At 39.4% G+C, this 72,089-nt stretch overlaps 1 protein-coding gene across 1 annotated transcript; it reads left to right on the top strand.

Moving 5' to 3' along the window:
* Nucleotides 1-24,795: 24,795 nt before the first annotated feature.
* On the top strand, nt 24,796-62,373 carry tle3b (TLE family member 3, transcriptional corepressor b). The gene is given in 23 exon segments (XM_084404059.1): nt 24,796-25,169; nt 25,549-25,836; nt 26,571-26,671; nt 27,038-27,101; nt 28,444-28,488; nt 38,199-38,261; nt 38,369-38,473; nt 42,810-42,842; nt 44,672-44,876; nt 45,025-45,041; nt 50,038-50,157; nt 51,014-51,064; nt 51,149-51,301; nt 51,721-51,853; nt 52,057-52,232; nt 52,790-52,866; nt 53,738-53,987; nt 54,772-55,019; nt 55,130-55,277; nt 55,611-55,761; nt 56,987-57,057; nt 57,059-57,064; nt 60,802-62,373. Coding segments are annotated over 22 exon segments (2,349 nt in total). The 5' UTR covers nt 24,796-25,169; nt 25,549-25,812; the 3' UTR covers nt 60,910-62,373.
* Nucleotides 62,374-72,089: the final 9,716 nt, after the last annotated feature.

Genomic DNA, 72,089 nt, shown 5'->3' with positions numbered 1-72,089 from the left:
AGGTTATCTCACGGGTTCAGCTGCGGTTTAGTGCAAAGATCTATTAGTGCTGAGTGAGCAAGAGAGACGTTTGCTCTTGTGAAACCTCACAGACCAGAAACCACATGCTGTCTCCTCTGTAAGCTTTTTTTCCCTCTGTTGTGTGCTTTTGCAACACTCAGACTCACACTTTACCGCACTACTCATAACTCATAACCTAAATCTCCCATAACTCCTAACCTAAAACTTCTTTTATTTTGAACTCAACACACACAAACATGCTCAGTGGCTGATTTTGGAGTGTTAGCAACTTGATGTGTAAACTGTGTCGGTTTGGTGTGATTATGCAGTTAGTTTTCTTTTCACTCTGTCACACCAGCTGCTTGAATTATTGATGTTCTCAAGCTGCTACTGCATGTGATGTTGAAATTGTTATCAGTTCTCTTTTCCTTTTCATGTCTTTCTCGCTCTCTTTGTTGCCTTTGACTTGTCCGCACAAAATGATCTGCTGCTGTTGTCATGGTAACTGAGAGTATTTTCTATCATTGCGCATTATCAGTTTAAGATTATATTTCTGCATCTTTAATTTTTCTTTGGAATGCTGTTAATGTAGTGCTTCTTTCTACTTTTTGTCTCTCTTTCAGAATTACAGTGTGGGTTCCAGGAGCTGTGCACCTCTCTATGTGTAGGTGTAGGTGACAAATTGCATTTTGCACACATTTCCACCAGTGTCATTGCATTTGATGTGTGTGAATGTATCGAGGGCTGTCAGAAGAGTATGGAAGCTAAAAATACACATTCTACACCCTAAATGGCACTTTTTGCTTTTTCTTTGTTTGGTTGTTAGTTCTGTTCTACCCATACTAGTCCATGAGATGTAAGATACCACACATGCATTCACCACATATAAACACTGTCTCTCACGCTTTTACACATCTTATCATCATCTGAGGTTTGGTGAACGCGCTCTCTCACATATTTCATCTCAGGGGCAGTTAAACCCACAACAGCACAAGCAAAGTTCACACGCGATGAACTGAGAGAAAAACAAAAGACCGAAAACAACAAAGAGAAAAAAAAAAGGAAAGGGGAGGAAGATGGGTCACAACCACACATTAGCTGGCATGGCACACGGAAAAAGAGAAGTGTATGTGGAGTGTTAGGTTTTTAGGGAGGTGAAGGCAGCGCTGTGGTGCGAGCATGACGTGTGTATGTGTACAAAATCAGCCCACAATAGTGCTTTTGACTGTTAAAGCCTTTCCTCGATCTGTAGTATAGTTAAAGGTCTGTCAGCTACTGGTATACCTCATCCTCCCTCAAAGGAAAAACACTGATTAAAAAAAAAGGTTCTCTTGGAACTGCAGAATGAGGTGATAGTGACCATAAAAGTTTTTTTTTTTTGTGTATGACATTATGTGGGAGGGAGTGTGCCCTATTTTTGCGCTCTTTGACAGGTTTTTTTTTTTTTTAGCATTTGTTTTCCTGTGTGGTAGAAAATAGTTCAGATTTATATTGTGATATGCAGCATGAGAAATAGAGGCACACATAATCTTACACTCAAAGTTTAATACTGAATAGTGTGTTAGTATACTATCTGACTTCATCTGATTCAGTGAGAGAGAAGAAGAATTTTTTTTAATATATATATGTATATGTATGTACTGTATATGTATATGTAAAATATAATTTTCCTGTGATGGGAAAGCTGAATTTTTAGCATAATTTCTTCAGTCTTATGTGTCATGATCCTTCAGAAATCAGTCTAATATGCTAATTTGGTGCTCAAGAAACATTTCTTATTACTAGAAACTATATTATAAACAACATTTATTATACTATTATAAACTACATTACTAGAATTACGTTTCCTCATGTCTACTTGATCCTATACCAACTCATTTGGTAAAGCCCTGTTTTCCTTCTCTTTCCTCTCTTATAACTCGTATTATTCACACTTCTCTTAGCTCCGGCATTGTTCCATCATCTTTTAAAATAGCTGTTATTACCCCAGTTCTTAAGAAACCTGGTGCAGACCCTAACAATCTAGATCATTTCCGTCCCATCTCAAATCGTACTTTTATTTAGAAAATTCTTGAAAAAGCAGTGGCAGCACAGGTTCATGCGCACCTTAGCAATAATAACTTGTCTGAGTGTTTTCAGTCAGGGTTTCGTTCTAAGCATAGTACAGAAACCGCCTTAGTGAGAGTAACTAATGATCGGTTAATGGCTGCTGGTGGCGGGTCCTTATCTATTCTTGTTTTACTTGATTTGAGTGCAGCTTTTGACACAATTTCACACAATATTCTGTTGAACCGTTTATCTGATATTGGTATCACTGGTATCCCTTATGCCTGGTTCACTTCATACATTTCAAACCGTACACAGTTTGTCCAAAAAAAAAAAGTAATTCCCAACCTTCTTCTGGTAGCTGCGGTGGTAGCTATTACCTTCTCCCACTTGGTAATATCTTTTCCAAATTCGGTATTAAATTCCACTGTTACACTGATGATAAACAGCTTTATGTATCTGCAAACCCTGATTCCATTCTCCCCCCTGCCTGTCTTACCAACTGCCTTCACGGAATAAATGCCTGGTTTTCTGCAAACTTTCTCAAACTTAATGGCAGTAAGACTGAAGTACTCCTTATTGGCACTAATTCTATTCTCTCTAGGTCCTGCAGTTTTTCTTTATCCATTGACGGTTCTTCCGTTTTTCCTTCCCGCCAGGTTAGGAACTTGGGGGTCATCTTTGACAGCACCCTTTCATTTGAAGCTCACATTAATAACTGAACCAGATCTTGTTATTTTCATCTCCACAATATTGCTCGCCTCCGTCCATTTCTCACTCCGCGTAGTTCTGCTGTTCTTGTTCATTCGCTTGTCACTTCTCGCATTGATTATTGTAATATTCTTTTATCTGGTTTATCACACAAATCTCTTCATAAACTCCAGCTGATTCAGATTTCTGCAGCTCGTATCATAACCTGGACTCCATCTATTCAACATAATTATTAACCCATCACTTCAAGAGCTTCATTGGTGCCACAGACTCAACCACACGTCACTCCCTCAATCACCTAATCATCACGCTCCACCCACTGGTTCACTCTCCCCCGAGTTTTAATCATCCCCACTTGTTAAATACACTCACCTTCTGTTCCCTCATCGTGTGGTCTCGTCTTGGTTCACAGACCTGTTGATACTCACAGTGCGTTGAACTACCTGCCCTTCTAGTATTGTCCATCGGAGTGTCCTGCTTTTATCTGTCCTGTTATCTGGATCCTCGTCTGTTCCTGTCTCTGTCCAGTCTGCTGTTCGTCTGTTCCTGTCTCTGTCCAGTCTGCTGTTCGTCTTCCTTCATCTTCAACCAGCACCAGCCTGGATCCCTTCCACCATCACCACCAGGATAAGTCCCATTCACGCAAACTGATTGAACTGCCTACCATTTCTATGAATAAACTGTTGATTGTTTATATCCTTCTCTGCTTCTATCTGGGAGTGTGACAATTGGCTTCCTATTAAATTCCGGATTGAATTTAAAATTCTCCTCCACTTACAAATCTCTTCACAACCTCGCTCCACCTTACCTTTCAGATCTCTTACAGAACTCTCCGTTCCTCTTCATTGGGTGTCCTCCATACACCTTCTGCTCGCCTAGCCTCCGCCGTGCTTCTCCTCACCTTTGGAATTCTCTCCCAGTCAACATCCGCTATTCAGGATCGATATCTCAATTTAAAGTCAAACTTAAAACTCGTTTATTCAGAATTGCTTATCCTCCATGATTACTTTGTGCACTCAAATGTAGTACTCATGTTTGTAATTGTTGCTCTTCCCATTTATTTTATTGCCATTGTTATCTCTTATTTTAATATTGTTATTGTTGCTGCTATGATGTATGGTGACCTTGAGTGATTTGAAAGGCGCCTTAAAAAATAAAATGCTAAATCCACTTTATTTTTCACGAATGAGTGGGCACGGCCATTTGTAAACTGAATGTGCTTCTGGTGTCATCCACTTCCAGTTATTATTAGCTGTACAAAACAGCTCGTTATGCTGCTTGATATTGCAAACTGGTTTTTCTTACCATATTAGTTTAATGTATTGTTGTATTTAACATTGTTTTGTGCAAATACTTTTGACCGTTTACTGCACTTTGTTTTTCTTCTAGTTATTTATCTATCTCACAGAAAATAGCTTACTTCCGCATAGCAAAATAAGTTGGTTATACTAACACCAATAGTGTGTGTGTGTGTGTGTGTATATGTATGTGTACAGACACAGACAAACACAGTACTGTAAAAATAAGAGTATACTGCAACCGATTAACTAAATTAAGCATTCACCTACCAGTCCCCACAGCTGGGCTCAGCCGCATGTAAGCTTTTTACACATCACCTTTATGTTGCTTCCTCCTTTGTTGCTCTCTCTTTTTACTTCACATACACACACACAAACAGGAGCCTTCCACACAGTTCTAATGATCCCACTTCCCTTTCTCTGTTTCTCTCTCTCTCTGCGTCTCACACACACAAACACGTCCTCCACATCACCCTGACACTGTTGTGCTTCTCTTTTTAAACCACAGATGATTTAAATACTGAAGAGGTGTTTTCACCTCCGAGTGAAAAGCAGTGTGTTATCTGTGTGGGCTATAACACACTTTGAGACAGAGAAAAGCTTGTTATGAACACCATGATCTCTGAGATGAGTGTGAATTGTGCATACACTGCTGAGCAAGACCAACACACTCCAACTAGGCCAGTAAGAAAACTGTGTTCTTTTGAAAACATCTATTTTGTGGTATTTGTGTTTGTCACAAACACATGGACATGTTTTATGGGGACTTCCCATAGACACAATGATTGTTGTACTATACAAACTGTATATTATATCCCCTACTCCTAAACCTACCCTCCACTGAAAACTTTCTGCAAAAAAACATAATTCTGAATGATTTATAAGTTATTTTCCTCATGGGGGCCACAAATGTCCCCACAAGGATTTTGGATATTGCCATTATTTGTCCCCATAATGTAGGGTTTACCAGGAACACACACTCATGCATCCTGCAGGGAATTATTAGTTTAACCCATGTTCAGCCTTCCTTTAAATGGTTTCCTAATTATAGTGATGTAAAAACGTTCTCTTTCTCTTTCTCTTTCTCTTTCTCTTTCTCTCTTTCTCTCTTTCTCTCTCTCTCTCTCTCTCTCTCTCTCTCTCTCTCTCTCTCTCTCTCTCTCTCTCTCTCTCTCTCTCTCTCTCTCTCTCTCTCTCTCTCTCTCTCAATAAAGGCAAGGGCAGATTTTTGTTCAGTCACACTGACTTTTAATTTATGAGTTGGAGGCTGATTCTCCTGCAGCCTTGCTAAAAATAATGGAACAGATTCTAAGCTACTGCAACTTTAAAAAATATATATATTATTATTGATTATAACAGCCGTGCACTCATTGTGCAGTTCTAAGTATTTTTTATTATAGGCTGTAAATAACAAAGTAGATGGGCTGGAAGTCTTCCATGTATGGCAATCAGAATTTATAAACTGCTCCATTACCTCGATTTCCATTGGTTACTCTCCGAACATTAGCAATTATTTTCACACGAGCGGTACTCATAAAAGCTATAATCTGGTGATTTACTGGCTTGCGGCGCAATGCACTTGGCCTCGGTAGCAATTTCCCACTCTCTCTCTGGTCTGTTTATCTCTCTTTGTATTCGCTTATGTTGACACAGTAGCCGTTCTGGCTTCAGCTGATTCAGTGAGAAATGGGTTTAAGAGTGAACACATGTTTTGTGTGTGTTGATTTGGAAAATGTTTGGATGGAAAAGAAATTGTACAGTGCTGTTCATGTAGTTAATTGTCACTGTGGGATGAACAATGGGCAATAAATTGGACAATAATTGGTTGAAAAGGCCATTTTATGCATGAATCCATTTTTAGCCATTCTTTATTTATTAAATGTGTCTCTATTGTGCACAATGTAGAGGACATAGAAGACACGTGTATTTGCTCTTAGCCTGCTCTTTGCTCTTATCAATAAGCTGCTGAGAAGTGCCATCATTGTCTGGTCAATCCCTGCTCACAGAGATGGATGGATAAGGCTGTTGGAGGTAAAAGCAGTGTGTGACTGAGTGTTTGTGTATGTATTTGTTTGTTGGCAGGTCACAAAGCGCTATCGCATTGCTGCCTACTCAGCCTACGCTTATCAAGCCATTAAAGCCCCTGGGGGAGAATGAGAGCGAGAGAGATGGATGAAAGATGGGGGTGTCCATTAGTAATTCAAAAAAGAAACCAATATAGGAGGAGATAGAATAAAATGAACTCCTCATCATCATGTTTTTGCAAAGCCCACACAGTTTGGGCTATGGGCTAAAATACCCAGGGTTAGAGGTTTGTTAAAATCCCTAACCTAATTATTAGCAATAATAATAGTGATGTTAGCCTTAGCAACTCTTGGGTCACTTCCAGTCTGTCAGACAGACATGTCAGTGCAAGACTAGAGTCAAAGTTTACAGAGTTAATGTATCTTGAGGTCACAAGGTAGATGTGAATTAGAATGAGGTTGGGCTCTATATGGTTTCAATATGTGGTTGGGGATTTCAGTTGATGTGCTTGGACAGTCTCTTTCTCCAACTCACTGTGAGTTGCTCTGTGACCGTTCTGAACACAGCTGTAATGGGACCATCCAGATGTTTGCTCTTACGCTCACAAATTGCTACAGATTGGTAAAGAGGAAGCAAAGGCCTGGAGGTACTCCAACCTGTCACCAAGGGGTATTCGTTGAGCCATTTTCTTTACTCTTGATAAATACACACACATACACGTGGTGAAGATTTGTTGGGACTCATAGTCTAGTGTACAGGTCTAAATTCAGTCAGCCAGATGGTAAGATAGCACAGCTTTCTGTGAGAATTCGACGAGGTAAAAAAAACTAATATAGGGCATGACATGCTGACAGACATTTGTGTGCCGCCTTCACCCTTAAAATAAAGTCATTGATTGGCATATTCTGTCATGATAATCTATAAATCGCTTGTGTGGGAACTGTTGTAAGATGCCTACAGAGTGACTTGCTATTGCATTTGTGTTACGTACTGTATTGCATGTGAAAAGACGGATGTGACCGCTTGAGCAGACTCCCAAATGTGCTCTACTACAACAACTCTTCCTCTTCTCATGGACTCATCCCCTGTTGCGTGTTCGCAGGCGGTGTTTATGTAAATTTTAGGATTTGTGATGTCACTAACCCAGGAGGATGCTTGTGTAGTCCCTACCAGCCGTTTGTTGTAGTCCTTAAAAAGAAAATATCTCCCTTTGCTTTGAACTTTGAGTGTTGTAACTTTGCAGATGTTCTTTATGCTCAAACAGCAACATTACACTCTAACTAAAGTTAGAAAAGTTAAATCATAATCAACCACTCCTTTAAGTGTTAACCTATAAAAATTAGTAGCTTTTGGTATGTTAAAATCCTGAACCTACTAGTTAATCAGTTGCAGGTGGTATCGGGGGGATGGACATTCTCATAATTTGATTGGACAAAAAAAAAAAAAAAAAAATCAGCGCTGTGTTCTCCTGGAAAAGCTTTTTTTTTTTTTTTTTAAATGTGCATATCTGCTAAAAGTATCACCCCCCCCCCCCCACACACACACACTTTTTGTCTTCATGGTGTTTTTTTTAAATCCTAGTCAAAAACTCTTTGAACCCTATTATTATAAGATCCTGCGTTCCAAAAATGCAATATGACTAATTACATGTAACAACTATGTAGCACCACACACAACCACACTGCTTGTACTGTAGTCAAGTAACCATGTCTTCTTTCTCTTTTTCTGTGTCAGTTTTTTGTCACTCCCTGTCTGTCTGTCTGTCTGTCTGTCTGTCTGTCTCTTTCTCTCTTTATTTCCCTCTGACTAACTCTCTTGAGGTTTGGCAGCTGAGCCCCAGAGTTAAGTGGCTTTTCTAGTTTATCCTGATAGGTCAGTGGGAGAAATGAAACTTCATCTCTGAGCCATGATCGCAACCCCCCGAACACGACAACCGGCTTAAAGTTGGATCACAAATTTGCTTTCTGTCAGTAGCTACATTTTTGTACACAACCAATTCTTGACGTTGCGTAAACAAACAAAGCAATCCTCTGTGTGTGTGTGTGTGTGTGTGCATGCGTATGAAAGCAGGCGCAGCTTAGCAGCATTGTCGGCGGTTTCAGTGGCGGGTGAATTACAGCCTGCTGTAGAGCTGTGGTTTAGTCTGCTCTCTCTCTCACACAGTAAAGCGCTCCACTCGTCTCTCATCAAGGGCTCTCGTTTCATAGGCCCCGATGCGCAACAGTGCTGTAGGCCTTGAACCCACACGCAAATGCACATGCACAGGCACTTGGGTGGGCCACGAGTGCCAGTCCTAGGAGCTCAGGCTTGCCACAGGTGCTCCTCTGTTCTGCGTGTGTGGCTAATGAAGCTCATAAAGATGGTGGATCATTACTGAAGTGTCTTCATTGCAGCCCTGTAGATTTGCTTATGCAGATTTGCAGGTTTCTGCCAGCTCCTCTGACACATGTCTGAGTGGTAGCGAGTATAAAATTAGCACTGCAAAGATGGAGATTGGAATCTGTGGGCACACTTGCACTTACAATCTGTGTAAGTTTGTTTACAGGCACTTTAAAAGTTTCAGACTAAAACAGTAATTAATCTTTTTGAAATGTCACGTAAATGTTTTAGTTCAACTGAAATCCGTGTTTTGTGAAGTCGGACTAACAGACCTAGATAATGCTATTGTAGCTGGGCTTTGTCCTACATGCTAATCGAACTACAATTGGCCTCACTGTTGGTTGCTTGCTCCGAAAGACATGATAATGTTTATTTAATCCCTTCATAGATTGGATTACACGTCATGTCATGTACTTGGACAGGCAGATGAAGACTTTAGAAGCATTTATCCTATAGATTTCAACTATGTTGATCTGAGACTTTTGCAGTACACACACATTGTGATTGTGTGTGATTTACACTACACTAAGCTTGGCTAAAGCCTGTAAAACACTGAGTTAGGGACTATTATAAATAACAATAAATTAAATAAAGTAGTATAGATAAATAACTTTGAAAGTAAATCTGCACTAATGCTTGTTAACAGACTCTGTGGGATATGTGTGTGTGTGTGTGTGGGTGTGTAAAAATGTGTTTCCAAGAGTCAATACTCTAACTTATGTCTGGTTCTCAGCTTGCTTAGTGTGCTAACGAGTGTAACAAATTATAGCTTACACTGCTTTTCTATGTGTTTATGTTTCTGTCTTTCTCTTCCTCTTTCTTTATCCAGAATTAGTGCGAGTTTCCATCCGCTGTCATCACGACTCAGACACTTGTTAATGAGGCTTTAGAATCGACCCTAACTGATAGATTTTATCATGTACCGCACCCAAACACCCAATTTATGTCGAAAAGACTGAAAGCATTTTGAACTATCCCTCAATGTCTTTTAAATTTGGTAACCTCTAATGTAATACGTCAGTGTGACTATGTATATGTATATACATTACCATTCAAAAGTTTGGGGTCAGGAATATTTCTTTAATGTCTCTTATGCTCACTAAGGCTGCATTTATTTGAACAAATATATTTTAAAATTAAATTTATTCCTGTGATGGCGAAGCCTAATTAGTCGAGTTTTCAGTGTTGCATGATCCTTCAGAAATCATTCTAATATGCTGATTTTGTGCTCAAGAAACAGTTCTGCTGCTTAATAGTTTCCTGCTTAACACATTTCTTTAGGATACTTTGATGAATAGATTTTTTTGTAACAGTGTTAAAGTCTTTATTGCCTTGCTTTACTCCTTGCTTAGTAAAAGTATAATTTTTTTAAAAAGAAAACTTTTGGACTGTAGTGTATATATGTTCACTCTGATGCTGATTCTTCTCGGTCTTAACAGCATTTTGATCATGTGATAATTGCAGGGTTTTGGAGCGCTGGGTGCAAGGATGTGTGACCTGTTTACATTCCTGTGTGAAGTACAGATGTGCTTAAACAGATAGACGTTCTAGAATGTGGTCAGTCTGCGGTGTTCCAAAGACACAGTTCGGTCTGATCTGTGACGCACTTCCTTTGCTCTGCCATCTACTGCCACTGAAAAGCCTTGGCCTCAGCAGCCACATCCTGCCTGAGATGAGTGTCTTCGCTGTGGTTTTGATGGTGAGTGGAACATGTGGCTACTGAAGCATCCTTATATGAGAAAAACAAAAGCAAGAAGAATAGCAGATAGAACTGCTTTAAATATTAGAGCCTATCATAACGTATTAACTTAGAAAACACAGTGTAGTTATTGGTCTGCTTTGACGGGATGAAAAAAAAAAAAAAGAGGTAATTGCAACTTTACATCTTACAATTGTGAATTTTGTTTCTTGTATGTCGTAACGCGACTTTAAATTGAGCAATTTTACCTTTATATCTCACACTGTGACACTATATCTAACAATATAACTTAATTTTTTTATAACTTAATTACCTTTTTCTTTTTTTACTCTGATGTGTAAATAATTGGCATAATTCCTTCGTGCAGTATGAATAAAAATGGAAAAAAAAGAAAGAAAAAAATCTCAGGGCATGTTACAAGACGCATCTCATTGTAGTTATTATGTTCGATAAATGCAGTGCATACTTATTCTGCTCATTGCGTGTTCAGGTAGTCTGCTTCATACACGCCTCTTGGGCAAATGAAGCTGTTCTCTGTCAGAGCCCAATTAGTGAGGGTCACTGAGCGACTTTGACGTGGGTATGTGCGGTTACCCCATCAGTGGGCCAGATAGCTCATTAGTGCTAGTGCGCTGTGGACTCGGTGTCCTTTGCTGAGCATGCAATCTGTCTGTAGTAATCCACAGGAAGCTGGCATTGGAAGGGGGCGAAAAAGTCTGTACTAAAAAAGGTTGTCTAAAAATCAGGCTTGAGGTGTAAGCGGCATGTTGCCAGAGCGATATAGATTTATTGGACTGTCCTAACAACAAGGTGGAGAGGCGGCGAGAGAGTGCAGCAAGGACAAGCATTTCTGCACCCTCACAGTCGATTGTTCAGTAGAGCCGAAAATGTGTTTTCAGATCTTGGCTGGACTTGCTGTCCTAGGGGAGACAGAATAAGAGAGCACAAGAAAGAAATTCAATGTGTCTGTATGATGGTCGATGTTAGTGTACAGGATATGTGTGTGTGTGTGTGTGTGTGTTCATATGTCAAAAGCCATGTTCTCAGGACTTGTGGGAATGATCTGAAGACCAAAGACCACTCTTATCTGAGCGTGTATGTATGTGCTTTTCGGATTGAGCACTCAGACTGACAGGATTCATTTTGGGCTGAACTATTTCATTATAACGATGGAAGTTGCATGTCCAAAACACCATAGTTTGTTCATTAAATCATTAAGTCTCTGTGAGTGTTTCTCAATCAAAAGGCTGCATATTTCAGCTGCCATGTCATCAAGCGCCATTAAAGGCCATCTCAATTTGAAGAACCCTTGGAAGTCAGCCTTCATTTTGTGTCATCCTTTCAGCGTATTTTGAAGGATGCATCAAGTGTATCCTTTGCATCCTCCGTCATTTGTGGAACATTTCAGTCCACAAAAAAATTGCTGGAAAATGAGTAAGCACTGAGCTTGTCCGGGTGCATAATGAAATGCAAGACGAAAAATATTTTTTCGAAATGTACATTTTTATTGTGTTGGCAATGAATGACATAAAACTAAACTTCTCATGATGGCGGTTGTCGTTCAATGTATTGCATTCAGAAAGTCCGAAAATACAAAGATTTTTAATATAGGGTATTTTTCTAAATACATTTAGTATTAGTATTTATATGTTAATATTTTAACTCCATGGGTGTCAGAAACCTTTATGATGTAGCCAGTGGACTTAGTAGATGATCTCATTCTAGCATTCTGTTTTGAAAAGGAGTCTAGCCCAGAAGCCTCAGAAGGACTGGACTAGGAAGGACAGAGTCTCACTAAAATGCAGCCTTCTGATTGGGAAACAACATGTGTGTATATATCATGGGGTCAAGTTTTGGCTGTTAGCACGGGCCAGTTTGCCCGTTTAGTTTTTTGTAAGTAACGAATCACTTTTCAGTTGTATTATGGGTTTGATGTTTTGCTTAAAAATATCCTTATGACTGTGTTATTATAACTGTGTATTTTATACAAGTATGTGATCATACAATCTCTGCTTCTGCAATGATTGTTGTTGATGGTTTTCCCATAGTAAATGCTCATATTATATTCAATATGTTTACATTGGCCATTACCCTGTCCTGTATATCTTAACAGTTTACAGGAAGCAGATGGTGTCTCAACTGTCTTTAGTCATTTGTTCAGCATCATGTGAGCGCAGCACTCTCTCTGTCTCATGTGGCACAGCCGTCAGGGCAGTTAGACACTTACCTGTATGTTACCAGGACAACACCAGCTCTGAGACTATTAGGACTGCAGTCTTGGCAACGGTGTGAGTCACGGTATGAGTAGCTCTTTCCCCCCCCCACTCTTTCCGGAGTCTTTCGATCTACTTTAAACTGCACAATAAAATAACACGACCCGGACCTTCTAAAATGAATTCCTGGGATGCAACTTTTTAAAATCCCAAACATGTTATTGGATTGCTTAGTTTTGTTTCTGTATTAAGAGAAATAAATTTCACTCAAAGAAAACTGTTGATATGAATGATCTTGCTAGCTGTAGGTAATGTATTAATATTGCTCATATTAATATGGATTGTTATAGATTTTATTTTTAATATTTTTAGTAGGTAAATGACAGGGGGACATCATAATGTTTTGAAACAAAAAAGTTTAATGACCATCTGCAACGAGTTCTTGCTGAGGCGTCACTCTGCATACAGGTATGACGAAACAGAGAGCAATAATACATTTTTAATGTGCGGCTCAAAATGCTGACAAAGATACGAGACTCCCTCTGCTGAAAATCTGTCTCTTGAATAAATAATCATCATAGACAGCTGTATTTTTTTTGTCAATTTCCAAAATTCTTTCCCTGTGAAGTGTCTGTTCATTTGGAGTGGTGTTTATTGCGCCAGAGATTTGTCACTTTGCACACAGCTGTTTGGTTCGATATCTATTTGCAGTCTGTTCCTAAGGGGTCACGATTTGGCTGGTTAGCATGGCCCCATTAACCCTTGCTTATGGTAGTTGACTACACCAGCTGGTAGAGCTGGTCACTGGTTCAAAAAACAAACAAAAAAAAACATTTTGTTCATTGATTGCATTTAAAAAACAGAGTATTCTTACAGAATATTGTTTTTGCAAAAAAACACATGCATCACTTATGTTTCATTATAGCATTGATTTACCAGTGACTTTCTTATGTAAAAACAAAAAAAAACAAAAAATAATTTCCTGTTTGTTGCCTTTCGTGCCACAGGTTGTTTGCATGACCTGTGCCATCAACCAAAAAGTGTTGTCATGGTGTCTATGCCACTATGTAAATGAACACCAGAAAAATACACATTCACCACCATGGTACCAAAAATCCTGTCTGGATACAAAGGTAAATGATCACTCATTAGACAGGAAGAACAGATGGTTCAAGACAGGAGTGAAAGGGGTAAAGTAACACCACATGTTAGTCATTTAGTCCATACAGTTCTTCCTGGGAAGTTTTGCCCTAATTCACTCAGAGGTCCGGATTCACACCATCAGGAAAGAAACTCACACGGCGACGTGCAAGCCTCATGACATTATGGTGTGTGACTCACACTTGATTTTTCGCTTGGCAAAAATATCCAAAATAAATAAAAACCGCATCCAACTGTTTCCTGATTCACCACATGAGAGAAATGTGAACTGAACACATAGGTGTAATAGATGCAATCTTTTTAAAGGGTAGCAATTAAACAAGACTGACCTTGAAGACTGCTGTGAAATACATTCTCTGTGATTGTTTTGAGTCTGAAGTGGATAAATACGAAGTAAGTTCACTGGCACCAAATTGTACAGTAATTAAGTCATTAGCACCAGTTAAATATGCTATTTGTTTTTAGCTTGCCATCAGCCATACTCATAATAATTGCTTGAGAGCCGCAGCCTTGTTGGAGATACATTAACATGGAGCAGTCTGATAATTAGAGAATTAAAAGAAAGTCCATTTTTAATCTTCTTTGGAAAAGAATACTAATGGATTTCTTACACACACACACACACACACACACACACACACACGGTTAGCGCATTAATCTCTGTTGATTTGTCTAATCGCTTTCTCTCTCTTGTGTGTCAGATCATAGAAAGATGATTACAAGGTTTGGGGTTCAGAGACGTTTTCAGTCCGGAAGAAACAACTGAGTGTTACGATCGATGAATCCTGTATCAGGCCCCGGCAGACTTCATGATCCGTGAGGAGGTTAATCAGTGTTAATCAGAGTAACTGACTGCTCTGAGCTAGCGCACACCTCTTGCGTGTATGTGTGTGTGTTGAGCTTTTATGATTGTTAAATCAACATAACACGTTTGTGAGGTGTGTGTGATCCTGTTTATTAGGATGCGTAAGAGAGGTTGTGGATGTTAATGTATGCATGATAACAGGGAGCCTGAGGTGCGTTTGATGTGTATCGCAACCCCTGCTCAGTGCCTTTTGATAACTCCATGTTTGAAGCGTTTTTGTGCCTTCACTCTGACTTGCTCTTTCCCTTCATCTCCCTCTTTCTCTCCATCTCACCATCTAGTCTAGTGAGTTCTGACAGGAAATAGAGCTCAACAGCAATCCATTGCTGGTGAAGGGGATATTTTTAGAGAGACTGTGTCATTCAGCGAGCATGGCAGTACTTGTGTGAAGTCAATTTCGCCTGGAGGGAGATTTAAGTTGCAGTGAGTACCAGAGGGAAAGCTTTTTTTTTTTCTTTTTTTTTCTGGGAAGGTCATGAAATTAGCATCTAGGAGGAGTGAGTCAGAAGAGGCCTGCTGTGACAGATAGCCTTTGTGTTCAACAGGAAAACACAGTGGTGTGTATTGTCAAGGCAAACCCGCCTGCTCCCATCTCCTCTCCGCTCCTTCCAGAAAGTGTGTGGATTACATAGAGTGAACAGAACATTGAGACTCTGTGTTTGTATCAAAGGAAACAGGCATGATTTACAAGTCTAAATCCTAGAATCAATCATATTGCTGCATTGAAGATTTCATTTTATTTAGAATAAGAGATTTCTTTTGTTTTGCACACTGCAGTATTCAGCTTTTCTAGCCTCAAGCATTTGGTCCAAGGTCTTGGGAGGTGACAGTGGACACTGAACCCATTTAGCACTGAACTGATAAGTCACATCCGCACTGCTGACACTCTTGGCCTCTTAACAAGTGCTCTTAACTTCCTTTCTCACCCTTTGCTCCATAGCAAAGTTACAAAGAAACTTGAGTGTTTGTTTTGCTTTCTCCACATGAAATACCAGACTTTCAACATTTCTGGTTAGTGACATGCGAATGGGAGGATGATAAAAGGAAAATAAAACGTACTCCAATAATTTTTGTTTTATTTACAATGACAAAAACATAAATATCTTATTTTGTGTCCTACCGAAGACCAGGCCGAGTTAATGATGACCGAATTTGCATTTTTATCCTTTTAAATGTTTTTGTACACATAAGTAAGATTAAACAGAAAGCAAATGGAGACGAGAAAGCTGTTACCGTATAAAACACCTCAGCTGTTGCCGTATGCTGTTGATCACGTTTTGTCAGAAACTCATCTGCTCTGGATGGTTTCTGAAGAGGCCCCTGAGTGGGTCTGTCATTCACATGGAGCCTCTTGAACCTGCCCGCCCTCAGCCTCCCTACATCCCAATTAATGGGAAAAAAGGCTGAGAGGGGGTGCTTGACTCTGACAGATGCTCTTTAATTGTTATCCTCCATCCCTGCGGATACTCTAGTTTTCACATTTGCAGACACAGGCTGTCTGATTGCTCTGCGCCTCAGCATAAGCTGAACACCCTCTGCCTTAAAGGAACATGTGCTAAGAACACAAGTGCTTGTTCAACTTTAATATTCAAATAGAATTTGTGAGGATCAGGGTGGTCTGTCTGTCTATTGTTCTGTCGTTCTTTCGCTATATCGTTTGTTCTGTTGTTTTATCTATCTGTCATAATCTGTCGTCCAGCCCTAACTTTTTTTCACGTTACAAATGTCTTTAAAAAAAAGAAAGAAAAAAGTTTCAATTACCTTGAATTTGACCTTCCTTACATTTTGATTCAAATTATAATTCTTATAAAAAAGAATGTTTGCCACTTCAATTAAACTGGAATTTAAAAAGCATTCTCAAATTAATTTTAAATGGCACATAACCCTGGTGGGAATATTGCAGTACATTCGTATTGTAACTGACATGACTCAAATCTATACAAACATTTTCCTCACACGTCAGTCTGCGTCGATACTTACATCAGCAGTGATGTGTGAATGTAATGGTCTCATTTTATTCCTCTGATCTTGTTCTTTGTTCTTTTGTCCTCAGATATTTGTGGATAACTTTAGCAAATACCTGTTGTGTGATGACACCGGCAACGCCTATAATGTGATATTAATCACCCTTCTGTATAATGAAAGCAAGTGTGCAGTTCTAATCCATCAACTGCGGTCTACACACAATGCCTGTGATGTTTACCTTTACTTGTTTTGACTGTTTGCTGGATCTGGTTGCCTGAATTCACCTTTGAAACCATTTCCTATTCTCTCTGCTTGTGATGGCACCCAGTCACTCCACCTCATGCTGTTGAGTTATTTGTGTTTGAGAGAGAGCAGGAGAGAGAGATTTCACACCCTGTAGGTTGTAGGCTGTCAGTGACGCACAATCCAGACTGTCCGCCCAGGCCTCTGTCACAGTGCCATTAACACTAGTGCATGCTGGGATTTCCACTCTTCTCTGTGAGTGCATTAATGGAGCCTTTAAAAAGGAAGGTTAAAAGCAGCACATCCTGCTCAGATCAATTCTTTATTGTGGTAGTGAACCGTGGCTGCTGTGACTCTTTCCCCTTGTTAACATAATGCTTTAAAAAGCAACCGAAAGGATTTTACTGTATAAATAATGCAAATGGAAGGTAATCACTAAAAGCAACAGGTTATGGCACGCTCATCACTTTTCGGTGCTAGCGGCAAACTGTACACAGACTTAAAAGCTTTCTGCAGTGAGAGAAGGAAAGAAGGAGGAAAAAGCAGAACTTTATGTGAGTTGAATAAAGCAGTAGCATTGACATAGAAGTACAGAACATATTCCCAGAAACACCATCACCTCACAGAAGGGGACAAACCTCTTAAGACTTGAGCATTAGATACAACATGGCTGCTTTATTCCAGCAGTGTTCATCAGGTCAAGATGGCAGGTTGATCTTTCTAAAAGCACTCAAGCAGAGTTTACGGTCATTTATGAAGCAGGTAATACAGGGTTTAAAAAAGATAGGCATGTTTTAAGGAACTGAAGATTTTGAAGATACCGCAAGAAATAAAAGAACATTGAGATGTCAAGAATCCATTTTGTTTCAATCTCATTACCTTGTTCTAAACTTAACATAATTGTCTTTCTCACTGGTAAGAGGTCATGTTAATTCTCTCTAGCATAATTAGAATAGGATACGATAGAACTTCATTGATCCCTGAGGAAAATGTCTTGCTATAATAACAGATTCCCAGCACACAGCAGCAGGCCACAAGACGTCATACCAGTCTAACATGATGAAACCGTGTATATCAAAGTGAAATGTAATGTAAAATGAAATGTAAATGCTTTCAATGTTTTGTAAACACTGATGAATGAACATTGTTTTTGTGTATGTACATTTAGTCATTTTTTGATTAATGGAAGTGCTAGGAACAAATAACTGAATTGTGTGTTATTTTGTATTACGTATTAATAATGAGATAAATTTTGTTTTTGTTTTTTTGTGAATTAACAAATTGTACTTAATATATAATGATCTGTATAAACTAAAATTGAAATAATAATTTGGTAAATGAAAAGAGCATATTTTGGTTTCAGCATGCAAACAAAGATATTCGATATATTGCTTCCAATGCAACAAAGTTGATTTAATCGGTATTTCAGAGCAGGTACAATAACTTAAGGAGGAAGTAAAGACTTGTCACAAGTCCTCCGGCATCCGGAGTCCTCTGGCATCCATCCACCAATAGTTTTATTATGTATTCAAAATTATATCAGCATTAAAATGATATAGCATTAATTATGGATTAAGAAGCTGAAGGCGAGTTTTGTGCTTAAGTCCTCCATCAAGGACAGCAAGACAAATATATTTTCTTTCATCTCCCTCAAAGATTATATGAAAATATGAACTCATCGATGTTAAAATAGTTTTTTTGTTTGTTAGATATTTAGTAAATCATGATTTGAATACATTATTTATTTTACTCTGAAAACATATTAGAGGTCTAGCATAGTATAATCCAAGGCCAAAAAGCACCCCCACTTTGAATGTACAGTTAACAAAACAGTACCATCAACAAGAGTTATCGATCTATTTTTCACATATTCACCCATCCTCTGAGTCTTGAGGTTATGAATATCATTATGAAAAATGCCTGCAGAAATATGTGCCTGATGGTGGGTTGTGGGCCGTGACAGTGAGCTCTCTCCTTCTGCATAAGTGTCAAACTCACTCAATAATACTATCAAAGAGTACTTAACCTTATCTGAGTTTCACAGTGTGATTGGCTACACACTGATGGAGTTTGTCCAAGAGTTTGGGAAATGTGTTGCTATCTGAGAGGTAGATAAAGAAAGAGAGAACTTTAGTGGCAGAATAGTCAGCAGTCTCTAGTGAGTTAGGTGGACCTTGGGAAGCTCCCTAACCCTTTCTCTATAAGTGGACTTCAGGGAGACACTGATAACAAGGTAGCGGGACTCTGTGAAGTCAACAGAACGAGAGAGCAAGGAATTGTAGATGTTGAAAGCATGATAGAGTTCCACAGGAGTGCCAGGTCAAGGATGTGATGAAATCTTCTTCCATTTGTGTAGATTTGTAAGGAAGAGAGAGAGATGTTATATGCATTACATAAGTCTGCAAGACAGAACTGTTTGTATGTAGTGTGTGTGTGTGTGTGTGTCTGTATACACATAGGTCTCTGCTTTTGTGTTTATTCAGTTCTGCACAGTTCTAAACTTACAGTGCTGTATGTGCACCTTTTGCCATGTGAATTGGGGGTTTATCTTTGATCAAAATAATGACACGAGATAATGAGCAGTAAGAAGGGAGAAGACAGCTGGATGTTAGAAAATTCTGAAGAAAAGAACAGTCTGTGAAAGCTTCACAAATTAAAGCTTCACCTTTTAAGTGAAAAATCTGAAGCCTTTTCATTGGAATGACAGCTGGGAAAAGCAGATAAAGGTCCTTTCAACAAAATAATTATTGCTAAAATTATTTTCGAATAACCTGTGGTCTTAAACGTAAATTCCCATACAGATCTCTGGCCATTGGGCAGAACAACTAAAAAAGTGTTGCTTGTTTCATAAAAAAACATTGTAAATTAATGAATATTTGTTCTTAATTGTCATTAAGAGTAAGTTATGTTTGACCAATGTGTAAATAAACTAATAAACAAATAAATAAATATATCTATCATTTTATTTGTCCTTTGCAAATGAAGTGGTACCACACCTTGTCACTGACCCTATAATCGAAAATGTGTCAATCCAGCTATTTAAATATATTTTTAATCAATATATATATATATAAAAAAAATAGCATCATTAATTAGAAAAGCAGGTTCCATTTAAGACTTATTTGCAGTAATGCTGTTGTGCGGGGTGGAGGGGGGTAGCATGGGCATATTGGGTGTGCTAACTTGATCACAGCTGTGTCATGCTAATGAGACCCTCAGGGCTGGGCTGGGCTGGACTACTACTCTTTGTTGCGTGTCTCCCATAAGACTTGATCTGAGGTGATAACCTTTGTTTTACACTGGGCCTCCTACAATACTGCATTTGGACAGGTGTGTGTGTGTCAAAGGATACGGGAATAGTTACATGAAATCTTCCCATAGAGAACAATATCCCACCCCCGGGGAAATTTTGAGTGTTTGTGATTTGTCAAATTGTTCACAAAATGTCTGAAAGGAGCTGAGAACAAAGGATACATGTTTCCAACAAACAAAAGCCTCACATTTACCATCATCAGCTTATAGATCAAGTTGTTGTCTTTTTTTATTAGGAAACATATATATAGTTTCTCATTAAACAGTTACTAGTTTTTAATGAGAGGTGCCATGTGTGAGAGTGTTAGTAGACCCACTCCACAGCTAGTGAGCATGAACAAGTATATCTGTGGGCTTTTATGTGTGTGTAGGTGTAAAGCCAGCTATATTTCCTCTCATCCTCTGTTCTCTGTCAGATGATAGCTTGGTTGGCACTACAGATACTGGCGGTGTTGAGGAGGTGCTTGACTTTTCGTCCCCCCAAGCTTTCACACTCCGCCTGCAGCACCTGGCCACTTTGTTGACCTGCTTTTAAAGCCCTATCCACTTGTCTCAATCACTAAAAATAACTGCACCCCTCTGAAGAACTCTTTGCTTCTTTCTGTGTTTCTCTCGCTTTTTCTCTCAAAGTGTGAAAGCACTTATGTAATGCGTTTACTATTTTACTATAAAAATAATAATATAATATATACATATTAATAAATGATCAAAGTCAAGATAATTTAATCTCAGTCTCATCGAGCAGCGATATAATAGTCATTTTTTGTGATGACTATTCATTCACTGATTCATTCATTCATTCATTCATTCATTCATTCAACTGATTCATTCAAACACATTGATTCATTCAGGAATGAAATGAGACATTGAATCAATCACTCAACTGAATCGTTCAAGAACATTGATTAATTCAATAATGCCACTTCTGCTGTGGCTTCGTTTGGAACAATGTAACTGGCAATTGTGTCTAAAATGTAAGGGCCTAATTACACCTGGTCACTTCATCCATGTTCTCTGATTGGATAGCTATCCGATCGTGAAAAGACCAGGTGTAAATGCCCTCTGAAACGCTTTCGAGACGGATTTAAATCCGATCACTCGAACGACTTCAGGAGGTGGTCTGAGACGCATTCCAGATGAAACTGGAAAAGTCTAAATGCACCTGGTTGTTGAAATCACATATGTAAATTTTACTCTATAATAAACATGTGAGAACGTGTTATAGACTATATGACATGTTATAGCCAGATATGACAGCGCCACAGATGAGTAGCTGAAAGTAAGTTGCAGATGCTCATTTGTGATCTTCACATACAGATATTAATTTGTGTGTGACGGAGGGATATTCCTGCTGCTGTTTTTATTCCTTTACACATTATCCGCACATACAGCGGACACATTTAGCCCAGTTCGGTAAGTTCTATCGTGAAATATTCGTATCAAGCCGACCAATCGGGTTGTGAACATATCCCTAGCTTTTTGTTTATTGACCTGTTGTATAAAAGCAATAGTCCTTCTCCCAAAGAAACGTCAGACTCTTATGGATCATAAAATGTTCTCCATTCCACCATTTTTATGTAGAGTCTAACATAAATGTTTTAAGCCTTAAAAAATAATCCAGATTCTCTTTAAATGTGTACTTAACCCGTCTCTGAACCTAAGAGTGGACACAGCTATTGATTCCTTAGACAACATGGAGAAAAACTCAGCTAAGTATTGCTGCCAAGTTTTTTCAAGAGAGCTCTCATGCCCCTGTGGCTTACCCCCGGAGCTTTTCAAATAGCTGTGATAGGCAGCTGTGTCCCAAACAGGCTTATGAACATATAACACCCTCTCCTAACACACACACACACACACACACTCACACTCAGCTGCGCTCAAAACAGGCTTATACACACTCACACACTGTGACAGCCAGCTGAGTTCTCAACAGGCTTATGTGCCACAGGTTCCTGTGTGGAATCTCTTTCTTCTTTATGGTGAGATTATAGTGAATCCATCAGTACAGATGCAGATTGGATTGGGAGGCGAATCCCTAAAGAGAAGCTTTTCTTTACCCATCATCTCTGGCAGCTCCCAAATCAAAGTGTTGGATTAACGGTCACAGATCCACAAGCACTAAGTCCTTTTATATGGATATATATCATTCATTACCTGCACATTAGCATCTAATATATGCTATTTCTTTGAGCAGTGTGTGAGTCAGCACGGTTATGCCAAGGCTCCTGATTGGAAGATATTACTTTTACTGCATGGAACAGAAGCAGAATTTCTAAGTGCTTATTGTGTCTCTCTCTCTCTCTCTCTCTCTCTCTCACACACACACACACACACACACTCCACATACAACAGGCTAGGGCCAACTGCCAAAACCTCCATCTTTCTTACTCTTGTTTTCATTTGGCGACAGTGCTCATGTCTGCATTTGTCTCTTTTGATAAGGCCTTTCATCCTGTTTGCATTGATTACAGCCTGACAAGTCACTCTGATACACCATGGCCCATTCAGCCGAGCGCTGCACACTGAAGCTATTGTAAGCAGGAATGTCTCTTTTCAGGCCCCAATCCCACGTATGAAAGCACGTCAATAATCCAGAGACAGAGGCGCCCCACAATGCATGCACACCATCAGAGTCGAAACCTAGTTTTCTGCTCCACTACCAGGGAAATCAAGCAAAGAAGAGAGAGGTAGGTAGAGGAGGGTTGTGTGGATGAAAAAACAGGAAGGCAGAGAATGAGAAAGAAGCATTTCTCACATACTGAGGATAATCCTGCCAGCTATCATTTGGAGATACATTAGCATGAAAATACAAAGCGTGTTTGTCAGAACAAAGGTGCGAATGAACAGACACTTGGGTATGAATCAGTTGTGCGTCTCCATATTGCGGCTAAATAAGTTCGATCCTTTAGCAATGGTTATATAGCAACACATAAACACACAGTGAAATTAAACTGTTGCAGGTATACGACAAATACTTGGTTTTATAGCCAAGGCAGTAATTTGAAAAGAGGGGTGGGGTGCAGTCTGTCATCTTCAGCTGTTACTATGGTCATCAAAATAGACTTGACAGGACTTTGTTAGCCCTTGTCTGTGGGTTGAAAACTCATTGAGTCTCACTTTTGTTGTATTATATAGACCTTTTTTAGGGGTCACTGAGCAAGCAGGAAATCTCCATTATCTCTGTGCACACCAATGGTACACAAGTGGCTTGAAGATAGCTTACTCTTCATAGAAGGATGTCTGCCATTAACCCAGTTTAGCATTTTGAACATTTCTGTAATTCCAGGAGAGAAAACAAAAACAAAAAAACAATCTTACATTTGTGCACTGACACAAATGTTGATGTACAGTTCTCTTAAGTGTTAAAACAGTACTGCATAAATTATGGCTCTCTTTGTGACTCCATGCTCCATCCCTGATTCCACTCCTGACATTTGTTCCAGCCAATAACCCTCCCAAATAGGATGGACAAAAGTTTACAGTTTAATCGAACAATGGTTGGCTTTTTCACAGATCTTTTTGTATTGAAATGACCCTGAAGTCCCTGAGTGCAAACATCTTAAATGTGTCCAATTAGACAGAAGCTTCAGTTTAACAATGCATTCCATGATCAGGTATCTCAGATTTGTGTTTTATACAGCAAATGTCTAATTTTTTTTTTTTTTTTAATGACTAAAAATAAATAAATAACAATGGAGGATTATTAAACATATCAGATTATATCCCTATTTGGTGAAAACAAATAAAGCCAGAAACAGTTGGCTACGATGAACCAGCCTTTAAGTGGAATAAATGTTTTGTTTTGTGGTTATGCGACTTGCATACATAGGGAAAAAAATCAAACTGATATTTAGCCCCTACTAGCTTTTCCCTCTTTTGTTTTACGCAGGGCTCTTTTTACCACATGGTAGTGACAGATTGTTTGAGCTGGAAGGAAAAGCCATTCGAAGCTAATTAAGCAGCCATTCCAAGCACTATTCGCAGGCGGGAGGCTGAGAGGCACAGGCATTTGTCAGCGCTCTACCCCTCGTGGGCTTGATTGACAACTTAGGTCTCGAACTGACAACCCGTGTCGCTCTAAGCCAATCAGATGCAGGCCAGCGCTCTGATTGGTCGGCGGGCGCAGAACAACGAGCCGCGCCCCACGTGGGTCTGAGCAACACATGATAGGTTGGGTTTTTTTTTTCGGTCGCAGACGTGGGCATCATGGAGGGTGTTGCTGAGCAGACAGCGTGAATCAAGTAATGAGGGCTGATTTCACAGATTATGCTGTTAATTTGAGTTACATTCAGAATCGGTAGCATAACTATACATTGGCAATGTGGGTGCCCTCTCGCATCACTGTTATAGGCGTCCTTGGAAGGGATAAAACTGGACATTTGAAGGATGTTTAGGCTCATACCAGTCGCTCAATTTTTTTTAAATCAGTGACGAGTTCGCAGTTTATTGAAAATATGACATTAAAACATTATTCATGAAACGTCAAAGTAATTATAACCAGAATTAATGAAACTTACAACTGCTTTTCGTTGAAACAGCAGTAGCCAGCAGCAGCCATGGTCATAAATCAGTGAATAAAAGCGCAACAGACAATTTCGCTTGTAAAATGTATTTCTTAGGCTACAATCTATCTCTTGAGATTTCAGTTTGTGGCTAGACTTCGAACAATCGTCGCTCATGTAAGTTGTTTGTCTACGGGGAAAGCAACCTATTTTAGAGCCAAAATGGCGAACATGAGGTCAGATTTTGATTGACCAATCAGCACGCGCAGAACAGGCGTGACCCACGTGGGATCCCAGGTTTGATTGGTCGGTCATGGTGAAGTCCTTTTCGAGATTTGATTGGTCGCGTTCGGTTGTTCTCGCGGTAGTTGAGCCCGCGTGTCAGTGGGCAGTCTGTGTGTGGTACTGCGAGTGTTGGAGAAACTAGGCAAAGCGATTGAGAGCGGCTGGCTCGTACGAGGCAAACTTTTCACAACCAGACCTTTTTAAACAAACAAGCAAATAGGGATTGGGGGAATTTTCCAACAACCACAATTCTGCGAATTGTGTTCAAGCGAGACACGAGTCTCAACAGAGGAAACCATTCTCGAAGCGGTTGTAGGCGCTGCTTTTCTAGGGTTGGGATTGATTCCCAACCAGCGCCTAATACTGATCGTATAAGGTCACGAGTGGAGGACTTCGACGTTTCCGCGGAGAAAGGAATTAATGCTGTATTTACATTCGCGGAAAAGGATTTTATGGAGACTAAAGGTAACGCGGAAGATAACTTTCAAAAGAATCCACTTGTAATCTAGACTGTTTATTTAGCAAATGAGCGCTCTTCGTGCTTTATTTTCTCTGTTCCTGTTTTCCAATTTCGTATTCACTTCGAGGCTCGATTGTGATAAACGGAATAAATGTTTTTTTTTTAATCTGTTTATCGAGGAATTGCTAGGTTGCTGTATGTCTTATCTCGCGGTTTTGACATTGTTCTGTAATCTTGTCGGGTTACATTCAAGCAAACAGCAGTCAGGTAATCTTGTTATTGCGAGAAGACTTGTAAGCAGCTTGTTAGTCGCAGCTCGCAGCGCAAATGACAAGCAGCAAATGTGTGTTTGACTCACTCTACACAACTATTCTGTGTTTACAGCACACGCGCAGCTGAATGCTTGACTCTTATTGGAGATAATGAGCCAACGCGATGTGTTTTTGTTTTGCTCATCGGCTCTGTGAAGGATAAAGGGGTTAAACCGGGGGAAAGGAGTGCGAGAAGCGCGTGGATCGGGTGGACCGACTGGGCTTTGTGTGTCCGCGAGTGCAGGGAGGGGTGACGGACGGGCTCTCGCTCATCTACTCGGATTACTGAAGAACGACACATCCCCTGGATATTCACTTCAGAAAGGATACATTCAAGATGTATCCGCAGGGCCGGCATCCGGTGAGTAACATAAATTATATTGATGCATTGTGTCCAGCGCCGCGCGAGCGCGTTACCTTTTCGACCGTTGAGCTCGTGATCCTCGCGCACTATTGTGTCGCGTGACGTTTCTCTCGCGCGGCGTGTCCTGTATTTCTGCTAAAACTTAACAATAATGTGCTCTTGTGGGTGTCCGTTAACTTGCTTCTGAACAGTGGTACGTTTTCATCTCACTTTAAAGTAGAAAAAAAAAAAAAAAATGAATGGAAAAAATTGGAAGGAGGAGAATCAGTTGCTAGTTTTTCTCCGGGGCTGTTTAGACGCAGTGACCCGTCTGTGTCGCGCCGACCGCTGCTCAGTGTTGGAGGCTGTTCCCACTAGAGTGTCCAAACCACCGACAGGCCGAGCTCGAGGGAGCGCCTGGGCACTTCTGACAAACCGCAATTCAGCTCCGATGAAATATAATTTCCTTGAAAATCGGGAAGCATGAAATGTGTTATTGACACCCGTGGTTATACCCATGACTTGTTCAAAAACACAGTGAAAGTAAAACCTGAGACCTATATGGACTGCTGTAAAATGGAGAAGGTCGATGTTTGTTTTGGTAATAGTGGTAGGAAGTCAAAGCTGCAGTGACACATTAAAAAACAGTTGGTATAATAGCATATTGCATCAGTGACTAGGTTAGACTATATGAATAATGTGAGTTTTATGGTTTACAGCAGTTTACATAAATGAAGGCTATTATTTTTCAGGCACCTCACCAGCCTGGTCAGCCAGGCTTCAAATTCACTGTAGCAGAATCTTGTGACAGGATCAAAGATGAATTTCAGTTCCTTCAAGCTCAGTACCACAGGTAAATATTGCTGTTAATCACCTATATGATGATACATCTCACACCTGTTACCTGTAGACTCAGAGACGGTTCTGATTCTGCTTTAAGTCTGTGTGCAACCTTAAGCCTGGCAGTTGTCATAACAGAGTTAATAAGTAACTATAACCATATTAAACTATGTATTATGTAATTTACCATTATGTACAGTATGCTAACTGTAATAGTGGTTAATGTTTTATTTGTAATTTAATTGAAACGACTGTAAAAAACAACATTCGTTTTTGTGTCAATAAATCCCATGTGTGTGTTACCACCTAGAGATTTTGAAGTGACTTTGCCATCCAGGAACGATTGGAGCTCATTCCTTTTCTTTCTCTCTTCTTACAGTCTTAAAGTGGAGTATGACAAACTGGCAAATGAGAAGACAGAGATGCAGCGACATTATGTCATGGTAAGAGCAAGTTTGTTTTTAATCTGAGGTCTGCTATCTTTTGTTCCATGAAAACATCAATAGGGCCACCAGCCAGCTATCTGAGCTAATGTTTAGTATCCACTACCTCTATTTATTGTGTAATAGCGTTTGCATTGATTGCACCGAAGGATCAGTGGTGAGATTATAAGAGTGTGGGTGTTTTATTTGTTGTAAAATGCCTGGAGGGTGTTTTGGACAGGGAGTTACTTCTTGTTCCATCTTCCAGGTGCTGAGTGTCTCTTGACTCGAGTAAGAAAAAAGGCTGGCTTGCTCAGTCTAATCAGGTTTAGATTTTTTTTGTTATGAACGGCATTTAAGGGTCCACTCTATTGTGAGTAATTTGTCAAGGTTAAATAAGAATGTTACGATAATTGTGTTAAGTGAATGTAAAAGACGACGATTGTTGGGCTGTCATTGATCTTCTCAGGTAGCCAATTGAAAATCAATCTATGCATTTATACAATTTAAGTGTGTATAGTTGTTTACCACCCAGCTGAAACATTATCAACCTTCAGGATGATTTCAGTCACTCAATGTTGGCTCTTGTGTGCAATTCAAGAATCACACTAATATTAGTGTGGCAGAACACTTTTTACTAGAAGTCCAGTGAGTAGAAACTGAATTCCATCAGGATGTGATGTAACAGTACACAGGTTGAACAGTGTTAACTGGGCTCTACTCTCTCTTATCTTATTTGAACATGCAGTAGGTATTGACTCAACATGCTGGCACCTTTGTTAAATATTATTTTTCGGAGGAATGCCGTGTGGTAAAAAGGCCACTACCAGATAAACTAACTGAAATACACAGACATGCTCCAAGAAAAAAATGTTTGCCTTAGTTGTTTGGATGAACATAGTCTGATCGACTATTTTTAGGGTCGAAAAAGGACTTTTATCTTGAGATGACACAGATGCCTGTGAGGGAAAATAAATGTTTCTTAGAGATGAAAAGGGTGTAGAAAGAGAGAGTGAAGGATAAATAAGATGCTTATTTGTCAATCTTTGCTTAGTTTGTTTTTAAGAGCTGTTTAGTAACTTTTGAGAACTCTGCTTCTGTGAATGGTAGTGGTGCTGACTGAGTAAATAGTAAGTGGTCGCTAAATAAGTGTTAGCAGAGAGATTCATAAACATCGCTCTCTACTCCTATAATCAGGCAATGATCTGTGTCTTAGCTTTGTGTACTTAGCTTGTTTTTTTTTTTTTGTCTGTTAAACTAGGAAATAAATTGAGAGAGAGAGAGAGAGAGAGAGGTGCTACTGTAGGCAGTATCATAATACTATTACTTGTGTGCTGAATGCATTTCTCATTTTCTCTTGCAGTACTATGAGATGTCCTATGGGCTCAACATTGAAATGCATAAACAGGTATGTGATGTACTCTGACACTATATTTCTGTTGTGCATTGTTTGCTTCATTTGTGTTTTTTGTCAATTTTTTTTTTTTTTGTGTCCTCTGCCATGAGTCAACGAGTTTGTCTGGTCAAAGAAACGACAGTAACACAGCAGGGTCTTTGCAGACATTATTGGACAGCGTAGGGGTTTTGAAATGTTCTGCAGCTTAATAGCTTTTTTTTTATTTATCTGTCAGAGTCTGCAAAAGGCGCATGCACAAAAACATGCAAGTATATGGTTGAGTAGTGATGCATATGATTAAATTGATTACAGTGGTCAGAGGCATAGTGGTTAGTGCCTAGTTTGAATCTGGCTTGTGCAAGTTTGAATTTGTTTCCTGAATCTGTTCCCCTTTCTTGTTTTTGTTTCCTATGCTGCCTCTATAAATAAAAGTAGCCAAAAGAGGTGTCTGCACATAACAGAACTAAAAAAAAAAAGAAAATCAAGACAAAGATGGAGGCACAGACTGAGGCCGGCCCAGTTAAAGGTCATTAGGTCAGCCTCATCTAGTAGGAATTGTTATTTAACCTTTTTTAGTAATTGATGTGAATGGTGGCTATTACAGGCTGCCCTAATTGTTTTTTCTTCCTGAAACTGATCGATTGGTTTTGTAACAAATGCATTTTATGCATTTTAAAGGAGAGAGAGAAAGAGAAATAGAGGAAATGGGGGTGTTGGTTGGTCTATGTCATTAGTAGTGGTATGATGTATAGTCATATGAGGAGGGCTCAGTTTGAAGAGGCCCTTTATGGTTCTCACCCTGAGGCCTCACAAGGTTAATGGTATCAGTGTGAGGGTGGTGAATTGGAACAGTATGCACGATCCATCAGCTACTCTGTGTTTGTGTGTGTGTGTGTGTGTGTGTGTGTCTGGGCCACATGTCTCTCTCTCACAGACACTGCATTTTCTGAAAGGTTTTGTCAGGCACTTATCTCCAGCTGTGAGAGAGACTGAGAGAAAATGAAAAGGGAGGGAAGGGTAGGTGCAGGGGGTTTGCGCAAACAGGTTAATCGACTGGTTTTTTTTTTTTTTTTTTTGTAGAGCCTCTCTTTTGTTTATCAATAGAGCCCTGACTGAGTGGACTCAAATGCATGAATTATTCATTGGAGCATGTACTCCCTGTTCTTTCTGGAGTTAGTGATGACAGCAGTCTAATAACACAGTCTACCCTTCATGTAGTGCTTTTGGCTGGAAAAGAACGGAAGGAAAATGCACATAGGTGCCAGATTTGCCATGTGCTTTCAGGATCCACCAGATTCAGAATACTATTAAATAACTGTTTTATTAACGCGCTTGTGAGTTTGTATTGGTGCTGATTTTGCGGTACGTTAGAGCCCCGGGCAGGATGGTGCGTGTGCGGCCATGAGGGGAGGGCTGGCCGTGTGGGGGCAAGAACTGGACGGCTGTGCTTGTCAATGTAGCCCTTAAATTACTGAGCCTCAGAGGCCCCTGAACTGTTGTCCCTCTGTGTTTAACACAGTTCCCTCTGTCTTCATTTTCTTCCTCATTTTGTCCTGAAGTACTCACTGCTGAATGTAAGCAGAACTAGTGTGTGTGTGTGTGTGTTATCATCATTGGTGTGGCTGTATTTGGTCAGTTCTTTGTGTGCACACACACACTAAGCCAGATTCATTAAGTGAAGCTCAGTCTGTGGCCTTAGAGGGTGAGAGAGAGCGAGGAGGGGGGTTGAGACAGGCAGCGGGGAGGGAACTTGTTCAGATGAATAATTTATTCAGGATTCCAGGAATTGTTTGCCAAGGTGATGATGGTCGATTTGATTCTGAGCCAAAGCAAACTGACTCAGAGCACACTGCAGTCTCTCTACAGAAGTGTTTGTGTACATGTGAGTGAGATGTCTAGTGGTGACAGAGTGCACCCACATTATTATGGCAGGCCAGTGAGCGTCTTAAATCAAAAAGTGCAGACAGGGTTATATTATAATTGGTGGTTGACCGATATAGCTTATATATATATATATATATATATATATATAATATATATATATATATAATATATATATGATATTCTGCTTGTTTTTTTAAATATCGGAGTTGCCCAATAAGTTTTTCTAGTTGGCCAATGTGTCGGAAATGAGGAATTTTATTTTGACAGAGCTGAGAACAGTGCCTAAGCACACAGTGCTCTTATTCTCTGTCTTCATTAGTTTACAGTCTCTGTTCAAGTTATTAGATAGAACTGTTAAAAAAAGAAAGTAAACTGTATACGAAAAAGTATTGTGGTGCTTGCTTTTATATTACTAATAATAGAAAGGCAAACACTATAATACTTTATCATTTACCATCAGCGTTCAGCAAATAGGCCTACGCATTTATATAATTTAAACATCTTTGAATATCTAATAAACATTTAATTTCACAAACCTTGCAGACTTGGTCAAGTCCATCTGTGAGATCTTCTGAAGTGTGCATTTCTGCAACTTTAAACTCTTAATTTCAACTATATTCAATTGTCCACTGTCATATTTATGTCATTTTCACTATGTGCTGCATGTAAAATTAGTGTTACCATGTCTTTGTTTAAAAAACATGATTCCCAGTACCCAAATTATATATATTGTTTTATTTCTAATTAAATAAGTGATATAAATTATAAATAGACAGCCACCCTGTTCTCTGTGATCTTGGCATTGGCCATCGAAAAATAATTGGTCAACTGCTAATTATAATTTTGGCCAAAATTTTTATTTAATTTTTTTTAGCTTATTGGGATTAATCTGTGTGGGTAAAGCCGGGCATACGAGGTTGCAGGTGGTTTTTTTTTTTATGTTTCGTGTGAATGAGAAATCGTGTGAAAATCGTTGATACATTGTTTTAGAGGAATGACGGGAAGAGCCGAGTAACTTACAAGCACCTCCCGATAATTTTCAAACATGTTCAATTTCACCAAATCATTTGCTCACTAGTATTTTTCTTTTCTTTCTTTTTTCTATCCGAACCTATAGCAGCAGCATTGAAAGTTACAGTCTCCAACGTGTTTAGCATGAAAGCTCATGCGATTGCCATGCAGGACGGTGTGCCAGCTGCTTTGACGCGATTATCAGGTTAACTGACTTGTAACGTGTGTATTGACTCACGGCCTCCCGAATGTCCAAACTCACACAGTGTACGCCCACCTTTATAAGTTGGGACAGTCACACAACTTATATTTTATCTAAACAAAAATAAATGGTAAAATCAATTGCTTTAAATGAAAGAAGTAAATGACGGTCACAACAACATTATACTTTTCAGCATGGAATTTGCATTTTTATTAAATTATAATTAATTAGTGTAATTCCTTTAGGGACTAACTTTAAATGAGCACTTTTTTTGTATCACTCGCAGTGAAAAATCCATTATTTTCTGACATTTTAAATGGAGACCAAAACTGATCAATTTTAAGTCCCTAATATTGAACATTTAACCTATTATTATTATTATTATTATTATTATTATTATTATTTTTATTATTTTTATTATTATTATATATTTTTTATTTTTTATAAAAATTTTTTACTCTCTCGAAATAGCTACACTGAATGTTATTGGACAGTGCAATATGTAATACAAGCAGGAGATTTTTAAGCTGCTCGCCACATCGCATCCATAGTCTTGAATATAGATACTGTAGTGTTTGTGTGTGTAATTTTAGGCCACATCTGTCTCTCAGCTCTGTTCACTGAACCAGGTGGTCGTGTCTGTGTCCTTTGTGTCCGGCTTCAGCAGATGAATGCACAGAGAGACACAAACATCACTAAACAGTTCTAACAGGATTTGTGCTGCATATGCAGCAAGGGCAAGACAGAGACACCCTGTACAGACGACTGCTGCTCAATGCGGCCTTTCAGCCCGAGGGAAGCCAAGGGTTAGAGGAGTCTGTGTCAGGCGGGAAGGAATGAACTCAAATCTGTAAATGCCATTGAGTGCTTTCATTTATTTGTTAGCACGACTTATCTGTGAAGAATGCATATGTGGCTTTTTATGTTTGAGTGAGCATGTAAATGTAAGTTCAACCATCCAACTGACTCTTTACTTTCTCTGCCTGTCTCTTGTCTGTAATTGTTCTTTGAGTCACAGAGAGAGTGCAGCTGTATGTGTGTTCATTTGTCAGTGAGTGGCTCTCCTTCAGTGTGCAGTTGTTTTGCAGCATATTTAATCCTCATCAGTGTCTCCCTGCACTCAGCTCGTACCCACAGCAACAGGTAAATGGGTTCTGGCGTGCCATTGACATTGGGCTGTGTGTGAGAGCTCTTCACATACTGCTTGACAGCGCTGAGCACCTGGGATTGTGAAGCTGAGCAGAAAGCCTCTCTCTGCTTAAGGGCCTTGTTTTCACTCCCTGGCCCTATTTTTTTTTATCAGCCTGTGTGGGAGTGTTCTGGTTCTGTTCAGCAGTTCCACACTTCCTGTTCTCTTCCCATGGTGCAGTGGTTTAATCTGAGGTTAATGTATGTAGTATAGTTTGTGTGATTCGGATTAAAATCCTTTTGGCTTGTTTTATGGACTATCAAGGGTGAATCGCACAAAAACATGCCCAGGTCACATTTTGCCTCTTAAAAATTATTTTGCATGAAGAAAATATCTCATTTTGCATGAAGTAAAAATGAAAAATCCATTAAGATTATTTGCATTGTTGCATTTGTTAGTCATGTTTTTCCTCTTAGTTTATCATTACTGTAATATGTCTGGGTCACTTTTCTGTTTACTTTTTTGTTTGGTCTTTGGTAATTCCCTTAGTCTTCCCTAAATTGTATCATTATTGTCTTTACTGTAATAGCAGTAAAGTATTTTTGTATTATCATAATAAGATTAGAGGATAAAATGTGATTTAATTGTCAATGTGTCACAATACAAGTCTTAAGCATAGATATAGGGCTCTTTTTTTTCAATTCTGATTTTGGCTTCCATTATGATTATGAAAACAAGATAATAGGGCTGGGCGATATGGCCTAAAAAAAATAAATCCCTGATTTTTATTTTCAATTTATGATTCAAATCTATATCTATATCTATGTCTATATCTCTATATATATAAAATTATTTTTTTTTCTACTTAAAATCAATCTGCAGGTGACAAATAAATTGTAAACATTTGGTAACTAAACAGAAGTTTAGTGACAAAACAATGTTTACATGGTACGATGACTGGTATGCTACTGTTTTTATTATTGCTTGACACAAATTTCACAATTGCAATTAAATTCTTGTAAATTGATTCTGATCTTGATTCAATATCGATTCCTTTGGATAAATATTAGGTACAGTAGATACGGTAATGTGTTGTGTACATTTTTCTCCAAAAAAACAAACAAAAGACTCACCTAATTCTGTAAACATAGAGCCTTGTCAGTTGGTATTATTATTAAAGGTTAAAAATAACATGTATATATTTTTTTAATAATAACAACGTTATAATATTGTAATGATATAGGCTAGGTAAAAATGTAATAAATATGTCATATAGTTATCATATTTAGCAAAATACTCCTCTCTATAGTAAGTCTAAAACATGCTATGGTCATTAAATGGTTTTCCTGAGGTAAATGTAACGTTACGTGACATATTGTTCTCCAGCTGTCTTATGGACCTCTTTCCGTGGTTGAAAAACTCTGATCTTTCGATTTTATAACATTTCTGTAAGTTGAACTGTATCTTTGAAATGACCTATATTCGTGTTTATTAACTAGTAGTAAAGAGTAACAGATGATCGGTTCACGTGCCGCTTGAACTGAGATCTGTCAGCGATCTGTCACATTTACAAGCGCCAAAACGGTGTTTGTTGTTTGAATTTTGTAAGTAAATTGACAGAATCTGAGAGCTGAGAAGAATTTGTTTCATCGCAATAGTAACCTTTTCTGTTGGTGTCTTGTCAGCGTCCTCTTTGCTTCGCGATTTTTTTTCTCTGCATGAGAAAATGGATGTGTGGTGTGAGCGTGTAAAAAGTGACAATTGCGTGAGACTCACGGTGAATTCGTGAGAGTTGGCAACCCTGCGGATTCAGTTTGTAAATGTTTTTGGTGGGTGTGCTTGTGCTGCCGTGGTCTTGTTCATTTGCCATGTTGTTTGTGTATCTCTATGGCAAACGCTGAGCCCGTTCGGAACTGCGGGAGCCCAGAGGGGAGCGTCGGCGGATGTAAAAAAGAAAAAGATTTTCATTCAAACAAGTCGACGTAAACTACACGTTCGAGTTAATCGATAACATCGATTTATCGCCCAGCCCTACAAGATAATCGAGGTAAACCAATTATTGTGCCGCTGGAGCATTCCGTCCAGCGCATCTTCCTTTCCTTCACAGTGGTACACTTTCATTCCTCCCTAGAAGCCCAAACGTAACGTCCAAATCAGCCAAATAAGTGAGTAGTCTGCTGTTGCTAAACTGCGGGACGTATTTGATATTAAACAGGGTTATTTAAAGTGCATTAAACCACAAAAGAGACACTGTTCCTGTGTGCGCACGCGGATAAGCAAGTAGGCTTCATATACCTGCCTAAACAAGTACACAAAAATTCAAACAATGCCTTTTTGGAGAGTATTCACCTACACAGTGTGTTGTCTTAAGTAAATGTACAGAGTTGAGAAAGATAATGCGTGTAACCGTATATTGGATTTGTGCATTAGCTCTTAAAGTAAATGCAGCCTAATATTCCTGCTGCATCTATCATTAAAGCTGCAGTCGGCAAGTCTGGCAGATTGGGTCGACTTAGCCAAAATTTTGAATGTTTACAACTCTCATGCCCCTCCCCCACTACCAGCGAGCACCCTCCCATCGAGGTCGTGCTAGTCAGTGCGTGTGTACCTGATTTTCTGTGAACGCGTCCGTCTCTTCAGCACCGATCAACACCATGGACTCGGAGGTAGGCTGCCCTGGCTAATCTATCCATAGATAGCAATAACCGAGGAATTGGAAGCTTGTTAGTAGATTTTCTCTCCGCCATCACGCTTCATGCAATCTTCAGACGAACTTCAGGCGTGTCGTGTGCATGTGATATTGTAACGTGCGCGAGGGAGGGGGGATCTGTGGCGTGTGCACGACCTGTGATTGACAGTCAGATCGCACACCCCCCTGCGCTGATTGGACCCGATGATCCGGGAGCGGTGGATTTTTGCAAAACATAAAACACGCTCCAGGTGGAGTTAGAAGCTCAGGTTTTTTTCTAAAACCACCTTATTTATGTTGTTCTGTCGGATTATAGTGTCGATTTCACTGAATATGATAAAAAAAAATTTGCCGACGGCAGCTTTAATGATAATCACACGACAAATGACAAAAGTAATTCAGTCAAGATCAGTGAGTGAATTTGCCTAAGTTGCTTTAAGGATTAATCTACATTTAATGTACAGTAAGACTATGCAGTGTAATTTTCACATTTGCTTATTAAATTTGGTTGTTGTAACTTGTAGGCTATTACTTTGAATAGAGCACTGCTTATTTAATTTGTATTTTTGCTCTGTTGTATTTATTTGTCTGGTTTGATTGTAATTAGTTTCTTTGTTTTCTTTGTATTGCTGACTGTTTACTTGTATTCTGTAATTATTTTTAGGACCTTATCTTACATTAGTAAAGCTAGTATTAGTTTTTGCTAAAGTATTGATAATTGAAATTTTACTGATATTTAAAATGACTCGTATCGTGAAATAAGACTTTCATCATATCATCGAGCTGTAATTGTTAAATAATTGTGATTTCAATATTGACCAAAAATAATCATGATTGATTTTTGTCATAATCGAGCAGCCCTACATAGACACTATTCCTATTACAAGATAGTATCCCTTGCATCATGTCTCGCTTAAAGGTGTGTTTAAAAAGAAAAAAAAGTTTTAATGTAGATATTTGTATCACAATCCGCATTGCTTGATCCAAACCGGCATCACAACAGGAGCCTGTTAGCTAAAGCAGGTGCTCACTGCTCTCCTGTATTTGAATGCTGTGGTACATGGTGTGTTGTGTACCAACAAGTCTTGTATGCTGTTTATTAATGGAAAAGTCTCTTCTGATAATTACTGTGGAATATCTTCTCCTTTGGACAGTCACCAGGGGTTTTTGGCTCAGATGTACGGGTTGTGTTTCTCAATCTTCCCTTTCTTAACACGCACACACACACACACACACACGCACGCACGCTTCACCCCACCCATGAAAGACAAGCCGTTACTCCCTCCTCCCCCTTCTGCTCCCTTTCATCCCACATTAATTTGCTGAGTTGATCTGATCGACAGGCCGAAAATTCAATTTAATGACCTGCCCCTGTGCGCGTAATATGATTTTACTGCCTGTTATGGTCAAGCAGAGCTCCAATTTACATAATGATCTGAGGGAGAGATAGGGGTGGGCCGGTTGCTGTGGCAACCTGAGAGTGGCATACAGGAATGGAAGCCAAGGGGAGGGTGTGAAATGATAGAGTGAGCGAGGAAAAAGAACCTCAGCGTATGGCTTGTGTATGAGGGCAGGCAGCGTTTTTATGCTCTAATATTTCTTTTTTAGTTAGATGCCAACAGATTGTTGTTGTATGTGTTTGTTTTGTGAAGGAGTGTGTGTTTGTGTAGCAAAGCTGAGCTGAAAAAGCGTTAATAGCTCAATGACTCTGAAGGGGTGTAGAGAGGGCTTAGATCCTTTGTTCACATCCCTAGAGACAGTTCATCACAGGTCAGAACACATCCACTCTCACCCACTCTAAAGAGAGACCGAATCCATCAGAGTGCCAGGGTCAGCACCCTCCCACAGGCACAGAGGTCGCACTGCCAAAAAATGAACGGAATGTGGTTCTCAGTGAAAGAAAGAGAAATTTATCTCCTCCCTCACCTGCTGGGCCATCTGCTCCAACCTATAATCAATTTGTTCACCGCCCCATACTTCCTCTCCCCCCTCCCTCGTGCTCTCCTTTCCCTTCTCTCCCTTTCATCCTGAAGCGTTAGCATTGCTCATGATGAAATATAGCTCTTGGGGACTTCAGGTAACTGTGAGTAATGCAGGAGAACCAGAGCATGTTGGCTGATTACCCTGTCCGTCTCTCCATATCAATAAAAGTCATTTTGAATATTGCTGTAGGGCTCCGGTTCCTCGCCTCCTGCGCTGCTGGAATGGGAGCATGGGGAAAAATGGTAATTGCTCAGTATTGCCATCGTTAATCTCCCAGCACCAAATCAGCATTAGCATATTTCAGCATCTTAATGAAATAATCTGTCTGGGTAATGAGGGGGTGGTGGGGGGGTGAGGCCAGACAACCCCCCCTTCCTTTATATCTCCTTCTCTCTCCATCTCTTGGCCAGATGGGCAACCCAGGCCTTCTGCCCATCTTGGCCTGGCAAAGCTGTGGATTTGGCCAGATCTGTTTCAGTAGCAGTGTGCTGGAGCGCCGTTTGGCTTTGTGAGCCACACTCACCATATCAGCCCTCAAAGAGCCTCTTGTTCATTATGCGCCGAATCAGACACATGGCAACGTTAGCGAAAACAGACGTTTCTGAAGTTTTTACTTCATTAATCAGGAGTTCTGGAGGTATCCCATCATGCCTCGTTTAGATCCGCGGAGGCTTGATTAGAGCATTCAGCAACGGGAAAGTAATGTAAGGGTGTTTGAGTGCATGCTGTCGGAAATTAAGCACATTTGAGTGATTAGAGAAGAGCTGACAACATTCAATAACGTACTGTTTGTATGTCTCTTTTTTTCCCCCCCTCTCTTTCAGACTGAGATTGCCAAACGGCTAAATGCAATTCTTGCTCAAATAATGCCTTTTTTGTCACAAGAGGTAAATATTCTCCATCTTTCTTCATAAAATGAGCTGTTTGCCATTATTTCTGTTAGCCCAATCATGCTAATTTTCTGTGTATTGATTTGTCTTTTCTCTTTCCTCAGCACCAACAGCAGGTCGCACAGGCTGTTGAACGTGCTAAGCAAGTGACAATGACCGAGTTGAATGCCATCATCGGGGTACGTGGACTTCCCAATCTGCCTCTCACCGTGTGTATACCCCTCTTTCTCCTTCATTTGACCAGGGCCAGGGACAAACCTGCACACAAGCAGCTCAGTGTACTAATGCATTCATGCCTGGCTCCTAAATGACAATTGGATTTATAGTCTGGTAATAAAGATCAAATTTGCTCTCTAAGAAGCAGTTAAATTAGCCTGCTCCCACAGGTGGGGTCAAAGGTGATGCATCAGTTGTAATCCTCCAGTGTAAAACCTTCAATCCAACATGCATCACCTCAGCAGCTCCTAAACAGTCCAAGGACAAATCCGTGATTGCTAGAGCCATTTATACTAGTGTTTTGGGAGGAGATCAGGATTGTTGGTGTGTCTTAGTCCCATCAATCTCCTTCTGCAGATTTGCTCCTGCCCTTCATGGTCTTATTTTTTACTTTGTTTTAATTTGTAATGTGATGTTTACACCATTTTGTTTGCCTTTTTATGCCATTGTTTTTGTCTTATCAATACGTGCTGATCTGTGTGTCTGTTTGTCACATTTGAGAGGCATGTGGAGAGAGACATGTTTGGGCTTGTGTAGTTAAGCTCTTGTTTTGATCACACAAAAGGGAGAAGTCTAATTCTGTTAGGGTTGTCTGTGATTAGCCATGTTAAATACTTTAAAGAGCTTGTGTTAAGGAGCATTGAGAAGCTTCCTACTCACTTGGGCAACACAACATTACTTGAATTACAATCTTTGATTGTAATCCAGAGATAACTCTATGAATAAAAAAAAAAAAAAAATATATATATATATATATATATATATATATATATATATATATATATATATATATATATATATATATATATATATATATATATATATATATATATATATATATTATGCATTTCTGTAGGTCAGGAGACTATAAACTGAAGTACTGTTACATGTGCAGTCAAGCAAACTATGGCAGGTTTTTGCATAGTTGAGCAGCTACAGTCTTCATCTTTCTGTCCAAATATACATGACACAGTGTGTAATTGAATATTTGAAGATGCGTGTTGTCTTTGTCGTTCAGTGCAAGCGCAGTGTATTCTGACCGTGTATACATGCTTGACAGTCTAGGTCTGAGTTTTCAAAAACCCAAACTAATACGATTTCTGCCACAATAAAGGACCATTCACATCAAAAACAAACTATAAAGATAACTATAATGTAATATTAGTGTCCTCACCAACTAATGATAATGCTCTGTTTATTATAAAAGTGCACACAGTTATGCCGCCATCTGATTTAAACGCTCAAGCTCTTTAAATTCCAGTGGATTCTGTTTGGCTTTCAACGTTTTTGTTTATCAGATGGAAAAAAATATATATATCTAAAAGTGATTCCAACAATATAATTTATTTGTGTCGTCATTGTAACTCTGGTAAGGGCTTGCCACATTTTGAACCTTATGGTTTAGTTTACATTACCCACCTTATTTATAATTTAAGCTGATGCTGCCATTTTGTTACTTGAATGTGCGAGGCTTCTGGTGTCATTCACATCCTGTTATTTCAGCTGTACAAAAACAATCCGTTATGCTGCTTGATATTTCAAACTGGTATTTATCATACAGTGCTATGCATAAGTTTAGACACCCATGCTAAAGTTGACTAAAAAGAGGAATAAAAAATCATCTTTTGGAAATTGAACTTAATGCCTTAATTAAAAAAATTAGGAAAAATCCAACCTTTAAGGACACCAATTTTCTTTGTGAATGAATAATGTATTGTAAATAAATAAATGTTCTTCCTTAAAATACAGGGTGCATAAGTGTGTACACCCCTATGTTAAATTCCCATAGAGGCAGGCAGATTTTTATTTTTAAGTTTTTTTTTTTTTTTTTTTTTTTTTTTTTTTTTAGGATACTATGCGTCCTGATAAAGTTCCCTTGGCCTTTGGAATTAAAATAGCCCCACATCGTCACATAGCATTCACCATACCTAGAGATTGGCATGGGGTACTTTCCATAAGATCATCTCTCAATGCAAATCAAACCAGCTATTAGGCTAACTGAAATAAAACCATGCCAATCTCTAGGTATGGTGAAGGCTATGTGATGATGTGGGGCTATTTTAATTCCAAAGTCCAATGGAACTTTATCAGGATGCATAGTATCCTGGATCCATGAAGTAACTGGCCTTTAAAAATAAAAATCTGCCTGCCTCTATGGGAATTTAACATAGGGGTGTCCAGACTTATGCACCCTGTATTTTAAGGAAGAACATTTATTTATTTGCGATGCATTATTCATTCACAAAGAAAATTGGTGTCCTTAAAGGTTGGATTTTTCCTAATTTTTTTAATTAAGGCAATAAGTTTAGTTTCCAAAAGATGATTTTTTTTATTCCTCTTTTTAGTCAACTTTAGTATGGGTGTCTAAACTTATGCATAGCACTGTATTGTGTTAATGTATTATTTAATCATAAACACACTGGTTTGTAGCAAATAGTTTACGGTTTCTTTACTTCACTTTGTTATTCTTCTAGTATTTTTCTATAGTGGCAAATTAATCAAGTCTCGCACATTCACAGAAAATATCTTACTTCTGCATTGAAAAATAAGGTGGATAATTATCGTCCTTGTGTGAGCAGGCCTTACAGCGTTTGCATTTCATTTAAAAAGACAAATTATTGTTTTAGTTCAATAAAACCTTGAATGTGCATGTAAAAGTTCTTGGTTTGTCTCCTGTGGTGAGTGTGGTTACCCAGCTTTGATTAGCCTTGGCTGGGCTAGTGGGGTAGGAGGTCCTGAGCTGGGTCAGGACAGCCAAAGCCAGATATTGGAATTCAATTAAGGCAAATGAGCCAAGACTCTGACCCCTGTTTTCAAGGTAATTGCTTCCTCGAATCTGCCTGAATGCAACTGTCGACGGGGCTCCATCATTTAACAGCTAGCCATTCAGCAGAGCAGCTTGGCAAGAGGTGGGGGAGGCATGGGGGCAGGGCTTGTTGCTTCTGCTCACACATACACACACTTAGCAGTCACATGGTCATCATGATAGTGGATAAATAGATGTAGTCAGGCAGACACTTGCCACACTGTTGCAGGAATTAACACACATCCTTATAGGCTTGGGGAAAAAAAACAAGCTTTTATTTGTTGGCTAGTGAAGATGGCAGGAGATCAATCTGTGAGCCCTGGTAGAGAGGGGGGGAGGGGGGTCATTAAAGATTCACTGTTAATCAGGAGCCAGCAGCGTTTGGCACGGAGAGAGAGGATAAGGAAGATTGTGAAAGGAGAGAGAGACATTGTGAGAGGGAGTGATATCCACAGGGAGGGGCAGAGGCAAATAAGTGGGTTAGCAAGAGGATAGAGACGCCCATGAAAGCTTTAGTCTGCGGTACGACTGACCTGTTAAATTGGTAGTGTTGTACATGTATGTGGCTTTGCTAGTAAGTTACTGCCGTTATGTTGATGCTGTAGAAACAGTATGAATAACACGCGCACACACATACATACACTTGCATGTTACATACATTAGGGCTGCACGATTATTCAAAATAGAGTTGGAAACGAGAAATGGCTTGGTGCAATTATCAAAATGTACGGGCTGCGATATAATTAAATGGATGCTGTGTTGAGCATGGCACTGTTCTTTTTGTTCAGTGTTTTTAGTGTGGCTTGGTTCAGGACTAATAAACCTCCTGTTTTGTTTTTCATTTCAATTAGTTGTAGTAATAAAAATACATTTCAAAATTATTATTATTATTTTAGTCATATTGATATGATCACAAAATATTTGACCAAATTATGCAGTCTTGCAGACAGGCAAAGCAAACCTGGAGCTTTTATGTTGCATTTTTGTCAAAGAAATTGCAATTTGTTAACTTGATCTGTTCTTGAAATTGATATTAGTACAGGTGTGATAAAGCCAAACTGGACCTTTATTTCATAAGTCAATGTGAATGTTAATGCTTTTCATGTTAAACATTAGTGGCTGACTCTGAGGTTTACTGCTGGTTTGCTCTGTTTTGATACAGAACACCAGATTCACTTTGCATACTGTTTCTGTTCATTTGCATTTCAGATTTCAGACTAGCAGCATAAATGGCCTCAGTCTGTCTCAAAACATGTCTTTTAACAATAAAGCCGAATATTTAGCCAGTTATTTGCCACTTTTAAAATATTAGCGGATTACTAATGGGGATCAGGGTGTTTTTCTAGGAAGGTTAAGGGTGTTCAGCGATGTGTTGAGGTTAGAAAAACACATTTAAATAAAAGCACCCTTTATTGCTAAAATAGTATTGGTCAGAATGGTATGCCTGGGTAGATTTGTGAAGTAGTGATGTGTTATTCATGAGTGAGCGTGTAATGACATGCTCGTCTCTTTTCTCTCATCAGCAGCAGCCTCATGCTGTCTACCCTGCTCTGATGGTCAGTGCTAAAGAAGCTGAGACCCCAACCTTCTTTAGATCCTAACACCTTTGTGTTATTTAGTGTGTTTATGTTCTGCATTGTGCTTCTTTTAGTCAAAGCAATGGCTTTTTACTGCGAGAATAGTAGTGCTTGCTCGCACATTTTATAAATATATATTATATATTTATGAGTGCTGTTTACATTGAGAATGCAGGACTGCTGAGACATCAACAAAATGTATTTGATACATGTTTTGTTTGCTTAAAAGAAGAACTGAATGCATTAACTAAATGCATTACATTTTGCATGAGAAAAATATTTTTGTATTTAGAGCCTCAATTCTGCATAACTGAAATTACTATTAGTTGTCTATTCACATGTCTAGTATGTATGTACACTACTGTTCAAAAGTTTTTTTTTTGTTGTTGTGAGCAAAAGACTTCCTTTTACAAAGGCTGATCAAAATAGTTTGATCAAACTAGTAAAAATGCTAATATTTTGAAACATCATTATAATTTAAAAAACTTTTTTTTTTAAATATATTTTAAAATGTGATGGCAAAGCTGTATTTCCAGTAACTATTTCTCCAGTCTTCAGTGTCACGTGATTTTTAATATGATTTCTTATCACATCAATCTTATTCCTGAAAATTAACAGCATTTCTTTTTATATATATATATCTTTTTTTGTAACATTATAAATGCTTTTTCTGTCAATTTTGATCAGTTTAATGCATTATTCCTGAGCAAAAATAATATTTTGAAGCTTTTGAATTGTAGTGTATTTCAGCTTTGTATCTGACAATAAATGTCAGTATTTTTGTTAACACTATATGGACTAAATTAGTTTGATTTACAGTTATTAGTTAAGAACTGATTTGAACTGAATTGGGTTTTTTGCAGTTATTACTTATGTGGGTATGTCTGTCTTTTGTAGATGTGGGAAGCTCATGTGCAATGTATGTATGTGTCACAGAACCGTTAATAAAGCAAATTTATATTGGTTATAAATTATATAATTGTAACACTGTACAATTAAGGGAATTAAGATGAATGAAGAATGACAGCAGTGCAATGAGATCTGTTGCTTTATTTGTATTATTAGATGAAGACAATTTTATTTCAGACATTAAGCAAGGAACAACATGTTTGATTCGGATGATATTAAAATCACACAATGAAACACAAATTTACCTGATCTATTCTCTTGCATAATTACATCTTCCTCTCTCAGCTGTAAACAGCCACTGCTTTGACGCCACGTGTTACTATTAACTTAACACAAACAGAGAATGGCATATATCATTGGCTGTTAATGAGGCGTGGAGGACTGGCATAGCCTATGTGATGATAACCATGGGTCTTTGTGTAAACTCTCAGACATATTATGGGTTGTGAGGTGACTGCAGTGTTGACCAACTTTTCACTAAACTCACTTGACTTTGTGTGTGTGTGTGTGTGTGTGTGGATTAATGTTTGTGTACATATTGATTCAGTGAACAAATATCTGAAAATCATGCACACTCATTTTCATTTTGCCGCGTGTATGATGGGAGTGTTTGCTGCAAAAAGATGCATGTTAAGTAGTGTGGTTTTTCAAAGGCAGTGTGTACGTTTAAAAATCAGTAGTATGTGTTTGAGTGAGCTGTTCCCGCTGAGCTCAAGGAGGACATGTCCTTGTGAAGAGTGTCCTGCTTTGATCCAGCCACTAATGGAGGTGTTAGGGTGCCAGTGTTCCTCTCTGTGCATCCTGTGAGAGAAGGGCTTAACCAGTCACCTTAATTCAGTGCTTGCTGTCCATAAGCCCTTTCCCTCCGACCCACTTGATGTAAATGTGTGTGTTGACAGCAGCAGCAGCTCCAGGCCCAGCACCTTTCTCATGCTGCCCACGGACCCCCGGTCCAGCTGCCCCCTCACCCCTCGGGGCTGCAGCCCCCAGGCATCCCTCCAGTCACAGGCTCAGGATCAGGTCTGCTGGCGCTGGGGGCTCTGGGCAGCCAGGCACACCTGCCAGTCAAAGATGAGAAGAACCACCATGACCTGGAGCACAGAGGTAACTCGCGCATGCACTGAAGAAAACCACAACAAATGTCCTGAAGTAATACGCTCATGCTTTGGTAAGAAAATAAATGTGAATGCTGACTTGATGTTTTTCTTTCTCTGTTTCTTTTATCTCCTTCATCGTTCTCCATTGGATAAAGAGCGGGAGTCTAGCACGGTGAGTTCTGTCAGTTTCTGAATCTCTGTGTCTACTTGACTAATAACTTCAATTGTAACTTGTTCCTCACACAAGTGCAGAAGACTTTAAGTATGCATTCAGTTGCTTTTTGCTAGCGTTTGCATTGCTGTTCATGTCCGTTAAGTACCGATGCCACAATTGTGTTAGACACTGCACTGCCATCTGTCGAAGCGGATCAGCATAATCATCTTTGAATTTGATGTAAATTACGGTAGCTATATTTACTCAATTGGAATAAATTCATTCTGATTGATGAATCCGAACGTAGTGTTTATTTGAACGCTAAATAAAGTGATATGGGCCTTTTTTTTTTTTTTTACATGCGCAAATATACAGTTTCCTGCTGTTTCCACACATTATTCTCCTACATTGCTTTCTTTGTTTTAAAGAGCAGACTTGATATGTATCCATTTCGGGTCCTAATTAGGAGACGGTGAGCACATGAACCGTTGTGCCATGCTGCTTGTATTAATCAAGCAGTAAAAACACCTGTTCCTGCACCCAAAACAAGGCCTCTTTGGATGAAAGTCTGAAACAAGGACTGATAGGACATTTTCCTGCTCCACTTCACAGATGATGAGTGGAAGGAAAACTTTAGAAAGATATGATAGTCATTTAACAACAACAGCGGCTCGTTCCTCGTGTCATTACGCCATTTCTACGCCATTGCACATGCGCAGTCCTTTCCAGTTTCGGTTTTCAATCCGATCAACTGTTTACATGTCCTCTTGATGGGATTAGAAAAAGTTTAAACCACCTCTTACAATCCAAATGAGATTTTAACCTGATCTGGCTAATTTATTCCGAAGGACATGGTTACATGTGACTTTATTCTGACTGTGCTAAATGTCCGATTTCCCGCTGTTTCTGCTGGTCAAGCATGATAATACGTGCGAATTTTAACACTAATGAGACTAGTTTTCACTCTTTGCAACACCAAACAACAACACTATGCTGCTAGCGTATCTACATAGATGGCAGCCAGTGTGCGTGAGGATTCTCTTTGAAGTTTAGTGAAACATCTGCACAATACAAAATTAAAATGCTTTTTATAGAAAACTATTATGAGTACAGTCTTCATTTCATGAGTGTATACCATTCAGATGACTCTTTACAAAAACGTGATTTATTACTTAAATATGTCATATTTGTGTAAAAAAAAAAAGGCTAGTACATTCTTTAACATTACTCCTTTTGTGTTCCACAAAAATAATGTGGTTTGGAATAAGGATGAAGTATGTCATGGCAGACCTTTTTATTTTTCATTGAACTATTCTTTTAAGTCCTGGCGTTTGATAAAGAGGGAAGTCAGTGGTACGTTAACAGCATGTAGAGAACCAAGCTGGCAGCATTAGGGCACACTAAGCTTTAAAAAAAAAAAAGAAAAAAAAAAGAGGGGAGCCTGCTGTATAATCCTGCTTTTAATCCAGGTAAAAAATGCGCAAAAGCACAGGCCAGAGATTAGCAGCGCTATAATTTCATCACAATTAAAAAAGACTTTGACTCTCTATCTTAAAGGATTTGTCCTCACCCACTCTTCATGTCTGCAGCTCTTGGCTCAGATAAACCTTACTCATTCAACCATATATCATAGCCTCCTCCTTTGTTTCTTCTTGTGCCTCTTTTCTACAGTTTTGTTAACTGCTCTTTCAGTCGTTCCTTTGGCTCTTTGTCTCCACAGCTCTGGTTCTGTCCCTCTGTGCATACCTCTTGCTGTGTTTATTTGAGGTTTTCATGTAACCACTTAAATTCTCCCTATCTCCCAAATGCTGGATTGCCCCATTTCACCTCTTAAACTGGATATGCAGAAAGGTTTGACTTGGCAATAGTGTATTGTGTGTGTGTGTGTGTGTGTGTGTGTGTGTGTGTGTGTGTGTGTGTGTGTGTGTGTGTGTGTGTGAATGAGTGCAGTCATGCCTGCAGAAATCAGACTCTGCTGCTGATTAGCGCTTAGTGCAGCAGTGGCCATCCTGCTCTCTGCCCGCCAGGACTTCCTGTTGTCACGGGTCATCTGATAGCACCGCTCTGACTTTGCTTATTGAGTCACGTTAAGCCTGTCTTAAAAGGTCAGCCTATTAAACCCGCAGCTGAGATGCACACATACACGCTCAGTTGCTTGCTTTCTCCCTGTCAGGCGGAGAGAGCAGTCTAGGTCTATTTATTACTTTTGGATTAGCAGAAGAAGGGGGTGGGGAGAGAAATGGGCTGCTTAATGCTGACAAAAGCAACACTGAGATTGTTGTAGAGTGTTTGTGAGTGGGGTTTAAGCTCCTGGGATTCCTTTGTGTCGTCTCCAGGAGAGCATGGAGTTCCTTCTGCCTTCGAGATCACTTCCTTTGGCCCAGCCACATCCTCCTTTTCATCTATCTCCCCTTCGCTCTCTGCATGAATAGAGGTTTGTCATTCAGACTGAGAGTGTGGGCTTGGCACTGAGATCATGCCCTGGCAGGGCCACACTCTGGCCCAGAGATGGTGCCCGTCTGCCCAGCTGTGCTCACAGAGGGAGCGCCACTCAGCCGCTTCCATTCTCAGTGCATTCTGGGCAATGAAATTCCAGCTGCTCTCCCTTTCTCCTTTCCTGTCCTTTCTGCTTTCACTTTCTCCTGCTTTACTGTATCTGTGCACACACTTTCTCAGTTTAAGTACTGAAAAAGTATTTTTTTGTGGTGAAAACACAGGTTTGCTGTGCTTATTTCGAGAGCTCCACAATTTGGTCAAAAACTGTGATTTTTATATATCAATATGACTATAATAAGAATAATTTATTATTAATATTGTGAATATTAGATTGTTGTTGTTACCATTTAAAAATGTTAAAATAAAAAATGACTATTGTAAAATTTCACTGTAAAATGTGAGTATTTAAGAAGAAAATAACAATAATAATAATTCTATTTTACAGAACAATTGAAAAATTACAATTACTTTTACTTAAAATTATGGCTGTTTATTTCTTAATTTTCAAATATTATACAATTAAATTTTTTAGTGGAAAACTGAAGGGAGCCTTTAATTATCTTTTGTTGGCCGATTTAGAAGTCCTTTACGAGTTTAAGTAGATGGTTGACGTGTTGTGTTTTGAAATGCAGAAACTCAAAGCTTATGCAGAGATGGTTTTCGTAAGGAGCAGCATTTACTGCGAACCAAGCTGCTCTGAGACACTGAAAACCACGCTGGTGTTTTGCTGAGACACCAGGTCATGTGCCACGCTTCACTCTGAAACACACAGGGCATATATTTAATTAAATGGCAGCATTTGCACTTTGCAGTTTGATAATCACACTAAGCCGTATTGCGTTTTCGTGCAACCCTACAATAAAGATAGTGAGTGGTATTGGCAGAGGGCCATGCATGGACTCGCTCTCTCTGCTTCGGCCTCATTTAAGGCCCACTAGTTGTGGTGAAAGGATGGCTGTTTGCTGTGTTTTAGTTGGGATGGGCATGTGCGGGAGGGTAGGAAAACAAGTTGTCGTCCGGCTTGTTAACTCTCAGGGTGAGGGTCCGTTTATTCTGGTTTATTGTGTGCGTTTCACCATGTTATTCTCTCTCTCCCCATTTCCGTGCTGCAGGGATCAGTTTTCGCTTGACCCTGCTATCCAGTTTGGCACATTCTCGTTGTGTAATGCTTGGTGCAGGTTGCCCAGGGCTGCGGGGTTAGGCCAGAATGTTTGAAGTGTGGTGTGGTCAGGCTGGTTTAGAGGCCTCACTCTTCAGGGATAGTTTGCTCAGCTGTCCCGCCTGCTTTGCTTCATGGGGCCTGGGCTGGCTTGCTTGGCAGGCCCCACGCTCTCTCCCTTCCTCATTGCCAGGGAGTACAGGGTGATCTAACAGGGCCTGGGGCTTAACCCCCTCGCTTTTCCGTGTTTACCTTGTACGAGGGAGGAATTTACACACATGGCTCGCTCAAAGCCACCAGTGGCCCCATGACGCCTTTGATATTTGTATTTGTGCTGCTGAGAGCCTGGGCCATTCTGAGCATAGCTGACTGTCTACAGCTAATGAGCTGAACCTAAAGTGCCTGTTACATTATACTGAGAAAGAAGTTCTTTACTTGGAGTGCTTGTATATACAGTAGTCAACATTTGAAGTGGATAAAAAGTTAATCGAAGTTGTCCTAAGACAAGAATGGGTAGTGTTCAAAATTCATGTATAACTTTGACGAAAGGTTTTGATCCACTTCAAATTTTGACTACTGTATATATCTCAATTTGAGTTTCTCAAGATGACACCTTTAAAGGAACACGTCGGCATTTTGGGACTTTAGCTTATTCACCGTATCCCCCAGAGTTAGATAAGTCCATACAAACCCTTTTCATCTCCGTGCATGCCATAACTCTGTCTGACGCACCCACCGCTAGCCTAGCTTAGCACAAAGACTGGAGGTAAACGGCTCCAGCTAGCACACCAATAAGTGACAAAATAACACCAACATTTTCCTATTTACAGGTGCTGCGAGCAAATCACTCCGCAGAAGTAGCAGTGCTTCACCTTCTGAGAATATAGTTCCCAGTATGTATACGGTTAGAAGATGGCTGTGTCTCATGTGACCTTGTTATTTGTAGATGTTGTGACTACAAATCACAACATGTAAATAGGAAAATGTTGGCGTTATTTTGTCACTTATTGGGAGCAAGTATGCTATGCTAGCTGGAGCCATTTACCTCCATTCTTTGTGCTAAGCTAGGCTATGGGTGCGTCAGACAGAGTTACGGCACGCACGGAGATGAAAAGGGTATGTATGGACTTATCTAACTCTGGGGGATACAGTGAATAAGCTAAAGTCCCAAAAAGTCGGCGTGTTCCTTTAAGGGAGGATCCGGAAATGTTGATTATGCGCTAGTGGGAAATGTGCATATTCTTTAAATGTAATGCTATTTCAAGGGAACGTTTTAAGAGTTTTTGTCAGCAAGTGCACAGGGATAAGCAGTGATTTGTTCAACTTCTGATCAAATTGTTTTTCTTTCCGTCTCAATAGAATAATTCAGTATCACCGTCAGACAGTCTGAGAACCAGTGAGAAACACAGAGGCTCGTCTGAATACAGTTTGGACTCAAAGAAACGCAGAGTGGAGGAGAAGGACAACATGAGCCGATATGTAAGTGTTTGTTTTTTACAGCCCCAGTTGTACAGTATAAAAAATAAATATTCCTTTTGATACAGATTACATTCAGCAGTGTTAAATAAGTGTTTTAAAGATTCATTTTACCTGATTGCAAATGTAATCTACAATCTATAATCTACCAATAAATTGTCTGATGAACAATAATACTAATATATTGTGCACCCCAATTCAGTTTCTTAAAAAACCTATAATACTATTCAAAAGTTTTTTATCAGTAAGATTTTTTTCATTAAAGAAATTAACACTTCAGCAAGGATGTATTCAATTGATCAAAAGTGACAGTAAAGACATTTACATTGTTACAAAAGATTTTTTGTTTCAAATACATGCTGTTCTTTTGAACTTTCTATCAATCAAAAAGTCCAGAAAATATGCATCACAATTTCCACAACAATATTAAGCAGAACAACTGTTTCCAACATTGACAATATTAATACGTTTCTTGAACACCAATTAGATCTTAGATTAGCATATTAGAACGATTTCTGAACTGAAGATATAAACTGAACTGAACTGAGTAATGACAGCTGAAAATTCAGCTTTGCTGGAATAAATTACATTTTAAAATGTATTAAAATTGAAAATGTTTATTTTAATTTATAATAATATTTCAGAATTTTAGAGTTTTTACTGTATTTTGGTCAAATAAAGGAAGACTTGACGAGCATAAGAAACTTCTTTCAAAAACATATAAAATATCTCACCAACTCCAGACTTTTAAACTGTAGTGTACATTTTATTTTATAAATTTCTGCTATAAATTTATTATTGAACCCCACAAAATTCTTAACTGTCTTGTCTAAATGTATCTGCTGTTTATACACTACAGGACAGCGATGGCGACAAAAGTGATGATCTAGTCGTGGATGTGTCTAACGAGGTAAAAGCTAACAGTCTTTCCCTTTTTTGTCTGGAGAACATCATCTCTTTCATATGTGACTGACTTTTCTCTTTCCGACTGTAGGATCCAGCCACTCCAAGGGTCAGCCCGTCTCACTCTCCTCCTGAGAATGGACTCGATAAGGCCAGAGCACTGAAGAAAGATGCCCCCAACAGCCCGGCTTCTGTGGCCTCCTCTGGGAGCACCCCCTCTTCTAAAGTGAAGGACCACCCACATGTAAGTGTTAGGGACTAGAGGATGGGTGTTTGTGCTGTCAAGTCTCTGCACATTTGCAAACCCTCTTCCTCTCAGCAGTTTTATAGCTGCAGCATAAATGTCAGTTTGAAGCGTAACATGAATACATCAGCTACTGTCAGACAAACAGTGGCTTAGCTGCTAGTCTTGGCTAATATCTCAATGCGCTTAGCTAGCCTCAGAGGGGAAGAGGAGAAAAGAGAGTAGAGAGAGTGATTAAAGATGAGTGAGAGGATGAGGTCTCAGGGAAGGGTTCGGTCTGAAGTTTAGCTTTATCCTCCTCAGCAATAATGAGCTGTCAGTGTTTGACTGGATTAGTGCGTGAGAGCTCTGTGGATTTGAGAATTTGTGGTATGTAGCTTTAGCTTCGATAATTCCATCTCTGTTCCTTCATCTTGCAGAACGACAAGTCCTCCACCCCAGGTTTAAAGTCCAACACCCCCACCCCACGCAATGACGCTCCCACCCCAGGAACCAGCAACACCCCTGGGCTCAGGCCCATACCCGGAAAACCACCTGGTATGGAAGCGCTGGGTAAGTAGTAAATGAGCATGTTATAAAGCTATCCTTTCAAGCATTCCCATTCGTCTAAACCTAAAGATTGTGACCATATTTTTAAGACCATACTTTTTGAGCCAATAGAGATAATCTATGCTAACCAGCCAAACTTGTAAGTGTGAGAGTATATTTATGGCTTTTCAACTTTGGCTTTTCTTCTCTCCATATATTCCCATCAGCACCTGCCCTACGTACGCCATTATCGATTGCGGCGCCGTATGGGGCTCCGTTTGCCATGATGGGACACCACCCAGAGATGAACGGTTCATTGACCAGTCCTGGTGTTTACCCTGGCCTTCACATCTCACCTCAGATGAGCGCCGCAGCTGCTGCTGCTTATGGACGCTCACCGATGGTTAGACTCCCATGTCATTATTTTCTGACTACATAAACTTCTGCGACCATTTAGAAAAGTTTTTAGTCCTTTTTCAGTTGTTTTTTTCTTCTGATCATCTAGGAGTTCTCCAGTCCTTGGGACCCACCTCCCTGTATGTTTTGGATGTCTCCCTAATCAACATACTAGGAAGCTGATATGTTGAATTAGGTGTTTTAATTAGTGAGACATCTAAAACATTCTGGTAGGTGGGTCCCCAGGTTCTAGAGTCTAACTTAGCATGCATACCCTGTTAGGATAGCATTCTGGGTAAATATTGCCTTTTGCATTTGTAATGATTTGTTCTGCATCTCTGTTTGCGCTGATGGCATGGGAAGTAAAACAGTTGTCTGGGGGTCTCTAATAAAGGCTTGAGGGGAGAGATAAAGTGCAAACAAGTGCTCAACTAGAATATTAAAAATGTATTACAAAAGAGCTGATGCAGGAGAAATTAGACTGTCAAATCAGTTTCAGTTTGTTTTGTGGCTTATGTATTTTTTACATTTTACTTTTTTTATGCTAAGATGTCTGTGTTGCAGGCGGGCTTTGATCCTCATCCACACATGCGTCCTCCCGGTCTGCCAGCAAGTCTGACCTCTATACCTGGAGGGAAACCGTAAGTGCTGTTATTGAGCCATCTATAACTATGTATAACACACTACTGTTAGGAAGTTTGAGGTCAGTCTTTTTTTAGAAACTAATACATTTATTCAGCAAGGATGCATTAAATTGCTTGTGACATTTATAATGTTAGAAAAGATTTAAATGTAAAAAATAAATGCTGTTCTTTTGAACTTTTTTTTATTCATCAAAGAATCCTGAATAAAGTTAGCCTGGAAATCCAAACCCAAATCCGAAAGATTAAGAGTCTGTCATTGAGGAATGAAAATCGCCCCCCTCTCGAGGGGTGGTACCAAGCATGCATTTGTAAATCTCACTGCACGCAATTGGATAACACTACAACCAATCACTGTCGTGATTGCGCTGTCGTCATCTGTTTAGCTCGCCTCTTGCCCGCCTATATCAGATACACCGATGTGATTGGTGCAGCTCGGCTACAAGGGCATAGTTAATGAGCATCATTACTCAATGCCAGAGTAACTCGCTGAGCAAATTCAAATTGTGCTCTCGCAAGAACTCTGGATTTCCAGGGTAGAATAAAGTATCAGTTTCCACAAAAATATTAAGCAGCACAACTGTTTTTAGCATTAATAACAAGACATGTTTCTTGAACACCAGATCTGCATATTAGAATGATTTCTGAAAGATATATAAAAAAATACTTTTTTTTTTGTTACATTATAATATTTCACAATATTATGTTTTACAGTATTTTTAATCAAATGAATGCAGCCTGGCAGAGTTTAACAGACTTTTAAAAACATTAAAAATCGTACAAAATTTTTAGCATTAGTGTAAGATAATTTCTTATTCATTTTTGATCATTCTTATTATTTTATCTCATTCTTTCATGTCCTGGTAAATAGGGCCTACTCCTTCCATGTTAGTGCGGATGGCCAGATGCAACCAGTACCTTTTCCTCCAGACGCTCTTATTGGACCAGGCATTCCCCGTCATGCCCGCCAGATCAACACACTCAGCCATGGTGAGGTGGTGTGTGCCGTAACTATCAGCAATCCCACGCGGCACGTCTATACTGGCGGCAAGGGCTGCGTGAAGATCTGGGACATCAGTCAGCCTGGCAGCAAGAGCCCCGTCTCGCAACTCGACTGTCTGGTAAACAATTGATGTCTAATCAGTCCACACAAATTACCAGGCTTATTTTTGAATTATCGTTTTTGAAGTACAAATCCACTCTTTAATTTTTTTATTTTTTTTTACATTATCATTTTTTTTTTACAATCATTATCCTCCCTTTAATCCCCCTGCCAAATAAATAACCAAATCTATAAGGCAAAGTAGTTATTTTAAGGCAAAATACCATGATGGTTCTCCATTATCCCCCTCAGTCAGAGTAACTTGCTTTTTGTGTGTGTGTGCATCTTCCTGCGCTTGCTCCATAGTGCAGAAAGCTGTGTATTTGATGAGCTGTTTGGCCATTATAAAGTGATTTAATTTGTCTGAAAGCCTGGAGTTATTGATCTCCCTCAGGAACAGATCTAGAATTCTCCTGCTAATTTGAAAATGTGCTTCATCCTGGTGCTGCAACTAAAAACCCTTAAAAGCTTTTCCCTACCCACTTACCATTCTGGGCCCTCTTATCGGCCGCCTCTTCTCCTCTATTAACCTTCATAAACACAGGTTAGACAAGATTTAGTGAGCCAGAGCAAATAACAGGGAGCTGAACGACTGCTTTTTAGCTCTGCCATTTTGATTGGTTGACCTCTTCAGCATGATTATTGAGGGGCTAGAGAGTGATATTTGTACATATTCTTGTGAAATACAAAAAAGAAATTTAATTTTATACTATTTTTTTTTTTTTTTTTTTTTAAATTGAAGGCAACATTTCAAAAATGTCTGTCTCTCAACATGAGTGGCCCTCTTCTCTCTCTCTCTTCAGAACAGGGATAACTACATCCGTTCCTGTAAGCTACTTCCGGATGGCCGTACTCTGATTGTTGGAGGAGAAGCCAGCACTCTGACCATATGGGATTTAGCCTCTCAGACTCCCCGTATCAAAGCCGAGCTCACCTCTTCTGCCCCAGCCTGCTATGCGCTGGCTATCAGCCCTGACGCCAAGGTCTGCTTCTCCTGCTGCAGTGATGGAAATATTGCTGTCTGGGACCTTCATAACCAAACCCTTGTCAGGTATAAAGCGCACCAGGGGATGCCACATTAAATGGTGTCTCTTTGTGGATAGAGATGTGTACACTGTACTGATGCATTTAAAGACAATGCGTATATGTCTATGTATGTAGGCAGTTCCAGGGCCATACAGATGGGGCAAGTTGTATAGACATTTCCCATGATGGCACCAAACTGTGGACAGGTGGACTAGACAACACAGTACGATCCTGGGACCTGAGAGAGGGACGACAGCTCCAGCAGCATGACTTCACCTCACAGGTAAAATTCACACACACCCACATGAATACATTGCCCTGTGATACATGAGCACATGTAATGTCAAATGTTACCCAAGTTCTTTTGTAATACGGTAAATAGAGAAGAATAACTAGGCAAGTACTCAAACGTTGTAGGTTTGAACCCTAGAAGAACTGATTCATGTTGCGTGCTAATTGTATACAATAATATAAAGGTGATTTTTCTGTGGCAAAAATGTACCCCCCCCCCCCATACACCCTAGCATCATGTCACAACGGTTTAAAATGTATTTTCTTGACTGACTTTAAAGATTAGGACTAATGGTCTGAATGCTGAATGCTCTGTCTGATGCAGATCTTCTCTTTGGGCTACTGTCCGACGGGCGAGTGGCTGGCTGTGGGAATGGAGAGTAGTAATGTGGAGGTGCTTCATCATACCAAGCCTGACAAGTACCAGCTGCATCTGCACGAGAGCTGTGTCCTCTCCCTCAAATTTGCCTACTGCGGTAAGACACTGTTACTTTACTTTATATGTATATATGTAGTGCAGAAGTCTTGCACCTGAAAGTAAATTGGGGGGACATTAGACCTACTCAGTTTTAAAAAGTGGATGGGACAGGTGAGGTGGGGGTTGCTAATACAATGCTAAATCAGATATATGTACAATTATGATGTCCAGCAATCGATTTAAATAGTTGGCTACATAGGGTTTAATTTGTCGTTTAATGAGATGTAGCCTAATATTTGTTGTCAGTGCCGAGAATTTTCGTGTGAATAAATACATAGATCCGCCTACTTGACCAACGTGTATCTTAATGGTCCAGTGGTAGAACTTTCGCCAAGCGTGTCAGAGGTTTCGGGTTCTTTTTTCTCGTATAGTTTTTTTTTTCTCATCAAAACCGATTATGTTCATCAGTGGTTGTATATCAAGCAGGGACACGTTTGTGTGCATTGTTTTGTCATTTCACCAGAACGAATAGAGAGTATCCGCAACGGATTGAAGTGTGCGTCCGAGTGAAGACAGTGCGGCGTGTGCGCGAGCCACACGAGAAAACACTGTATCCGCGCCACTGATCCCAGCGGCAAACGAGCACTTTGATCACTTGATTTAAAAGACACATTTCAGCGCTAGATCGTCTCTCTATTTAAAAAACAAACAAAATGATTGCTCTGCCAGTTAACTGGAGATGTTTTATTTATTTGTAGAATTGGTACATTGGTACGTGAGATGTTTTAAAAAGTGGTGGGGACAATATCGACCCTGGCAAAAAGTGGTGGGGACATGTCCCACCCGTAAATTACGCCTATGGACCTACTGTAAAGTATGTCTGAGACCTGACATGGGAAAACAATGTAGTTTAGTATTCGGTGGTGTTTTTTCCATTTTAGTGGGGCCAGGTTGCACTTCTCTCTCTCTCTCTCTCTCTCTCTCTCTCTCTCTCTCTCTCTCTCTCTCTCTCTCTCTCTCTCTCTCTCTCTCTCTCTCTCTCTCTCTCTCTCTCTCTCTCTCTCTCTCTCTCTCTCTCCTCTCTCTCTCTCTCTCTCTCTCTCTCTCTCTCTCTCTCTCTCTCTCTCTCTCTCTCTCTCTCTCTCTCTCTCTCTCTCTCTCTCTCTCTCTTAATGGCCCACCACTCTACTTCCAAATAAGTCGAGCTGTAGTGAATCAAGTCATTTAGATCAACCTTGACTCTGTACCCATTAGTCCATGTGTATTTGTTCCATTTCCTAAAGGTAAATGGTTTGTGAGCACTGGGAAGGACAATCTCTTGAATGCCTGGAGGACTCCCTATGGTGCCAGCATTTTTCCAGGTATGTCAGTCAATACCTCATTCCCTCCCCCTTGCTACAGAGGTGCTCCAAATGTCCATACTACATTGGAAATGAATGTTTGTTTGTGTGAGTTGTAGTGTGAGTTTGATTGATTCTCTCTTCAGGCTTTCATTGGGACTTTAATCCCTGTCGTAATAGTCTTTGAGTGATGGCTTTTATTTTTGCTGTGGAATTGTTGCTGTACAGAAAATGCTTACTCGGCTTACTCTGAACAACCTTGTCAAATAATGCACATCAAAATCAATCAGTATGTAAAAACTGAAATCAAATCAAATATACATTTTAGGTGGAAAAATGAAAACCAGTATACAGCGCATACAGATCATTCTTTATATTTGAAAGCCAATAACCGCTATATTGTCTGATAAATCTAAATCAAAATGTTGATAGAATTTTTTAAAGCCTGATTACAAAATCAAAAGTCTCACCATTAAAAGTCATGTACCAAGCACTTTAACATTAATCAAACATATACAGTACAGTAGCCTATAGTGAACCAGTGTAAAATTCCTTAACTTTAAAAAATAATTTTACACTTAATAAATTTGGCCAAATTTATGTATCCCAAAAAAAAAAAAAAGCCTTACAAAGAGAAATAATAATGGCTAAAAAATGCAAACAAGTCATTGGACAACGTATAAAAAAATAATAATTTAACCATATTATGCATTAACATATTATGAATAATAATGAATTAATGTTTGTTTGTTTTTGTTTGTTTAAAAAAAAAAAAAACATCTTAAATTAATATTACTGTTTCAAATAACAGCATTGGTGTTTGAGCTGCGAATGAATACCAGTAAAAAAAGTGCTTTGTTTGTGGGTTAACTATAATCTATATGAGATTAATCAGATATTTATTCAAGATAAACATATTACAACTTGTATCTTCACAAAATGACGTGAATGCACAAGTGATCTTGAACTAATTACGTGATAGTCAGAATGTGTAAAGAGTCACACTGTACTTTTTGTTCCATTGATTTCCATTCAAACACATCGTCAAACCGGAAATGCAAGCTCATGCAAAAAAGTTTCGCATTTCGCTGCGTTTCAAGTTGAACTGCGAATTCGCATCACGTGAAGACGTATGACCAGTACAAGATCGATGCGTCCCGTCATGACCTCTTGGCTGAATTAAAAGAACAATATTTTTTGCAGTAAAGTCGAGTAGATTGCATTTTGTATTTTTTGCATTTTGAGTGTATTATTATTTATGTTGAATTCATGTTTATAAAAAAGACGTTGCAGAGCGTGACATCATATCATGACTGTTGCAGTGTCCGAAGAAATTTCGCGTTCTCAAAGTCTAAGCGTGACCGCGGCATTACTAATGTTGTGGATGCGTTCTTCCCATAACAACGTGCTGAAACACCACAACTAAACCCAACAAATTCACAACGTTTTATTACAATAGTGTTCTCATTATAAAGTTATGTATATGACTATCCCAATCATAGTTATTAATGTGCATTGCTGTTTGAGCAGCACACACTGAAGTTAAAGAGTGCTTTACTACTGCGTTAATTAACTTAACAAAAAACATAAGATAACTATGAGAAATTTTATTTATATATATATATATATATATATATATATATATATTAGGGGTGTAACGATTCGTTTTAACAACGATTCGATTCGATTCGCGATTCATGGTTGTCGATACGATTCAAGGACGATATTGGTTCATTTAGAACGATCCGATCCGAAACGATTCAGTGACTTGAAATCGATTCAGTAACTTTTTAGCCAAAAATTCTTGTAAGGGAATCAGGTATAAATTAATTATAGATATAAACAAACAAGTAAACAACAATTAATGTAAAATGCATTCACATTTTATTTTAATAAGTAGGACTGAACGATTATGACAAAAATGATAATTGTTGATTATTCCCTTGAAATTGTAATTGTGATTATTAATTACGATTATCACAACATAGAATGATGTTTTGAATAGTTTGGCCATGGGACCCACATTTCCGCATGGTCATCAAGCCGCGACCCACCTTTTTAGGAATTATATAAGCCTATTATAATACATTTGTTTACACAAAAATTGTTGACACACAAGTTCTGTCCCCCTTTACTTAACCATTTTTTTTAAGAATATGACAAATACTGATAGACAGTAGGCACTGCGAGGTTAAGCTATTAAATAGCAGTCCCAAACTAGTTTTTGTTAATACAATCTTGGTATGAGCCACCACAGTCATATAAAAATATACAAAACCAGTAAGTGGCATTTTGTTATGGAAACAAACAACAATTAGGCTACCATGGTGATGTACTGGAAGAACTGGTAAAGAAACATGGAAACTGCTCCTGATAAATAGCAACACACATGACGTACCAATAACGTAATTTATTGGTATTTTACTTTTATTTCTTAACTTACTAATTTACGACGTTGCATGCTCGTATTTCTTTTGCGCTTTAGTGAAGTGATACAGCGCGCTCCGGCGCATTTGCGCGTGCAATTGAAGAGTGCGCGCTACTGCAGTATAGCGGCTGAGAGGACAGGACAGTCCGTTTTTCTGAGGTGAGAGACTTTGCGCTGCTTGTTGTCTTTGCGCTGCTGCTGGTGCTGGCGCGTCACGCATGGCGACGACGACACAGATAGGCAGACTGAATCGAGTAACGTTTAACGCCTTTATTATTAAAAGTGCAAAGAAAAAACATCCATATAAAGTCTAACGTGCTTAAATCCAATGCGCTATTTCCTAGTATCGATACAATCGATTCATTACCTTTTAAAACGATATTAGATCGATATATGTCGTCCGGAAGGCCAACTTGCCGAGCACAGATCGATCCAGTTGGATCGTAGGAATATAAATCGATACATCGATGTAGTTGATGAATCGTTACACCCCTAATATATATATATATATATGCACGCACACACAAAAATAAACATATTACAACTTACAATGCACAAGCTAACTTTGCTAGTCAGGATGAGCACTTCCCAAAACAGTGTGCTAAAACACGGGTGAACAGACTTCAAAACTTTCTTTTATAGTACTTTTATGTAGCCTGCTATTGGGTGTTGCACTTAACTGTATTTTCCCTTTCAAAGCGATTCCAATAATATTTCGAGCAATTCAAAACCATCATGGCAAACAGTGCGCATCTGAAGTGTCTCAGCTGAAGGAAATAATACATTATCTATAGGCTTTAATATATCAGCCAAATTGACTTATTGGGTCGATAACATTAAAAATATATTTTACATGTATTCAATAACCAATATGGTGGCCGATATATCGTACATCCCTAAAAAAAAATTTATACAGTGTAGGCCTTGGCAGCTAACTGAAGTTTGTTGAAGTACTAAAATGACTAAAACTGAAGTAAAAAATAAATGAATGCCACTGTAAATAGAAATAAAAAAACAACTAATGCCAAAAAATTTAGACAAAATGTAAAAATAAAAGCTAATTCAAAATATTAATATAATATTAAAGTGTTTTAAGGCTCCCTGCTCCAGGCAAAAATCACGCAACTCCACACCACTCACATATGTTGCCACTTGTCTATTAAACTTGAAACTATTAATAACACACCTATTTGCCTCTTAGAGTGGTGTAATTTCTTCAGTTAATATTTAGAAGGGAGTGATGTTGACACTTCTCTGTGGTTTATGATGTCACTGAGTCTCTGTTTGATTATGTCAGGCTAATGGTTTTTCTGCTGTCCTCCCTCCACAGTCCAAGGAGTCTTCCTCTGTCCTGAGCTGTGACATCTCGGCTGATGATAAGTACATCGTGACGGGATCTGGAGACAAGAAGGCCACCGTGTATGAAGTGATCTACTAAATTCACTGGTTCACCACATGTAAAGACCTATGGATGGAGCTTTGGGCCCGAGTTTGAACAGATTCAATGGATCACTCCTCCACTTTTTCCTCCTTTTATAGTTGGAACCCAGGTTAGGAATTGGTTGGTCCACTGGGATCGGATTCCCAGATGTTTTCATTTTTAACACACCTGGATTGTTACAGAAGTGGAGCGGCCCTTTACAGATCCAAGCAGAAACGTGTTAAACTGTCCCAAGGACTCCCTGACGGCACTAATGTAGTAAATATTGTCTTGCCTTTGCTTTCGGTCTGCTCATGGGATTATGTGTGCCTATTCCTTCCTTAGTATTTTTTTCCCTCGCCTACCTTCCTTCAAACAAAAAGTGAACAATCTGTGATGTAATATGAAGCAGTGCTTCAAATTTAGCCTCCTGCTCCCTGGACGATTTGTTAAAAAGTGTATATATGGAGTAATAAAGACGTTTTATAAATATATATAATTATATATATTTCCATGTCCTGATATACTTGTGATGGGTTTCTTTGTCCTCGTGTCCTTAATGCTTGATGAATGTAGATTAGGACACTTTTTAATTTGTAAGCACACTCTCTGGGCTGGCCATTTGCTAAAAGGCTCACTTGGAAAATCCCTTCCAGAATAATCTTAGTATTTTTTTTTTGTTTGTTGTTTTTGTTGCTTTTTGAGCCTGTGCGCTGTTCGTGGAAACTGGATCAGACTGGAATCCTGTGGAAGTTGGAATATGACGGAAACAGCCCAGAGGAGAGGGAAGAGTCGTTTGTAAATTGAAAGCGATATTAAACTTGGAGAATGACTAACTGTACTACTTTTGTGCCCTTTGCATTGTGTGGCATCTTGTTGGAAAGAGGAAATCAGATGATGAAGTGTGATTGTAACATGCTGACTCGGAATGGATTGCACGCTGCGATGAGTAACTTGCCAACTGATCTCATAAGCGGCCCCACTATAGTTCACTGTTGTTGAAACGGGATATGACTCACTCCAGTGATTGACAGCTTACTTCTGCTGTAGAGCCCCACCCTAATGAGCCTACAGCCCTGTTTTCGCTCAGATTGATGTAAAACTTCTTTGTGAGTGATCAGAGTCATTTGGGGATTTTCTTCTGTACCAGTTGAGCCAGTTTTCTAATGAATAAATTCATTGCCTGCACTTGACTTTGGTGGAAGCTTCAGTGTGAAAGTGCGTGTGCACGAGAGAGAAGAGCAGCTCTTTTAAACCTTTTTGTGTAAATGTGGACTGTTTTAACTGTTGGAACTGGAGTCCGCTTCATGGGGCTGCAGCAGAACCGGTCGCTGAGTGCGAACTCCGTCTTTAGTACAATTACAAACCCTGAACCCGCCTGCCTTTCACAACCTCTCAACTTCACACCAAAGTATGTAGCAAACTGTGTCAGCACTGATCATGTACAGTTGTGAATAATTCAATAAACTTTTTTTTTGTAAACTGTGTTATTAATGCTGGTTTATTATAAGTGCCATTGTCTGATTTGAATCACAGGCTGGGTGTCTGTCACGCTAACTCCATATGTCTAAAGTATGGAGATTAATGACAGGCCAGCAACACTGGATATGTCATCTAGTTGTTCCCACATGGTGTCAAGCTGATGAAAGGCTGATGGAAGAGTTGAGACATGTAGTTGTGCGTGTGTGTGTGCAAAAGAGACATAGTTTCTGCTGTCTCAGCTATCTGTTGTAACCACAGGCCAGGCTGACTCAAATATGCCCTGCGGTCCCCCAACCACAGCTGGTGACATACACAACACACCTTTTTGATTACTTCACCTCAAGTGGATTATCGGCCAGGAACCGTGTTCGTGTCAATTGATTTATTCTGGTGGTTTGAACTGGTTTCATTAAGGGTGTGATTTCAGCATACAGTATGTCTCTGTCTCACCTGTTCCTGCACTCTGACACTCTTCCTCTGCCCGTGAGCTTAGCTATTAATGTTTGCCCATGGTAACTCTAGTAAATGTGTCATGTTATTGTTTTGCTTATGCCTATTGCCAACTGCCAACTGGTAAAACAACCAAAATTAGGCTGAATATATATATTAAAATAACTTGCAAGTATAAAAGATTGTTGTAATTCTGTGGACATGTGTGGCGCTTTCTATGGTCACAGAATTCACGTGGATCTATGTGGTGGTCAGTGCATGTGCTCCAAAACATTTTGTGGTGATGCGAGTTTTGCATTCCACCTCTTCCCTCTGTTGATCCTCTCCTAATGTCCATGCACACCAAGAACGATAACCACATTAGCATCCACACCAGTGTACGATAACATTGTTTATAAGTGCATGCTGCAGTTATGTCGTCTGCTGCTTTAAATGTCTGAGCTGGATTCTGATTGGCTGTCGATGTTTTTTTGTTTTTTTTTCATCTGGGAAAAAATTATTCCAACAGTGATTCCAATGATATCATTCCCATGTGTCATTATCGTTCTAACTGTGGTGTGCACAAAATTCAAGAATACAAGATTTTTAAAACGCTATAGTTTTTGTCCTTGATGTGAACCGGCTTTTACACCTTGTGTTCTCTCACAGGCAGCTTTTGAACTGCTTTTTTGAACATGAGCTGCTAATATGGGCTCTCTTGTCTGAATAAACCATGCTGGATGATGAACTTGGTCTTGCTGTTGGCAAAGGAGTGTCAGCAGCAGATTTCGTGATTCAGCTCTGGACTGATGTACCAGCCTGTTAAATGAGCCGCCGGCTTTGTGCATTATGGCAGTAAATCAAATGAGAGTTATTGATTTGCACTAATCTCTGCAGATTTCTGTTGTCTTCCTCAGACGATGACGGACTGACCTGCTCTATTTCCCTGCTCGGAGAGTCGGGCGTCTGCATTATCCACACTGTCCAAAAGCCCTTTTAGAATTTCCAAAACCCAGAGCTAATTCAGTTCCCGTGAATGCTGTTTAAACTTGACGCCTTTTAGCATTTGTGAAGCCAGTTCTTTTCTTCTCTCTCTTGGTTGCTTGTTCGGTTTCCTCCTTGGGTCTCTTTGGAAAACCGTACTTTTCTCAGCTGGCAGCCCTGAGTTTGATGTTCTCATCAGAAAGAGTGCTTCAGAGGATGAAGGAGAGGGAGAGATGCACTCCAAATCCCAACATACTGATTTTCCTGCAGGCTCTCGCTCACTCTCATCTCTTTCATTCATTTTGCTCTGATGTGAAAAAGCTGTACATAGACATGGTGTGTTTTTATTTTCTCTTATTCTTTTTGTTTCTTCCTAGGTTCACTCTTAATAAGGAAGCAGCTGAATAGGTGGAGATTAAAAGGTCCTGTTGAGTGGCACTGCTGAAGAGGAAGAGAGAGAGAGAAAAGAGGCTCTGTTGAGAGAGAGAGAGAGATAGAGAAGGACTTCTCTATGAGAGCGATCAGCGATTTGATACAATCCTCCACTCTTTTCTCTCCTCTGAAGAGCTTTCATCAGGCCTGCACACAAGTGCCCTCTCCACTCAGGCCTCAAATTAGTCCAGGCTTACTGAGCCAGATGAAACGGTAACCTCGCTCATCCTCCGCTGCAGTCTCTCTCTCTCTCTCTCTCTCTCCTGCGTGACGAGCGTGCTCAGGAATCTTTCCTGCGGCTCTTCAGGAGACTCCTACTGAACTGGAGGAGAACTGTGTGTGAGAAGATTAGTTTCATCCGTCTGATTAGACACTGAGAGGGCAGTTTAGTGTGTATGTGATGTTCACGTATGTGAGTTTCTTGCTGACATCTGCAGTTGGAGGCTGAAGTAGTTAAACATGGCAATCTCACCACATCTCTTTTCAGTTCAGTGTTACGTTTATTCAGTCTGAGACATTATAATAGAAACAGACCACTTCATTACGATTCATGAAGTCTTTGTTCACCAAGGCTGCATTTATATGGTCAAACACACACAGTAAAAACTATCAAAGTGGGAAATAAAATGTGATTACTTTTCACATCACAATTTTGTTTCTACCCATTTCATCGATGGATCATGTGCACAAAACCCATTGTACCCTACAGTTACGTCCATCATGGAGCTCTAACAGACTGGACAGAAGAGGTAACAGAAGCAGGAAGTGATTATTATGAGGTTAATCATCAGGTATGTTCATAATGGTCATTAACTTTGAACCTGTTGGAAGTGGAAATGTATAACGTTAGCAATCAGACAGGATTAAGGGAACACTTCCTGCAGTGGTCATTAGAAGTGTGAGAGCTCAGTCTTTCTGCTAAGGTCATTTAGCAGCAGTGCCAACAAACCGTTCATTCTTGAACGGCCTGCCCTGAACAATTTTGTGGCTCATCTCTCTGACAAAATCAGATGTAATAACCACAGGAGGCCAGTGCACGCTGTTCTGCACAGATGGACCGATAAAGTTGGGAAGGTTTCCCCTTAATCCTCATTCAGACAATGTTTTTGAAGTGGTTTTGTGCTACGCTATGACATTAATCTTCTTTTCTTTAGTTTTTAACACTGCAGAGCTTACGCTATCATCACACATTTTGCCAATGATTTATCATTGCTGCACATGCAGTTCATATCTTCATTCTTACAATGATAAATGTCTATCATGTACCAACATTTTAGGGTGTTGAGAAATGATGATGTATTGGTGCTGCTTTAATTGTTAATATCCTGTTTTGCCAGAGCGAGCGGGGCAGGCATCTTCAGAATGATTCACAGCAGATATGAAAGATTTGCACCATGCTGAGAAGCTGACTGTTTGAGAAAATATTTTATTTGCACATAAATTACATTACATATGCAGTGATACATCACACAAAGAGTGGAACATGAGCATTGGATGATGATTTATATTCTGTGATGAGTGTGTGTGTTGTGTAGGAGAGTGTGACAGCTACAGATCATCTCAGCACAGTTGGGTTCTTCCTCTGAAACGCCACCTGAAGTGACATGAATGCTGGTTTTCATCAGAAGAGTGTGAGAGCTTCCTCTAATGTGTGTGTGTGCGTGCTCTAATGAAGAGGACTTCACACTGGCCTGATTGCAGCTGCTACTGGTTAATTCTGAGGTGAGAAGGGCCGTTAATGGGCTCAGTAAAGCAAATAATTGGGACAAATAAGTAATTAAGAGATTGGAAAGGGTGAGATTAAATCTAAAGGACCTTTAATTTAACATGATTATGAAGTTCTCCTCTAGCTCCTCAATCAGACGGAGCAGGACTGAAATGAGCTCTTACTGCTAATGATTCCCTGTGGTTACTGGTGCACTGAGGGCGGTTGCCAATGCTGCCTCAAAAATGCCATTAAATCCTTAAAGAGTGATATTTTTTTATATCATGAACATCTTCTTTTCATTATTTTCAGTTGCAGTGTTGTTCTTGAAGACCTCAGCCTCAGTAGTCCAAATAAAGAACGACCTGTTTGTCTCACGCTAGCTCGTGATTGATGAATGTCAGAGCCGTCGGACATCAGTGGTCGTGCTCTCGAAGTATGTTGTGAATGACGCCGCTATGTGAGACAGACTACTGTGACTAAATAAATAGTCGTAATGAGAATAATTAGAGAGTTGATGATAATGACATTGAGAGAGTGATAACAGATGGGGCTGGTTGTTATTCATACCTCTTGTTTTTTTCCGCCTCTGTCCCTGATCTCTGCCGTGACTGAGCTGACCCACCTACACACACATTTCACAATGCTAATATCTTCTCACGTCGGGCTAACCGCGCACACAGGAGCAGATGGTGATGTTTGTGTGTGTGAGACACAGTTGGTGGTTGGTGCACAACTGCTTCTGTCTGTAAATACTCTCCACCTTCACGCCATTCATAAGCTCGACTGTGTATTACGTTTAATTTCCCAGGTTTACATGCAGATGAATGCATTTTGTTTTGTCTAACATAATGTAAAGTTGGTTTTGATGTGCGCAATTTAGTATTGGATTATTCTGCTTCACTAACAACACTGTAAACAAAGAGCAAAGCCTAAATGACATGCTCCGTACAGTAAGTTGAGTAAAATGTGTATATTTATATGTTGCATACATTTTATATAGAAAGGTCAGAGCAGGGTTTTTCAAACTGGGGTCTGGTGTCCCCAAAGGGCCCCAAGAGAGTTCAAATTAAAGAAAAAAAAAAATGTTTTTGCACTAAACCTACCGTTGCACTACAGTACAACCTACTGTAAAATTGAAACTGTAAAATCTGTCATATTTATTGAGAGAAGTGCTATATAAGTAATTTTGAATTGAAATGAATATGTTCAGGCTTAGATATAACATTATTTTAATAATTTATTTGCCTTTTACAGCAACAAAAAGCCAATAATTTTATCTATTTCTCACATAGTATAAATAGGTCTTTATACATACATATGCCTTTTATATTTTTGTAAGATAGTCCCTCCCAATGGGAATATCATATCTGGGGGTACAGTCTTTACAAGAGAATTCTCAAATATATAATTCGCCTTCTGTCAAAAACCTTGACTTATTCACCTTATCCATGAAAGCTATGAAAGAGAAGTGCATCCCTCTTCTGCTGATTTGAATAGCATATTGATGGCCTGGTACATACAGAAATTATACCTATTGCTAACACATAGACCCTCCCCTTTATGAAACCATACGTGTCGAATACAACATGCCACTGTACAGTCAGCTTGCCTTTTTTCCCTGTTTAACCAAGCCTGTGTGTTCAGTAAAATCTATCACCTTGGAGATTCCTACCTTCGGCACCTAAAACATAGTAAGACAAGCCAAGGAAATCATGTAATATGTTTAGCTTTAATATCCCATTGCTTGACTTGATGTGCCTATTGCACAGTATGACATCTTTCCGTCCCTATAACACCATTACCAACAGGAGAGGGAGGAGACGGCAGAGAGAGGAATGAAATGGAGAGATTGAAAGAGTGAACGAGGCAGAAAGAGAATAAACTGATCATTGGCAACCCGCTGGGATAAGTGCTCCTCTTTTCTGAGTGAGTAGAGAAAAGGAGATTGCTGATTGTGTTCTGGTTGAACTTTTGCTCTGTCAGGTGAGGATGCAAATGAAGATTTGATACTTGGATAATTGCTTATCTTCAGTACTACTGCTTTACATCTGAAATTTGGCTGCAAGGGCAGAGACTTGTTTTTGTGTATCCAGCACTTTAGCTTTATGCAAACATGAATAGTAAGTATGATGATAGTATACTGTACAGGCCAAGCCAAATGTTAATAAAAATAAAATATTTTCCTTTAAAAAAAAAAAGAAAGAATATTATTAAAAAAAAAGGCTTATTAAAATAAAAAAAAGAATATTCAGCAAATACCTGCACACAAACAAAGAAATAATGTCCAAATATTCAAAAAAAAAAAAAAAAAATCTATGCTCTCAGATGTTTTACCTATCTAATTTAAGTGTTGAAACGGCACCGATTTGTAATGGACCACAAAATGAACCACTATAAATGTTTAACTGCATAGTTTAATTGCTTAATTTCAATAATGGAAAACAGATGGGAGACCGTTCTTTAGTTCTGATGACAGCAGTTAAGCCCACCAAACGTAATTATGTGGAGAATAAAATAACTGTTTCCATAACTTTGGCAGAGTTGAATGCAAGCCAAATGTCACTTTAAATACGGGTAGTTTTAAATGTTTAATGTTATTATACTGCACTTCATTATTGATTTTATGGTATAACATTAATAATTAGCCATTTTTTACTTTTATTGTTAAAGTTTCAAAATATTCGCTGGCTTTATTGTATCATAAGTAGTGGTGTGGTGTGCAGATACAGAGTGTATGTAGATAAAGCCAGGTAGAACAAGTGAGAAATGTGTGTTCCAGATAGTGAGGGATATTTCTGTTTCTGCTCGGTTGACGCTCTGTTAGCAGGCCGAAGTAGTTTCTTGCTAATGCTAGCAGTGTGTAAGTGTGTGCTTTTTGCTTCATGCATGTGTGTTAACAGGATATCCCAGGAAGAGATAATGAGCGTGAAGCTGCAGTGGTCAGGGCACAGAACCTGTGCCAGCCCCAGACTGCATGTCCTCTATGGGTTGGCAGAGGCGAGTGAGTGGGTTCTGTCAGTCCATGGCACAGCAGGATGTCTGCTTTGCCACCATGTTGGGCATATTGTCTGTCTCATTTGATCAGTGTAATCCACTGATCAGTGGTGGAGATAGAGAATGGGAGAGAAGGGTGTCTGGATGTGAGAATGCTTGTGCTGGAGATTATTTAGTTGCGGGCTTTGTTTTGCTTTCAGCAGCTAGCTTCCATTTCTTTTCAGATAGTCTTCCATAAAACTCCAAGAAACTTCAAAAAAAAAAAAAATATATATATATATATATATATATACACATACACACACAGAGAGAAATAGGCCTTTTGTGTACATAGAAAAAGTCTTAGATCTTTGAGTTCAGCTCTTGAAAAATGAGGGCAAAAACAAAAGTGTTGCGTTTATCATTTTGTTCAGTGTAGTTTAAATGAAATGTGGTAAAGTATGTGTTAGCCTATACATTAATAATTTTTCTCTATTTTCCTTGTATTCTTTTCTTAAAGGTTTATTTCTCCCATAAGCGGAAAATTCGGTCATTTGCTCACCCTCATTGTGTTCCAAATCTGACTTTTTTTTAAATACATTTTTTTGTGCATACCATGAAAAATTTGTGTCCAGAACAATTGGATCCCAATATTGTACAAACATAAAACACTGAGACGTTTTTTAAACTATCTTCTTTTGGTTCCACAGAAGAAAATCAGTCATACGGGTTTGGATTTTGAGTAAAGGGTGGGTAAATTATGACGAAATTGTCTTATTTTCGGTGAACTATCTCTTTAATAATTGCCAAAGCATTCATTAACATTGCATTGATCTCTCACACACTTGCACACATTGTCTCGCTTACAGCTGCATGTTTTTTTTCTTTCCTTAAATCCTTTATTTGATTTCCAATGCAAGCTTCTGTACTGGCATAAGCTTGTTCTGTTTCTGTTTTAAAGCTTCCTCTCTCACAGTAAGTCTCTCTCTGTGGAGTGCTTTGGAGGGGTTTAATGATACAGCAGTTTGATATGTAAACAGCAACAGCTGCTCAGTGACACGAAGCCTCACTCACTTCTGCCTCATTAATGTCTCCAATAGTATCAAATGAGGCCAGTGAGGAGATGCATTGACACTATACTTGACACGTGGTATCAAAGCAGATTTACTCCGTATGTTTTTAGGTGACATTTTTTGTTGGCATATATTGGTAAGAATAAATTCAATGAATGAATGGATGGATTTATATAGTGCTTTACTCTGTACACCCAAAGCGCTCTACAATCATATCAGGGGTCTCTCCTCAACTACCCCCTAATGGGGTGTTAATAGGTGTGATATAAAGCTGTATTTTTGTGAGCTGGTCCAGTTAATGTGTAAAAACAGCCGCCATTTTGAACGTTATGGTTTCTCCCATAATGTTTTCTTTTATAAGTAGCCCGTCTTCTTCTCGTGTTCTGTGTGTGTCAAAGTGGTCAATATACTGGACAGATTGATACAGGCATTTTGGCTGGTGCTTTCTATATGCAGTATTATGTATATAGCTATAAAATGCCATGCAAGGCTATGTAATATTTTACAGCATTGATGTCAAGAACATGTTGTGTTAGATGAGAGCAGATTACGAATGAGTTAAAATTCTGCAGTGTATTGCGTGCGTGCATGCACACACACACACACACACATGCGCATTCACCACTGCCTTCGTTCTTAGAGGTCCAAGAAATGCTCTAAAAATGTATGAACACTCTCTCTTTTGATCTCTCTCTCTCTCTATCCCTCAGACTCAAATGAAACGTTGATGACTGTTCTCAGTACTTCAGAAGTTGGGCTGACCAAAGTTCATTAAGGTCATCTTGAAAATGTAAGGTTCAAAAACCTTTCAGATGGATCTCTTTGAAAACTGAATCACAACATAATCATATTTTCCCGTAAAAGCCCCGATAGGAGCGCTCGCAGAAAGTATCTCTCTCTATTCCCTGGCCGGAACAAAAACAGCCATTCTTTCTTAATGGACCGAAGGGTGAAACGTGGTTCTCCCCCACACTCAATCTAAGAGCCTTGTGTTTCAAAAAAGCCACTCTTTGCTAATAATGGGACCGTAGTTGAGAGTTTCTCAACGCAGGGATGAGTGCTGCGGTGCACAACTATTCTCATAGACAAACAAACTACACAAACCATCTATTTTTTTCTCTTTAACCATGTCTACGTATAATGTTGTGTGTATCTATGTGTCTATGTGTGCAAACGTATAAAGTTATGGTGTTATTGTTTAGGTCTTCGCAATTAGGGCATTGTTAGTCTGTCCAACTGTTGCCATGGGAGATCGTGACCTCATGTCCTGAGGGGCTATGAGTGGTGTCTGAGTGTTGGTGGAGTTTGGAGAGGAGCTAATGAGAGATACTGTCTGCCTGCTGTTCCACTGAGCTCCCAATTAATCAACAACTCCCTCTCTCGCTCTCTTTTCCCGTCTGTAGGGGTGTACTACTGATACTTTTCCCCTATTGTTGTGTAAGCCCGTGTCCGTGTGTGTGTGTGTGTAGCTCTGTTTGGGAGGCAGCCATTACCGAGAACAAAAGACATTAATTGGCAGTTAGAGCTTAATGAGGCGGGAGAGGAAATTAACAGAGCTCGTCAACAGAAACAAATCAAATCCTCCACTGAATTGATGCGGAGAGTCGCTGCCACTAAGCATCCAATGCTACAATAAAGAACGGCTCATCTTAGACTCCAACTTTTTCCATTCTCATCGCCCTGCTTTGCAATTCATGGCAAAACTGAGAAGGTAAGAGAATTACGGAGAGGAAAAAAATGAAATAACAATGAGGAAATGGTTCCCTATTACATCTCCTTGTTCCTGGATTTCAGCAGGATTGTGATTAAGGAATCAAGCCTGTCTGCATTAGCATGTGAATAGCCCGGGTCCTGAGAGCTCAGCCAGAGCCAGGAAGGAGATTGGGAGGATATTTAGCGTCTATTCAGGGAGCAACAAAGGCAAGGCACCCAGGCGGACAGACAGCACAGGCCTCGGGTTGATTAGGTGGTGGGAAGCTATTCTTACAGATCAGACTCAAGTAGTATTTTGTCTAATGCGAGCTTAAATCTCGAACAATCCCTCTCAGAAGACATGTACATGTAAAATCCACTGAGAGTGGAGGTTTTTAGGGCAAAGAAAAGTTTTTAAAATATTT

The sequence above is a fragment of the Rutilus rutilus genome (assembly GCF_951802725.1).
Source record: "Rutilus rutilus genome assembly, chromosome: 3".
In the NCBI taxonomy this organism is placed as follows: Eukaryota; Metazoa; Chordata; class Actinopteri; order Cypriniformes; family Leuciscidae; genus Rutilus; species Rutilus rutilus.
Note: the sequence above shows the minus strand (reverse complement) of the source record. Positions and strands in the feature narration are given on the sequence as shown.